Source organism: Myodes glareolus, chromosome 6 (genome assembly GCF_982192425.1).
Source record: "Myodes glareolus chromosome 6, mMyoGla1.1, whole genome shotgun sequence".
Lineage (NCBI taxonomy): Eukaryota > Metazoa > Chordata > Mammalia > Rodentia > Cricetidae > Myodes > Myodes glareolus.
Window position 1 is genome coordinate 66,267,949 of NC_142031.1, and position 72,089 is coordinate 66,340,037.

The 72,089-nt window shown below is 43.6% G+C and overlaps 1 protein-coding gene and 1 long non-coding RNA gene across 2 annotated transcripts; one reads left to right on the top strand and one right to left on the bottom strand.

Annotated features, from left to right (window-relative positions):
- Positions 1-7,727: 7,727 nt before the first annotated feature.
- Apob (apolipoprotein B) lies at positions 7,728-45,618 on the bottom strand. Its single transcript, XM_048439666.3, has 29 exons — positions 45,420-45,618; positions 45,037-45,075; positions 43,876-43,991; positions 42,594-42,739; positions 40,384-40,537; positions 39,595-39,750; positions 38,088-38,212; positions 37,345-37,430; positions 35,833-36,052; positions 34,843-35,070; positions 34,486-34,603; positions 34,231-34,377; positions 33,310-33,521; positions 32,824-33,061; positions 32,175-32,351; positions 30,651-30,842; positions 28,719-28,886; positions 28,030-28,241; positions 25,516-25,698; positions 24,794-24,915; positions 23,193-23,403; positions 22,501-22,676; positions 22,189-22,376; positions 21,099-21,244; positions 19,328-19,701; positions 11,399-18,832; positions 10,752-10,866; positions 10,459-10,642; positions 7,728-9,575 (listed from the first exon to the last, which is right to left on the bottom strand). Exons 1-29 carry the CDS (start codon positions 45,499-45,501, stop codon positions 7,989-7,991), a joined length of 13,536 nt encoding a protein of 4,511 aa, XP_048295623.3. The 5' UTR covers positions 45,502-45,618; the 3' UTR covers positions 7,728-7,988.
- Positions 45,619-45,747: 129 nt separating this feature from the next.
- On the top strand, positions 45,748-53,581 carry LOC125404016 (uncharacterized). The gene is made up of 3 exons (XR_007233151.3): positions 45,748-46,295; positions 47,714-47,868; positions 48,001-53,581. It is a non-coding gene; the product is annotated as an uncharacterized LOC125404016 (long non-coding RNA).
- The last annotated feature ends 18,508 nt before the right edge of the window (positions 53,582-72,089 follow it).

Sequence of the window (72,089 nt, forward strand, 5' to 3'; positions counted from 1 at the left end):
ATGAAGTAGTAATGAAATAATATTATGGTTGGGTGTCGGCACATGAGGAACTGTATTAAAGGGCTGAAGCATTAGGAAGGTTGAGAATCACTGGTCTAAGACTTCAGAGAAAGGGGAAATAGCGAGAAAAGCTCTGAAAGAAGGACCCAGTGGACTCAATCCTAATTCTACAAAACCCTATTCCCTACCTAGGTGTCGCTTGAGGACAAAGAAAGTAAAGGTGGCTAAGGCTGGGATCTGGGAAGATGGCTGACAGAAGGGTGGGGCTAGAGGTTGTCAGGAGAGAGGCGGGAAGGGCTGGTAGGGGTAGGGGTAGCTCTATGGCTTGCAGTTGGTATAGAGGAAGAATCAGAGGTGCTTTTCTGTGCAACCACTGTCAGCTCAGCTTCTTCACAGGACAGGGACAATAACTCGCCCTAGGACTAAGTCGGCCTCATAAAACTCCCCTTTCCCAACCCCCATGAGAGGAAATGCAAGCTGTAGCAGAGTCATAGAACAGCTAACCTTTCAGTGACCAGACAGCACATACTGGAGCTGAGTGAAGGATCCTGGAGGAAACTGTAGATGGAATGACTGTTTCAGTAACCAATCTGGAAGCAACTACAAGACCTTTCATTGTCCAGTCGGATAAAACACAGGAGACATCCAACAATGTCCTAGAGGGAATCCTGGTAGAGACCCAGTTTGGTCTGGGCAGCAGCATGGGTCAGGGTGACAGATTAATGCAGTACACAGCCAGGTGAGCTTGAGGAACTGTCAGAGGTGAGATGCAAGGACCAAAAGATGCTCTCTTTGGGAATTGTAGGGTTTCCCTAGAGCAGCGATTCTCAACTTTCCTGATGCTGCAACCCTTTAATACTGCTCCTCATGCTGTGGTGACCCCCCCAACCATAGACTTATTTTTGTTGCTACTTCATAACTGGAATTTTGCTACCATTATGAATTGTAATGTAAATAACTGTGTTTTCCAACAGTCTTAGGCAACCGCTGTCTTGTGAGCCCCAAAAGGGTCATGACCCACAGGTTGAGAACCACTATCCTAGCGGCATAGAGAGGAATCAGTTTTGAAAGTCTTAGACTTTAGATAGCCCAGGAGAACTCAGATCCAGCAAGCTCATCTAGAACACATTATTATTTTTTCAGCTAGCATTTTGCAAATGAAGTTCCTGAGGAGCAAGTGTGACATACATCTCCCAGGGTGCTCAGCTATTTAGACAGCAAACTCAGAACTCACAGCCAGCTCAGCCACCTAGGGGTGATACGCTTCTTCTTGCTCCCTTCGTCTCCATGATCCCAGGACTGTTGTGAGCCCTTATCTGTCTCATCTGGACCTCTCCCGAGGTTGAAGGTCACCTCCAGTCTCCTCTGGAAGGACTTGCATGGTTTTTTTTTTGTGGGGGGGGATGTTTGTTTGTTTTGTTTTGGTACCTGGAAATTTAGGATAATGCCTGTTCCAGAGAAGAGGCTTGCTAAATGCAAACAAAGGCATGAAATAATTTCCCCTTGAAATGGAGTTTGTCCATCTAAAAAACCCTGGAGTCATGAAGAGGAAAAGGCAACATTAGATAGTTTAGTGCTTAGTGTATGCTAGGCACTTAAATATTTTTATTCCTTCTATTTTATTAGTCAGTTCATTAGTATAATTTATCTAGTGGCCTAATAGACAGTCCAGGGACCTCCTCAGTAGCAGAATATGGCCACAACAGTAAGGGTCCCTCCTACCCAATGTGAGCTGTCATTGTCCTTTCTTCTGTAACCCTTCCTGGATCGTCAGTTTATTGATCTCCTGTTTAAAACTGTACTTAAAAAAAAACAAACAAAAGTCATTGGTTTTCATTGAGTTTTAACTTTATTCCATCTTCTGAGCTCGCCATTTCATCCTATATCACATTGGTACAACTCATCTGCGTCATCCTAATTGGACGTACACATCACTAATTTTGACTGTCGCACTGGGACATGGTGGATTTATCTCTGTTCTATGTACCAGAGCTGACATTTGTTATCTCATACACTCTTCCCGACTACTCTAACAAAAGGGATCTGCCTTCATTTCCCAGCAAACCTATTCTGCCATGTTCTGATGGTTAGAAAGGCAAATTATGTAATTCATGAATCAGTTGAAATTTGAATTCAGCACTGGATCTTTTTTTTTTTTTCCCTGAGTGAGAGGGGTAGTCTGGCTTTTTGGTCTTTTTTTTTCTTGTTTAATATATGCTCAGCAGAGCTATGGGACAGTGCTCTGCTCCCCCTCTGCCCGCCTGATCCTCCCGTAAGGTCCAATGCATCACATCAATGTCCTAGTGATGCCGTTCTGCTCAAGCCAGTACAGTTCTAATTCAAGGGTGTTGGGTGTCCTGAAGTCATCTTGGTATCTATTACTCTGTGAGGACCGTGGTACCCTTCTCAATGGGCCCACCTTGCTGGAGAAGAAGGACATGAATCCAAGAGAACCTTTGGTATGCTGGAGAATATTTGTGGACCTGGATTCTTCATAGAGCTGCCCCCCTTCAGGACAGTGTCTGGTTTCAGGGCCATGTCTCTAGCAGGCCCTATACAGTGAGGCTTGGTGTTCCTGTTACACAACTAATAGCTCGAGTCAAAGTTAACAGACGAAGGTGGGACCACAGGCCTGCAGCTCAGATACCAGGTCATCCCCGAGGCTTGAATGATTCCTCTACTCTAAGACTGGATTAGATAGTGTCAGTCCAGGGCGTAAAAGGACACAGGATCAGAGCTTAAGTGTCCATTGATTTGAGTAGCGCTCAAGTTCCTCTCAGATCCAAGAGACAGGAACCATTTTGGAGGATAAGAGGAATAGGACTCTCAGCTCACGGAGACACATGTACCTGCTCCACCAGCGTTTTATGAGGCTCTGGAATGTTGTTTGTTGGTGACCACCCAGCCATCCCACCAACAAATGGAGCACCCCAAAGGGAGTTGCAGTGACCTCTTAATGTGAAACAGCATGCACAGAGATGAGCTAAGAGGAAGGGTCTGTTTCTGCACATTTATCTCGGGTTATTAGACACTTTTAGAGAGAACATCTGTTTGTCCACTCTGGCTCCCATATTGTGGGCCCCTCTTGAAGGCTGTTTTGGCCCTTTCCCTGACTGAATGGGGACTAAGTCATAAATTAGAACCAGAAGGGGGCCCTAGAACGGGATTGTCAGAGGGGGATATTTACTCATCTCACCAAGAAAGGAAGACTTGGTATCTTCAACTGTTCAGTCTTCAAATGGTAAGTCAAAGAAAGTGGAGACCAAACCAAAGGCATGCTGTGAGCTCAGTTCATATTAATCTGTTCAATACAGAGTTTCTGCTGGGGACAGTGCTATGAGCTGGGCCTGAACCTGGGAGTCAAGTCACAGCATGATTTGATCATGCTTACAGAGTTCCAGGGACCTGGGCAGGGCGCCATTCTTTGATTACTCCTTTGATTGGAACCATGGATGTTCATTTTATAAGAGGAAAATTTGTGATCATAGGACTTCCCACATCACCTGACAGTATGTTCTTAGGAGATGTACAAGGTGATACACTTGCTGGACAATAGGCCCACTCATTTTACAAGAGAAAACAATGTGTTTGCTTATTAATTTTCTAAGCATATGTCTAATCTGTGTTATGTTGTCCCCATTTTGCTGGCTGTTGTTCTCTGGAACACATCATGATCTCAGCCAAGTAGGAATTTTCCACTTGAGCACAACAGTGTAACTGGGACTCTCCCGTGTGGTCCCACGACTGCATTGTGACTGTGACAATCTCGGAGTCCATCACCCGCACCTGTAGTCTCCTGCTGATCACGTTATTTCTAGTTCTATTTGTGTAGGTTACACAGGTTCAAAATATAAATTATAACTCTGAGGTCTACCTTGCTCATTGCTATGGCTTGAGAGTACCCCTAAAGTCTTGTCCTAGATCTCCAAAGCAGCAGTATTATGATAAGGACACAAACCTTATGAATGAATAAAGTCTTTTGAACAAGGGACTGGCTAGTTATAAACCAGGAATTCAATGTCCGTCCTTCCTTTCTGTTTTCTTTCCTTCCTCCTCCCACCTGTATTGATCTTTTCTTGAGTTTTGTAGTAGGGAGGGGAAGCTGTCCATGTCCCGCCACCTGTCTAGCTTAACCCTCAAAATAACCACGCAGAAATTTTATTAATTAAATTACTGCCTGGCCCATTAACTCTAGCCTCTTATTGGCTAACTCTCACATCTTGATTAACCCATTTCTATTAAATCTGTGTATCACCACGTGACTGTGGCTTACCGGCAAGATTCTAACCTATATCTGTCTCAGGCAGGAGATTCATGGTGTTTGCCACTCTGCCTTCTTCCCAGAATTTTGTTCTGTCTTCCCCACCTACCTGAGATCTGCCCTATTAACTAGGCCAAGGCAGATTCTTTAATAACCAATGAAAGCAACACAAATACAGAAGGGCCTCCTACACCAGAGTTTGATTTTCATTCTACCATTTCATGACTGTACTGGCTAGTTTTAATGTCAATTTGACACAAGCTAAAATCAGCTGAGAGGAGGGAACCTTAGTTGTGTAAATACTTCCATAAGAACTAACTGAAGACAAGAATGTAGTGCATTTTCTTATCCAGTGATTGATATTGGAGGGTCCAGCCCATTGTGGGTGATACCATCTCTGGGCTGGTGGTTCTGGGTTCTATAAGAAATCAGGCTGAGCAAGCCATGGGGAGCCAGCCAGTAAGTTGCACTCCTCCATGGTCTCTGCATCAACTCCCGCCTCTGGGTTCCAGCCCTAGTTGAATTCTTGCCCTAGCTGCCTAGTGATGGACAGTGGTATGGAGGTTGTACGTGAAATAAACTCCTTTCTCCCCAAATTGATTTTGGCTATGGTGTTTCATCACAACACTAGAAACCATGACTAAGACAATGACCTAACAGGAAAGCCCTCGCCAGACACTAGTGCTGCACTTGTGTTTCCTGTTTTTTAAAACTATGAAAACAGTTTTTCCCTTGTGACCTACTCAGTCCTTCCCATGCTCTTCTCTCTCTTTCACCAGTTCCTCCAGTTTCTGACCCTGAACTCACTAATTCATCTTGGTTTCTTACAGCCTTTGCTTTGAACAATGAGTCACTTGATCCTCTCAACTCTGCCTTTATGTCGGCTTTTATTTGGACCCTGCTCACCATCCCCAATATTCATGACTTCTCAAGTCCATTTTTTTTTCTTCAAAAAAATATGGACCTAGGCACAGCCTTGTCTTCCAGATGAAGTCATGCATATGTTACCACATTGATTTCTATAACCACTGCTCAAAATGTTCTACTGGATGCCCTTCTCCAACAGTGAAAGTATAGCCTTTTTCCCCAATGCTCACATCCTCTGAGTCCTGCTGGGCTGGCCCATCCATGTGGTCTTCCTTTACTCTTCTTGTGCTCAAGCTGAAACAGGGAATCCAGTGTTCACGCAACACGCTTGCTTTTCTTTTCCTACCCATGTTTCTCCTCTTCTTGAATTGTCCCTTGTCTTTTATTGTTCACATATCACCGTGGTGCCTTCCAGCCCTCCCACAACAGCTTTCTGCTCTTTAACCTCTTCTATCTATAATATAATCATCATTGTCATTTGTCAATAGCCATCTCTTCAGTTAGACAGAAGGACAGATTATCTACTAATCTGCCTCACCATTGTAAGTGATGATTACTGGACGATCACTGAGGAGGATCAATTGCTCCACCTCTTTTCTTTCTCTAACCTAAGTTTACCTTAAGCAATCACCTTATTTCATAATAATAGTCTGTTGCTTGTAGGCAATGTTAAAAGTGGCAAAATATAAGGTTTATTATTAACCTGTTTTATAGGTAATAGAATTGAGGATTCAGGGGTTGAGGAGGATAAACTCTGTAAGGTTCAAGAGAAAGGATTCCAGCTATTATTTGAACCCTGAAATACATGAGCAATGCATAGAATAGCAGAGTCCAGACCTTCCTGGGGACTCATCTTCCTTCCAACTCTATTCAACATGATGCAGGCATTCGAAACTGATCATTGCACATCATATGAAGGATAGCAGTCCGGGAGCTGAGCTGGGATAGTGTGTAATTGTACAATCATAGAATTCATAGTCCTCTTCCCCTCCAGATGTTCAGGTCCAGATGTTGATATCATCTCCTGAGTACCCAGGATTTCCTTAGACTCCTCATTTCCCTTTGAATGAAGCCATAATTACAGGCATCATCGCAGTTTGAAGATTCCCTAGGTTGTGGCATTGCTCCTCTTAGCTCATTATGGAAATTCTGACAGAACTAACTTTAGAGCAAGTTGCGTATCACTCTGGGATTTGAGCCTAATTTTCTACCTTTTTTCATACCCAGAATTGTCTTTTTGGCTCATAAGTTCTGCACAGAAGAATTATTCTAAGATATGGATTGTTGAGCCAAAATTATCTCAGGACCTGTACCTTGAGCCCTATAAGACAGAGAAAAGCCTGGCTAGAGTTCAGAGCCTATACTTCGAGGCCTGTAGGAAAGAAAAAAGCCTGACTCGAGTTTGAGCGAGGATGAGACAGCATAAACTACGTAGATGCCCCTTCAGCCAGAGGGAGGGTTTGGCTGCCTCTTATTGGCTGGAGGTACCTCCACATCACAGGAGGTCACTAAACATATATAAGCTGATGCTCACAGTAATAAACTGAGTCCCTGCTTTGACTTGACTCCCTATCGTGACGGATTGTCCTGCGTTGTTGGGTTGCAGAAAGGGAGAGTAACACACTCACCTTTCCCTGGGGAATGAAGAGACTCAGGAAACCTAGCAAGTGATAAACTGTGTTTCCATTTTAGAAGAATGCTTGTGAATTTTTAACAGTATGCTTCATCACATGACACAAACAGGAAAGTGGTGGCGATCGGAAATGACACTTTTCTAAAGAGCCCTCATTGAGGACTCAGAAGTCACCAACTACTGATTTCTAATTTCTCAAGGGTCACGCTCTCACTGTTTTCCCACACCATTGATGTGATGTGCCATTCGATCACTCTCCTCCCCACTTGTCTCAGGGGAGTTTTTGTCGCCCAGGTCATTTTTGGCTTCCCAAGAGCTAGAACTCAGAGGCAGATAAATGTAGTTCACCTTCAAAGTCAGCCTTGGAAATGGGTGCTCCTGGCAGAGCAACCCTCAGACTTTGCTCATACTTGGTATCATCAGATACTGTATTTAAAACAAGGGGATATGAGAATTGAAATGCATGTTTGCTTGTAAAAGCACTTAGTGAGTCCATGTCCATTTCTCCCTCATACCTTTCTTTTTTTCTGTTTGAATAAGTCCTGGCTGAGCTATAGGGAGATATCACAGGTGTCTCTAACCCCGAATGAAGCCCTTGAGTCTAGTACCCCCAAGTTATTCCCTCTCCCCTACTAGGAGAGCAAGTCAGATAAAAATCTAGTTGGTTGATCCCAGATTGGAACAGAGAAGTTGTCAAGGAAGATTGTGTGGCGCTTAGTGACATATGAGATACATGTGATGTTGTTCGGGTTAAATTTATACAAAACCCCTTCCTGCTCACTTAGTTAATGCAGTTAGCAAGATCAATTAAGTAGAAAAGATATTTTCCCCCATAACTTCTCTCTTTCTTCTTTATTTTTATCATTTAAATGTGAGTGTGTGTCCTTGTGGAGGTTAGGAAAGCCAGAACCTTTGAACTAATACATTCAATCTAATGTTTCAATACAAATGAGCCAAGTTGAAGGGTCTGATACACAACATAGAAGTCATTTATTTGCTCACCCCTCCCACACTTAACAAAATAACTCAGATCTTGATTTTTATCTAACTTGTAAAAGTATGTCTTCCTGAACTCTTGGTTCTCTTGCCAGCTTGGTTGCATGCCTTGGTCACACGCGCGTCTTGCACTTACTGGCAGCTGCAGGACTGGCTCAGTTGGATGGTTTTTATAGTAGTATCACATCTCCTACTATGTGAAGGTTTAATTATAATAGATGAATAAACGAATCAGAAGGTGATAATCAGTTCTCCTGGGGCAAGTTTTACATAGGAACTCACATTATTGGCTGTGGCCACCTGAAGCTCTTTCAGTAGCTCGGTGATGTATTTTAGAAACATGTGGCAGCTCTGGACAGACAGGTCAATCAACCTTGTGAACTCAGCATTGAATTTTTCATAGTAATCAGAGAGTTTGTTTGAAAAATCTTGCAGTTTGGAACTGAACTGCTGGTGGCAATCAGAAATGATTTCTTTCATTGCAGGGGCCCAGCTTTTAATTGCTTCCTTTGCCGTAATGAAAAGCTCCGCAATCTTCTCCTTCCCTTTTCCATCTATATCAGCAAGGATGCTAAGATATTCTTCAATATTGCTGGACACAAACTGCTCAACTTGAGTTGTGATATTGGAAGCAAAATAGGTAGCCCTGGCACTGTATTCAAAGTGGAAATCTTTAAGGATAACTAAGAGGGACTTAATCAGGTCAACCATCTTTTCTTCTACTTCATAGTACTTTACTGTCCAGCCAACCATGCTTGGATCAAAATATTCTTCACGAAGAGCCTTGATGTAATGATGGATCTGCTGTAGCTTGTAGGATCCATCCAGAAGCATACTTTGAACAGAGTCATTGAAATCACTGAAGATAGAAAATAGCTCTTCTTTTAGGAATTTAAAAGCACTTGGGATGTGTATTTTGAAGACTGTATTGATATAATTAGTGAAACAAACAGATTCTTTGTCCCGTAGGCATTGAATTTGTTTTACTATGTTGTCTAAAATGCCCTCCAGAACAACCTGAAGATCACTGAGTATCGTTGTAAAGTTGACATGCTGGAAGTCTTCAGAGTATCCTTGGATTAAGTCTGATGAAATGTTTAAGAGCAACCTGTATTCCTGAATCACATCTTTTAGTTTACTGGGTACTGGAACTAAAGGAAATCTAAATTTTATGTCGTTGAACAAACCTGATTTCTCTACTAGGTCTTGGACATAGGAAAGCAGTTTTTCTAAACTGTTATGGACACTTGAATATAGCCGAGACAGTGACTTTGCCATCTCCCCCATGACCATCGTGCAGAGTTCATCGGCAGTGTATGCTCCAGCGTTACCTGGGAGCTGAAATGTATTGTACTTCAGGAAATGAATGAATGAGTCAGTGAGAAACGTGACTGCCACGTGGTACTTCTGAGTAACATCCACTATGCTGTCTACCACTTTCTCCTGAAGTCTTTCAGAGATGCTCTGGCCCTCCTGAGCCAACATTGCCTCATACAGATTCTGGGTCTTGTCTTTCCACTCCTGGTAAGCATCATGGGCTGCCCTCTGGAAATCCATGTTCATTTCATTAACTGTTCTTATAGCTCTCGCAGCATTGTTCTGCAGACTTCTTTTTAGCTTTGAAGAAGCATTTCCTGGGTAGTACTTATTGACATAATCATAAATAGCCTCTGTAGCCTTGGGCACATTGCTTTTTAGGGAGCCAAGCAATCTGGAAGCTGCCTCTTCCTCCCAATTAATTTTGATGTACCTTCCATCATCAGACTTCTTGTACCTCCACTCAGTTGTGAATATGCTGAGTTTTCTATCTAGAGGGGACTAAAACCAGAAGAATAAAACAGATGAAAAGAATATACTCTCAATGACTCTGATTATATAATATACCACACTGAAACTTCAATTCCACATCAAAGAAAAGACCAGAAGAGGACCTTTCATATTTTGAAGGGGGGATTTAACCTTCCTTTTTTAGCTTCTGTGTTTGTTTTAAGAAACAGGCCTACTGCTGTTAATTTCTCTTTATCACATGCTTCAGGGAGGATAAAAAGATAAGTATGTTAGCTTCTTAGTGACATTTAACATTAAGGACTTCTTGGAATGGAAAATTGGGAAAAGGAGGAAGAAGTATTGGAGGAAAAATGAGGAAAAAGGTACGAAAAACACATTCTGGATTCAAGACGAGGAGTACAGCTCAAGAGCTTCAACTTCAGCCTTTACTCTCCAAGCTAATGACTGGCTTCAGTTTATGACTCTCCTTCCAGCATTATGTCATCTTTGATTTGGTCCCAGCAGAGCTTATAAATGGCATGATATGAACTTGATGTGCCTCAATCAAACAGTTTCAGTGTGGGGAAGAATTATGAAACCTTGAAAAGAAAGATTCCAGAAAGTATGATTCTAAAAAAAAATGTGGCAGAGTTTTTGCATGTCTCAGGAGATGAGGTGTGACTCTTGTCTTTACCCAGAAAGCCATAAATCAACAGTGCTACTTGGGTACCATGGTGCGTCTAATAATCAAGCTCAGCAAAAATTTATTGTAATGTTTTCAGGACAGTAGTACCTCAATGTAGACGTTTGGCTGGCTCACCACCTGTCTTCGTCTGCTTTGAGAATGCTCTCAGAGAACTGTCTAGGATGAAAGGAATCATCTCTTGTTCTCTTCTTACTTTTGGGCATGGGATGCTCATCGGCTGGGACTCACCTGAGGCTGGAAGTAGACATTCAGCTTCAGCCTCTGATCATCTGTGTTTGACTCCAGACCCACAGTGCCTATGGCTGGGGAGGCCGCCCAGGCCGACAGACTGGTCTCATCTTCTTTGTAGTACAGACGGAGCTCAGTCAATGCTGGGCTGGTGATGTCGAGGTGAGCTTCTCCCAGCCAGATCCTGAAATCGGAAAAGGAAAGGCAGCTGAATCAGAACAAGACGGGTACAGAGATGGCAAGCATCACAGCGAGTTTTGAAAATATATCAAGTGGCAGTAAAACTTCCATACCAAAGTTCTTTAAATACACCATCTTCATTGTACTCCACATTGAGGTCACGGTGTTGAAGTGTTCCTTTGTTCTTATAGATTAACATGCGATCTTCCATTTTGTGTGTTCCCACAACTGTATAGAAGAGATTTTATATGTCATTGGTACATCAGTGTGTGTGTGTGTGTGTGTGTGTGTGTGTGTGTGTAGTGAGAACTTGGACAGATACCTTAACCAAATACCTAACTTAAAAATTTTAAACATACTATATGCAGTTCATAGATTTTTTTTTAAAAAAATGTTATTATTTTTTGTGGTAGTACTGGAGTTTGAGCCCAAGGCCTCATACATGATAAGCCTGTTCTCTACCACAGAACTATACTCCAAATCCCTATAATTTATTTCTATTTTAAATAAACAGAAACTATTATTAGTCTTTAAATTATTATAGAAAAGATTATTTTCTTTAAATTTATCCATCAATATCAGTAGATTTTCTAGTTTCATTTTTAAGATATATGGTGAAACATGCATATTCTCCTTTCATTCTATATTTTACTACACAGAACGATGATACTGTTGATGTTAATCAAATAATTAATTATGTACTCAAGAACTCAATTGAAAGCACATAGTATCCAGGAGAGGTGGAAGAACATTTCCTTACCTTTTAGGTCATACTCCAGGAACTGCCAGATTGAACTGCATGTGGAATCCAGGAAAGTTTCAACATGGTCTGGTTTGTTTTTCAAACCAGCACTCCACGTGACATTATACACAGGGGAGGCCACCCCAACATGTGCAGTCAGTGCTCCAAAGAGAGGAATAAAAACTCCGGCAGGCACAGAGAACTTAAAGGGTGGGATCTCAACGGTCTGCTTGGGTAGGGTGATGCTAGGCAGATCAACACCTGCAATCAGGTGGGCTAGCTCCTTCAGGTCAAAGCCAGCGCTGCCAACTGCAAAGTTCTTTGGAAGTGTGAACTGGGACACAGTTAACTGAACTTCAGGTACAGTTACCTCAAAAACAGGAATAGAGGAGTCCTCTGGTTTGGAGTATTGTGTTAACACATCAACCCTAGGGAAATTTACCTTGGGGAGCATTGTTAGGTTGAGGGCAAAGGGTGAAGTACTTAATTTCTTATAGATTTTTATCCCAGTGAAGCCACCTAGGTTCAGCCCTGGTATAATGAATCGATCAGCCAGTTCTTCCACAGGGAGTGAGAGGAGATAACCATTGGGGTTTTTGGTATATACAAGGGAAGTTGAAACCTGAAGATACTGTCTCTTTCCATCCATCTGTAGGAGTTCCTGCAAGCTTTTGCCATATACTGGTAGAACGATAGATTCAAGATCCCACAGTTGTCCTTCTGTGGATCCTGCAACATCAAGGCGTACCTCCTCTTTGTCATTGGAGAGCTTCACATTGTGCTGAAGGACCCGTGAGTGAATCTGAACTTCACTCTTCCAGTCGATCTTCTGGTTCTTAGTATTGGCTTTCAGGGTCACTTCCTGGTCAAAGTGATGGAGATCAAGGAGGGAATTGGGTTGACTCACATGAACCTGTAGAAGAGTTAACATTGTCGACGGGGAGAGCTCCAGGGTGGCTTTGCACGTTTGCTTTCCTTTCGTGACAAAGAAGCTGTCTACGTGCAAATGGTTTTTAATATTGTGTTCCCACGTGGCGTAGATGTGTGGGAGAGTGGCTTCTCCAGCGAAATTTTCTTCTACTTCAATGTTCCAGATCCCATCAACGTTGGAAGCTCCTTGTAGCCTTACTGAAGACCGAGTGCCCTTGGAATCCAGGTATGTGTTGGCCTCGCTGGCAACACTTCCTGAATATTCCTGTGAAAGGAGGGACCCCTTGATATTTCCTTTGGTGGACGACTCAATGGACAAATAGGAAGCGAGACTTTCTAAGCTGAACTTGTGGTCCACACCTCCTTTAGCAGTAGAGTGCAGCTTTGAAGAATTGAAGTCATAGTTCAGTTCCATGAATGACGAGACAGTGGGTTTCGACTTGGCATTTCCGTTAAGTTCTTGCTTGAAGTTCATTGTTAAAATGGGAACGTGGAGGTTGGCAGTTGTTTTCGCTGACGCTTCCACGTTTTTCTTGTGTAAGCTAATGGTGCTGTCGTGACTGCCCTTCAAAAATTTGTTAGTGAGAGAGACGGCTGTGGCTAGCTTCGGTCCCCTTTTCCGCGTCAGACGTGACGTACCCTCTAATTTGTACTGCAGGGCATCCGTGACATATGAAGAGGAAGAAAGGAAATGAGCCACGATGTCTGACTGGTTATAAAGTCCAGCATTGGTATTCAGCGTGATGACACTTGATTTAAAAGAAAAGTCATAGGTAAAATTGCCCAGAGCTGGAATGTAAATATTGTCAATAGTGCTCAATTCCTTGAGATCTGGGAGGGAAAACCCGAGGAGATTCCTAGGGGCACGAAGAACTGGCAGCTCTAACCTGTATGAAGGTATGATAACCCTAGGACCCGGAATGGTGATGCTTGGGGTATGTATTGCTTTGGGGATCACATATCTGGAGGCCAGTGTCTCTACAGTGAATGGAGACACATCAATGTTGGCAAATGGGATAGTGAAACCATGACTTTGGAAGGTCCTGGGGGGCCGAGTGAGGGAATTTTCAGTTTTGTACTTATCAAACTTAACTTTTGTTTCATTATAGGATGTGGTAAGAAAATCCAATGCGCTGTCTCTGACTTTCTCCAATTTTCTGTCCCAGGAATTGACATTGTTGAGAATAAACTCATAAAACATACTCAGGGGAATCACAATGGAATGCTTGTCTCTGTTCTTTTTATATTGAGCCTTTACACTTAAATCAAATGATTGCCTTGTTGTCTTTAAGAAATCTTTCAAGCCCGCTTCTTCCCAGATGGAGAAATCCTTCAGCAAGGGAGTTGTGAGCCCGATGTAAGGGAGGGTAATTTCAGGAACTGTTAAAGGTATATTTAAGAAGTCCAGGTTGGCATCTCCATTCATTCCTACACGGGCTTCCATGTTGTGTTCATTGTTTACAGCAGAGAAATTTTGGTTGTATTTGTACTGGTTGAATCTAGCACTTGCCTGCCAGCTTGTCTGTTGGGCGTGAGGACTCAGAAAGAGTGCATAGTTATTCAGGAAGTCTATCTTCCCAGTCAACTTTAGGGGAAAGCTAACTTTCAAATTCCCCTCATTATTTGTGGATGCAGTAATCATAAACGGCTGTGCTGAAAAGAAAAGCAAATTTTTCAAAGTCCCAATAACTTTTCCATTTAAGTCAGCATTGTGCTCCCCAGTCATTTCTGCCTTCACATCTCTGAACAGTACCGTCCCCTTGCCTGTCAGAACGCTGGAGCCCACGTGCTGAGATTCAACTTTTGATTCAACTTCAAACTTGGAATAGTTGAGGAAGCCAGATTCATAAGCCAGTTTTTGGATGACCCTTAAGTGTTTGCCATTTATGTTATTAGACAATCCAAAAGAGGCAATGGGTCCTTTCACAGTGAAGCTAACTTTGGATGAATGTATGCCTTCATCTGAGAAGTTGGGACAGGCCCAGTTCCATGACCCGGTCCCTGAAGAAGTCCATACCACATGTCCAGCTTCTAGAAGTGACTTGATTTCATTGTTAAAAGAAGCCTTACTGGAGAAGTCCAGGCTGGGGACACTCAACTTGTGAAAGTACTTTGTGTGGCTGTCAAGGGTAAGCTGATTGTTTATCCTGACAGTCACACCATTATTAAACTCCACTGTGTTTTTCTCTATGTGTAAACTTGCGACCGTGTCTGATTTTCCCTCAATGGCCTTTCCAGAAAATAGCATCTCCCCCTCATGCTCCATTCTCACGTGCTTACTGGAGAAGTTCATGGATTCCTTCAGGACCAGAGGATTAGCCTTTAGCTCCAAGAATTGAGCTTGTGCTTGAAAATCAAAATTGAGAGCTTCGAATTTGGACTCTCCTGCCGCGGTAACAGAAGCCACAATCTCTGCTTTGTTCTCTGAAGAAGTTACATTCTGTATGTTGGCGTTCGCATCTAATATAAAGAGGGGAGACTGGATCTTCAGGACGCCATGAAGTTTGCCGAAAGCAGGGATTTCAATTGTGTGTGAGAGGCGAGGAAGCTGGAATTCTGGTAGGTGAAGATCAGGAACCTGAAAATCTTTGAAATTGACATTTGGGATTGCGAATTCTGGAATTGTGATTTCTGGTACCTGGAAGTCTGGCAGAGTGAGTCTCGCAAGAGGGATGTTCACCATCCCCAGATCTTTCAGGTACACTTCCGGAAGAGGCCACTGCAGCTCACTGCTCAGCATTTGGTCAATAGTTCTGATAATCTTTGCTTTTATTTCCAGCAAATCTATTGTAAAGGAGCGGACAAGGTAGGTGTTGAGGACAGTGAATTCTGGTGTAGAAAATCTTGATGGTATTTTTACATTCTTTAACGTTTTGAAGTTTATCTGAATTGATGGGATCCTCAGATCTGTCAGGGGGACTATGAAGTCAGGGGTCTGGAAGGTACCTTCTTGGAGAGCACGGAGACTGATCTCAAAGGCAGGCATGGTCCCCAGAAATGTTTGGATTTCAGGAACAGTGAATCCTTGCTCCACCAGCACTTTCACACGCTCAGCCCAGTTTTGGATAGAATATTGTTCTGCAAAGGCTGTAATGTTCTTAACAGTTAGAATCCACCTGTCAGAAATGTAAGCGACCAGTGTATTGTAAGCTTGGCTCACCAGAGACAAGAAGCGCTCAAGCTCCCATTGAATGTCTATTTGATAAATTATGTCTCGCACATCGTCTAGGGTATGGTCTTTTATGTGAGCCAAAGCATTCTGCAGCCAATCAAAGAACACCGTTACTGTGGTGCCCTCGAGTCTTTCCAGACAGCTGGAGACTGTGGCTTTGAAGTCTTCTACCAGCAGTTTTAATGCTTCTGTTTTCTGTGGAAGTTCAAGGGCTTGGATTTCAGCATTGATTCTCTGAGTCATCTCACGTAGTTTGCTGTTGGTTTCGTCTATGAACTGGTGATAATCAAATGCTTTTAACTTCTTCACCAACATGTCAAGAAATCTATTTAGTTCTTCAACAAAATTTTTGAAAGACAATGTTTTAAGCCACTCAACAGTTTCATCAATAAACCCAACAAATTTATCATAGTAATCTTTTATCTCAATTTGTTTTAGCACATTACTTAGTTTCTGAAGAGTCTCACCTAGTCTGTAACTGTGAGCCAACTCTACTAATTTATCCATTAAAACCTGGATTTGTTGGTTTATTTCATATTTCTCAATTAACTCACGGACTATAGTATTGATTTTCTCAGTTACTTTAAAATCCTCAATAAGAGTCATAACAAAGTATTCAACACGCTCAATAATGTTATTTACTTTTTGTAATAGAATTGCAGTTCTCAATTGATCTAAATACATCGTGACATCAATAGCTTCAATCTGTTGTTTTAGCTTTGCAGCCAGCTGTTGAATGTCTACAGTCTGAATTTGTGTCCTGAGCTGCTGTAGTTTTTCTTGTATCTGGATTCTGATTTGATATTTAGTATCCACATTCTGGATCCAAGAGGCTGTACTACTACCAAGTTTGTTAAAATCAACATTTTCAACAAATACATATAGATTATGGATTGATTTTTCAAGATTTACACGGATATGATACTGTTCATCAAGAATTTTTAGCTTTTCAATGATTCGATCAATAATCTGAGCAATAGTTTTTTTTAAATCCTGTGGATCATAATTGTCTTTAATATACTGATCAAATTGTATCACATATGTCTCAAGTTGAGAAAGTTTTTCATTGAAGTTGATTTTGGCACTATCTAAAGCATTAAGTACATCATTGTCTGTAATTTTATAAGTTTCCATGAGAGCAGTTAGTTTTTCCTTGGCGTTGATTACTTGTCCCTCCCAGTCAGATGCATTCAGATAGTCATGAACTTGCTGTGGAAGTCTGCTCAGGGTTGCTTTGTATGTCTTCAAATACTGATCAACATTGATGCTTTTCAATTCTCCCTGCACGGCTTCCAGCAGAGTTATAATTCTTCTTCGATTTCTCTCCAAATACTCTGGTAGGCTTTTAAAGAATGGGAGGCTGATGGTGTGAACATCCTGGTTCTTATCATACTTCACAAAGGCAACAATTGCGAATTCTTGGGGCTTGTCCACACCATCATTGATCTCTAAGTCGTCAAGGACACTGACAGGCTCACTGTGGAAAAATGGTACTTTAAATGGCAGGTAGGACCCAGAGAGGTCAGCCCGTCCGCTAAGCTCGACGCCAATTTTGTCTTTTGTGTTGTAGGCTTCAAAGTCCTGTCTGTATACCTTGTCATTCAGTCTGGTTTCTAATTTCCAGGTGCTTGTCTGCTCCACTGGGGTGAGCAGGGTGGTGGCTTCATGGTTCAGAGCTGTGCTGATGCTGCTCTTGTACACTAAATCGTGGTTTGTGGATCCCTTGAAGTCATGAGAGAAGCTGAGTGCCAGAGGTTCCGCTTTGAGCAGAAACTTACTATACAGCTTCCCAGCGTGTTGTCCCCAGAGAGCCAGCTTCCCGTCGCCGCTCGTGTGTGTGTCGATGCCCAAGGTAAATGGCTTCAAAACAAAGTGGAAAACATTGTTAAAGTTCAGTGGTTCTGAATTATAGTTGGTAATGACATCCACAGAGGAAACCAGCCCTCTAATGTCTGCATTAAGCCGATGACTGAATTCCGTGCCCTGAAGCTTAGCTATAGTGTCTGCTCTGTAACTTCCTACTACTAGGTTGGTGTAAGAGATGGCATAGATGTGCTTTAGCTCATTGTTTTGATAGGTTCCTTTAAAGTTACCACCCACGTTCAGCTTCAGCGGTTCTAGTCGTAGCTGCCCACTGTTGGCCAAATCTAGAGCATCGTATCTCAAGTCGTGGCTTACAGTAGTTAGAAAAGAGTAGGGCTGTAGGTGTAAGTTAAAATTCTGCTTGTAGAACTTGTTAGCGCTGTAAATGTTGTCCATTTTTGAGGAGAAGTCCAGGGAGAGGCCTGCAATGCTTAGACTGTGCGTGTGGTCGAGTTTCATTTCGGCGTAGGAGCCCATCATGTCATTCGACAGCCTCAGCCCTTCTCGGCTGAGTTTGAAGTTGAAGACGTTCTTGCTGTCTGCACCCAGAATCATGGCCTGGTACATGCTTCCTAACGAGACCTCCGTGAGGGCAGCTTTTCCATCCAGATTGAATTTTGCATGGTGTTCCTTGAAGCGGCCACTTGTTGACAATTTCATGGATGCCCCAGAGAGGCCAAGATCGGCATTCAACTCATTTTCCAGCACCAGGGGGCTGTACTTCAAGTTGGTGGTCGCACTGGTAGATAGTCCATCTCGTGCGATCTTTAGTGTTGCCTTGTGAGCGCCAGTGTTAATTTTGTCAGTGCCCAAGATGTCAGCATTTAGTTCCACACCCTGGGAAGTGAGTGATCCAGAAAGAAGAGTGATGAGACTCAGGGACTTGTAGTTGGCCTGATGCTCAGAACGCAGAGAGGCGCTTTGCTTGGAGAATGCCATGTCCAGCTTGTTAGAAGCAGCGAAGTTCTCATACTGCCCACTGCTGTCAGATTTCAGAGTCAGCTCGTAGTTTTCGTATTTCAGGGAAGCTGTGTTCTTGAATATGCCATCTTGCAGATCGGACGTAGAAGTGATGGAGAGGGTCCCATCCTGGTACGTTGCCACTATCTGGTTGGTGCCTTGGAAGTAGGTGGAGTTAAACCTCATGTTGGATTCCCCACTCAGCTGGCCGGTGGTCGGGTCTCTCTCACAAGACAGGCCATATTTGCCCTGAGCATAAAACGAGGATGCTCTGAACTGTCCATCAACCTTGAGGTCTTTGACGTACAGGTGCTGCTTCTTTTTAGAGTCCAGGTGAACAGTAGCAGACACCTGTGATCCCAAGGCACTAGATGCTTCAAAGGTTAGTAAACCTTTTGAGCCTGGGGTGTTTCCAAATTTTTCTACGTGGCTGACTTTGAACTTTGAATCTAGGAGTTTGTGGTGCAGAGACCCATCATAGGACAATGTGAATGTGTTCCTGCTGTCAAACGTTGTTTCTCCGGATCCTAGCAGAAAAATCCGAGATATGGTTAAATTAAGCAACAAAGTTCCAGAATAACCTTTATATTGAAAGTCAACAGGAGCCTTATATAGCTAGACCAGGTGTAATAGTGGCATTTCTAATGTATACAAGAAATTTGAAGTCAAAAGGCTAAAAGGATCCCTTTAGAAAGCTTTCTTGGTTAGGTGCAACTCTTGCTGGGTTCCCTTATCAAACACTTCCATGGCACCTCATACTATACAGTATATACTGTACTATAGCACTTCTTACACTGAATTATAATTTTTCAGAGAAATGACTGCTCTATTGTTACTACCTAACATATTACTGAATACTTACCATATGCTTAATAAATATTTCCATTAGTGAATGAATGAAAAGACATCCACGTAGCAAGAAAACTATTTGTAGAAAAGCCTAAATTCTTCCCTCCTAGAGCTGTCCCATCAGAATGTGGGATCTATTAGCCCTTTGGACCCTTTACCTGAGCAGGCCTCACCTTGCACGCTGTAGGAAAACAGGTCAACTGCAGAGTCAGCCTTCATGCGGTACTGAGCCCGAAGGCTGAAGTGGTCTCTGCTGGTGTTGCCACCAGTGTACGATGCTGACCAGTTGTACAAGTTGCTGTAGACATTTGTGGAAAGGTCTAGAACACCCAAGAGAGGCACTTGCAGTTGATATGTCTTGGGGATTGTAAAAGTGGGGAGCTGGAACACTTGAGATGGCAGCTGGACTCCCACAGACTTGAAGTTCAGGGCTGGAGTCCTCACAGTCTCTGGTATCTTTAGATCCTTTGAAGACTTGCCACTCAGAGGCAATGGAATGTCAAGTTTTATACTGTTCTTGTTCAATGTATATTTGACCCGGCCATCGCTGAAGTGAACAGAGACAGTGTCCCCACAGTCAGACATTAAGAACTTAAAACTCTCTGTCTTGACTTCCCCCTTCCCCCAGCCTACTATGTTCTTTTCTCCATGATATTTCTTATGCCTGGGTCCCTTTTCACACTGCCCACCAAATACTTCCCAAACCCTCCCAAGAGCCACCTGTGTATCATTATGATCCCTTATATCAGTCCCAAAGAGCCCGTCCTAACTCTGCTTATGTCATGTATTGGTTCATTTATTGGTTTATTTGGCAGAAAGGATAAAACCTTACCCAGATTCTGTCTTCTCATTGTTTCTGCTCTAGTATTTTGCATTTAGTAGATACTTGATAAGTACTTGCTAAACCTAATAGAAGCAACTTGATATGATATGTAAAAGAACACGGATGTAAGAGTCAGGGAAGGTGGATGGTAGTTTTAGCTTCTGACAACTAGGAATGTTATCTTAGAATTAGCCTCTCTGAGTCTCAGTGATGTTATCTGCATAGTGCCCTTTCTGCTGAACCCCAGAAATGCCCTTGGGTATCAAATGGGGTTTGTAATCTTTTCAGTAAATACCTACAGCAGACTATGATGATGATCTATAAAAATCAGGCAGGTGGTATTTTTTATGTTTGAATAACCACCCATTGTATACTGTAAAATGGGCAGGATGCTACCTGCTCTGCCCCCCCGCATTCCTGTTCTATCCCCATGTATTGAAATTTCAGTAGCAAGGAAAATGTCTCATCTTCAGCAATGTTGGTTTGTTTGGGGAATGGGAGGACTTAGCCTTGTGATAGTAACCAGTCACCAGGCATGGTAATTTCGTACTCAGCCACAGCCTACCAAGGGGCCCATATAACAGAGGGCATTTAGATTCTGAACTGTGAGAATTATATGAATCATCAATTTAGGAACAAAAATTGTCTTTTTAGCTCATGCTCCGCCACTTTTTTTCATAAAATAAATAAAGTGTCACACACATGTTTGTTATCACAGATAGGGAGTGAGCAGTGTGGTTCTGAATTTCCTGCTAGGATTAAGGTATGTTGCTTACTCTCTCTCTCTTTCATTTCATGCTTAGTGACTGTTTGCCCTCCATAGCTGAATTTGAATGCCTTGCAAACTCAGGCTGTGAAGGATGTAACATTAAAGAGCAGGATTTTCAGAATCTTTTTAATTTTTTTCTTAAGTTCTCCAGACTATTTTGCTGTTCACATGGGGAACCTCATTTTTAATGATACAAAACCACTGGCATTTATCTTATAGCTGTTCATTGTCACCAAGTGCTTAAATAACTTCTCTGAATTTTTTTTAACAGAAAAGTGTAAATCAGGCTAGGTGAAATATTCCCTTTTCTTTGCAGAGTACAAAGATAATGCTCTCTGTTTTCTGCTCTTACCTCTTTAGGAAGAGGTTGTCTGGGATGTGGAAGTCAGGCAATCCCATTTTCTGGAGGTTCAACTCCGAGAGACCGTTGAGGTGATCCTGTAGCATCTGGGAGTAAGGAAGACCCCTGGATGCCATCTGAAGCCATGTGTTTGTTGCCTACAAGGTGACAGGAGAGTTTAAGAGCAAGAAAAGGGTCTCAGTGGACCTCCAAGTACAATTAACACGAACCAACAGCTCAGGTCTGCAGGTCAGTTATCAAGCAGGGTGATGCAGTGAAACTTAAGGATAAGTTACTGGAAAGTGTGGGTCTCCAGTGCCTGATTTCTCTGCTTTTTATTTTTACTCATTTATTTGTGTGTGTGTGTGTGTGTGTGTGTGTGTGTGTGTGTGTGTGTGTGTGTGCATGTATTTGAAGTGTGCATGCAGGCCAAAGACCAACCTTGGAAGTCCTTCCTTCTCTAACCCTGTTTGCCTAGCTTGTTTTTAAGCCAAGTTCTCTCACTGGGACCTGGGGCTCATCAATTTGTCTGGCCACTGACCCCCAGGGATTCTTCTGTCTCTCACTATCTTGCGGTAGGATTGCAAGCACATACCATCTTGCCTGTTTTTGAAATGTGGGTGATGGGGATCAAACTCAGATCTCCATTCTTTGACAGCAAACACTTTACTGGCCAAGCTATCCTCATCCTTTTTTATACATTTCCTATAAATATATATGTAACTATATATAATTATAACGAACTACATATATATACATATACACACACATACACATATATACATATACACACATATACGTATATACATATATGTACATATATACACGTGTGTATGTGTATATATGCATGTGTATAATTATAGGTATGTGTGTATATATTTGTTGGATCCCCTAGCCAGTGTCCTGAAGCTTCTCTTAACACAGAAAACTCTTCAGCTTAGTGGCATCCATTAGCTATTTGTTCTATGCAGCTTTGTGTGCTTGGAAAACTAGCCACTCGTGCTTTGCCTACGTCTCTCTGGATATTTCTGCACCTTGCTCAGTTGCTGAGGCAGTTAGCATCTACAGCCATTCATTTATTCTGCCACAAGGTCATACTTACAGTAATTAATTTGGAACCCATGTGCCGGAAAGTCATGTCCGTTTGAGGGACTCTGTGCTCCAGGAGACTGTTGGCGTACTCATGCAAAGTTCTAGGGTAGCTGGAAAGATCCACAGGGAAATTGGAGGCTACTTTTTTGGTATCCACGTTGGTTCCTGTGTTCCAGTCAAATTCGATTTTCTCATTGTCTGAAAATGCACATGTAACATGGCCGTCAGTGATGCTAGCTCATCCCATAGCTTTTACTCTACGCAGCCACCCTTAAGCACACAGTGCCCTGGAAAGGGCTCACGGGACGGAAGGGACACATACCATAACGCCATGCCACTCTCTTGGAAATTGTTGAGCCGTAAGCTGTAGCAGATGAGTCCATCAGGAATAACAGTTTGGTGGGGGACCAGTGGGTGTGGACCTCACTCCTGGCTTCTGCTAGGAAGCGTGGTATGGAAACAACCCCTTTGATCTTGCCATCTCCCTTTCTGTCATAGCTATTGAAAGAGAAATCAATTGGCATCAATGACTTTTAAGGTATCCAGGATTCAATAATTAGAAGTTTCATTTATTTTGGTGATAAAGGCCAGACATGAGTAAATCGGAGATCTGACCATATATAGACCAAACTCATTAACTTATAAAGCCAATATTCAGCATGGAGTATAGAGTTTGCAGGGAGGTAGATAAGCTTTATAAAAAAAAAAGTACTTGCATTTTTCTCTCTAACCTTAGCTAAGCAGTTAAACCACTCCGATCTATCATGTCCTTGTCAGTAAATAGGGACAAGGGGCTGAGACAACTTTTAATGCATAAATAGATAATAAGTACTTGTTGAGTAATGGAAATGTCCAGCTGAATATGTGTAAGGGGAAAACATGTAGGGAGCTGTATTTGCAGGTAGATTGTAGGGCAGAGGTGGCCCTGGCTTGGCCAGATATGAAGCTTGGAGAAGAAAGCAAAGAGACACCAAGGCCCGCAGTTCAGCTCGGGTCACCTAAACCTTTCCTTACCTCACATGACCCACAAGAGAGATCTCAGTGATCTTTTTGTTCTGGATGTCCAGGATGAGTTTGTAAGCATTTTTGTCCCTCACAGATTCATCATTAACTCTGAGGATTGTCCCAAAGTCAACATCAAACCCTGGAATTAGGACTTCACTGGAGAGAGTCCTGCTTTGACGATTGTATTTGAACACCGCGGTGGCTTCAGTCTGCTGTACTCCTGAAAGGGTTCATGGGAGAGTCAACAGTGTGCCGTGAGGCAATGCAAAGGAAAAATGAGGCAGAGAAGAAAGCTGCAAAGACATGACTACCATGGGTCTGAATGAGGATGCTGGTTAAGATTTTCCCATGGACCAAGTTTGCTGTTCATTCACTCACTTCCAAGCATTTACTGATGGCTTATAGTGAGCTGGCAATGTTCTTGCCACTGGGGTACCCAGCCCTTGTATGATTCATCTTTTTGTGGTCAAGCAAAATACTGTAAGCAAATCAGTTACCTGTGTCAGAGGGCAATAAATACTATAAAGACATGGGAAACAAGCTATGAGGAAAAGAAACAGAGAGGGATGAAAGGGGGGCTATTTCTTACACATTGGTCACAAAAATATTTCCCTGTTAAAAGGATATGTGGGCAAGATTACAGTTTAGAGAGGACTGAACCATGCTGAATTCTGGATGCGGGGCATGTAGGCAAAGACTTGAGGTGGGGAATGCTTAGATGATCAAGGAATGCAGGCTCTAATTCTTCAAAATTTAACAAGAATATGATTTCTCACCTCACCCCGCCCCTTATCATTCTTTCTTGCCTTACTTCCTTCCCAACCCTTTCTTTCCACAGCCACATGCCATATCCTGAACCCAACTCTGCTGTTTTCTCTCCCCACTACTGGCATAGTAGCCTGAAAATTTCCTCTAATGCAAACACCTCCGTCTCTTGATTGGATTACTGACATCGCTTGCACACTAGATTCTCAGTTCTGTCTTCTTCCCATCTTTTCTCGACATGTTCCAACCTTAGAGTATTTGCACTTGTTAGTCCCCTAGCCTGCAGCTCTTTCCCCCGGGGCTTGTCACCTCTCTATCCTGTCATCTTTTCCTCTTTCTCTTTTTAAAAAGATTTCCAGGCAGGAGTGACACACGTCTTTAATCCCAGCACTCAGGAGGTAGAGGCAGGTGGAGCTCTGAGTTTGAGGCCAGCCTGGTCTACAGAGTGAGTTCTAGGACAGCCAGAGCTACATGAGGGGCGTGGGAACCCTGTCTCAAAAAACATAATGGAAACAAAAGACAAACACAATTTCCCTTATCTTCCTCACTTTACTATCTCTCCCATCCTCCTTTCTCCCTACCGTGTACACCATTCCCTAGAGCCTTCTATACACTATACCCCACCCCAACCCTGGTCTAACATCCTGAAGACATGTTTGGTTGATTACTTTAACTTCCTATGAAAGCAAAGCCTTCATTTCTAGCCTCAGCTTTAAGAAAATGCCTGACAGCTACTGGGAACCCAGGAAATACTTGTGAAATGCATCACCATAAAGATGTCCTCCTTGTGTGTCCTGAACCCAAGACAGAGGCAGTGGTGGAGCAGCCTCATTTTGGATACTCACCTTCAGCTTTTACTAGGAACTTCAGTGTGTCCACCAAAGTCTGGTCCTTTCTTTGGAGTTCGTAAGTTGCACTGGCAGAATATTGCTCCACCTCCCCCGTGGGCTTCAGCTGTAGCTCATACCTAACGATGTCACGGCATGTCCAGTACATACTGTTAGCTCCTTTCAAAGATGATAATAATGCCCCCCAACAATCCAGCCTCACACACCACAAAAATGCATGTATGGTTTTAATATCATCTCTTTCTCTTAGCTAGTGATAGTCCTTATGATTCTACTTAATCTCCCCAAGAGCTCTAGGCAAGGGAAGCTCCCAGGATGTCCAGGGCTTTTGGAGGAGTTAAAAAGTTGACTCGTACTTTTCATGCTGGGAACAAGCAGTGGGAACAGGGGCTGAGAAGGGATGATGAGCCCCAAAGCATGGTGAGGGCTTTGAGTACACACACTGGTCAGCTTCACAAAGATTATAGTGCTAGGTATGAAGACTCAGAAAAGGAATTGATAGACTTGAACACACTGTGATCTCCTCACCCAGTGCATGAAGCACCTCAAGGGGGGACCCACAGTGTTCACCAGAGGGCCACCATTTTAAGTTTCCAGACAATGATGTGTGTTCTTAAGGTTAGAAACATGGTCCTGCAATCCTTGGCATTTTGCTTTTTGTCCCCCCCGCCCCAGGTAGAGGGGAAGCAGATGCTAGACCAGCATCGAGTATCTCTCACCTGGTGTCTCCTGTCAGTGGGTAGTAGGAAGCGGACTCTGTGGAGCTGGCATTGGAATAAGCCCCTGTGGTGCAGTAGTTCATGCCAGTGAAGAAAGGTTTGCAAGTTGACCAGGACTGCCTGTTCTCAATCAGAGGAGGGATCTCTTCCGTTTTGGTGGTAGACACCAAATGCAGTGTGTTGCTTGCGGAGAATGAAAAGGGGGCGTTACCTTTGTATTATGACCTGAAATGCCTATGGTTGACTCTCGCCCCGGACATGCCTCCCCTGCCCCCATCCTCTATCCCGCTCTTTTGTTCACACCCACCTCACATTATTTGGTTTATGGGGAAACAAATATGAGTATAAAGAGCATCAGTATAGCATATATATAACATGATCATAAGGACCCTTGTGTTTCAGATGTTACACTGGGCTCTCTGCATTGCCCTCGATCCCTCTGCTGCAGGCCTAGGATGCTCATTTTACAGCACAGAGAGAAGCTTGGAGAGAAGCTTATCACTGAGGTTGGGTGCAGGTTGGATGTAGGGACTCTGCCCTTTTCCCATGCATTGTTTCTTACACTCCGAGTTCTTTCTACTAGCACTAAAATGCTCAAGTTTTGGCACCTGCCCACCCTGTACCCTGACCCCCATCTGCAAATCCCTTTATTTCCTTCTTAGCCCAATTTGTCTCCTTTGTATCCAAGAGGGTTTTCTCTCCTTGAAGTGTTCTTTCTAAACCCTTTACACTGCCTCTTCCTCCGTATGCTCCTGAAAATGCTTTCTTTGGTATTACCAGACTCTGCCTTGCTCCTTAATTCGATGGTGTGTGTGTGTATATGTGTGTGTGTGTGTGTGTCTGTCTGTCTGTCTGTCTGTCTGTCTGTGTCTTATTTTTCTTCTTTGTCCCCTCAGAAGTGTTTTGTAGAGATGCTCATACATATCCACATTAAGGTATCAGAGTCTAACCTCTGAGAACTTTGCAACACTTTAGAGATGTACTTCAAAAATGAGAAAATAGAACCAATTCTACCCATGCTCTGGTTCCTTCTTTGGAATATGTGTTTTTAAATTTGGGATCCCCACCCCTAGCTTTTGCTGATGTGTTGGTAGCTCTGATGCCAGCCGAGGGAATGTCTCCTTTGCTTCCCCTTTACCACTGTTCCTTGCTTATTCCTCCCCGCTCCATCCAAACGCTTCTCCTGGCTTGCCCTCCCCAGACTGTTAGGTCATGCCTCTACACGCTGATCTCTTTACTGGACTCGGAGTCCAGGTCCATTTGATGTCTAGGCAGTTTAGATTAGCCATTTCACAGGACACCAAAAGCAGCAATTCAACACCTCACTCCAAGCTGAGCTTTCTCTCTGCTTCCTGTCTCAACAAAGGCCACGCCACTTTCCCTTCTTCCTTCTTTTTCCTCTCTCACAAGTCAATCTTGAAACACTAATTTTTCGGCTTCCTTACAACCTCTGAAGCTTCCTCACTCCCTTTTCCCCCTAAATGTTCCCCCAGGGCAAGCCCCTGTCTCCTCTCACTCCTAGCTGAGCTCCACTCACATTTCCCTTCTCCCATTTTTGCTCCCCAGAGTTGGAGTACTCCCTCTAAAAACACCAGCTCATCTTATTTATACTCTCTTTCTCAATTCCTTTGGCTTCAGAAGGGTCTACACACTTTCCAGGGCCTTGAGAGGCTAGCCATGGTCTGAGATGGCCTCCTCTTTTCTGCCCCAGCGCCCTTATACCTCCTTCACACTTTACTAATTGAGCTCACCTTAGCATATCCAGTCCTTTATCCTTCAAGCCATTGCACACATTCTACCCACTGCATGGACACACACTCCTTTCTCCTCTGCTTGCTTAACCCTGACACAGGCCTTCTAGCAGATCAGGAGTGGCTCCTTTCGAAAGCATCCTGGCTCCCAAAGTCTTTATGACCTACGATTTTACAGTCTCCCACTTCTCTGACCTAGCCCTTGCTTTATTACGGCTGTTTCCTTAATCACATGCCTTCCCTGTACAGTTAAAAATCTAGAAGACCAGGGTCCTCGTGTATCTCCTTCAGCAAGTTTGATACAAACTGGGTGATTAAACACTGTTTCTGAGCAAGTAAACAAATGTGTTGAGGATGCCATTGAAACAGGAACTCTTAATATGAACCTGAGCGTGATGGATGTTTTGTTCAGAGTTGGCCACCACAAACTAGTGTGACCTTTGGTGCTTTTCCTGGGCAGGAATGCATATTTCCCAAGCAGGACTTTTCTGGCACTGCCATTTCTCTGTTCTCAAAGTAAATGAGAAATTAAACAGCGCCTCAGAGTCAAGTAACTCCTGACAAAGCAGCAGATGTGAAGTGTTGACATTGAGAGGCACAGGAAACTTTAAGAAAATATACCAAGTAGAAGCAAAGGCAACCCTGTCCCATTTCATTGGACTTTAAATTATCCCGTTTAGTTAGCTAGTCTGGCTAAATCCTGTAGAGATATACTCAATTCTCTTTTCCAAACAGGCCAGGTAGACCTTGATGGTAGAGTTACCTGCCACTGAACAGCTTGACCGGCCTCTTTGGAGCAGGGATGGTGACCTTCAGCTCTCCAGCCTTCAGGGCCACTCGAGCCTCTAGGCCTGACTCATGGAAGAAGTTGGTGTTCATCTGGACACCGCTCTTCGCAAAGTCTGGGATGATGATGCCCATATTCGTCACAAACTCCACGGACACAGAGGGCTTTGCCACTAGTTCTGCCTGAATCTGGAAGTCAGAAGGTGACCTATTCAGTTTCACTTCAGACCTCAGAACCCTGACAGACAACTCGACTGCTCTTTCCGAACTCTGACAAATGCCTTTACTAATCCTCACTACAGGGACCATAACTGTGATTTGAGGGAGAAAAGCTGAAGCATCCAGTTTCCCCAGAGCCAGTGTGCATTTCCCAGGACTAGCAAAAGTCTGGACTAACTTAAGTACTACTGGATACAAAGATAATCAGGGTCTTCATTCATGGAGAACATCTGGACTCCCCTTTCATTACTGCGTCTTAAGTGGAGATGGTGAGAGATAATACATGCTTGCAAAATCCCCAAATTCCTCATAAAAATTAGCAAGAAGATTGCAATCATGATTCATGTTGCCTTGAGTTGGAGCATGTCTTAAACATGTGTGCAAAAATCCCACCCAGAAGAAAAAGAAACAGTCATTGATTTGATGGTGATCCATGCAGAGTCTTACATTGGCTAATTCCATTCTCACTCCAGCCTTGGTCCCGGGGGTGACGACTCCAGAGAAGGACACTTGCAGCTGTACCCCTGCTCCAGTAGGGAGCTCAAAGGCATTGTCCATGAAGATGTAGTGAAGGTACAAGTCATTCTTTGACCCATCTCTGATGGCCTGTGCAATCTGCGAATGCAACGAGAGTCAACAAGGCAAAGTAAGCCAGATGTGGGTGGGCTGTGTTAAAGGTGATCTCCTAAACACCACACAAGATGCCTCATCACTCACAGAGGGGAGCTAGGAATTCTAATTGGCTCTTTGGTCTAAGCTTATGGTTACTGGCGTCAACGCACTAGGGTAGAAGCAGTTTCTCTGGCTTACATGTCACGTCATTTTAAACCGCTGATTTAGAGGTCCCTAGCGGAACCTCCCAGCTTCATGAACTTTTAAGTATGAGGTATGACATTATTCTGCTCTTGTGAAAATCCGAATGCAAAGGAGACTTGACCAGAAGTGTACTATATTACGGTAAAGGCAACTTTCCGAAAGTGAGTGCCTACTGAGGCAATGCCCGTGTTAATATAGATTGATTGCTATCTTATATAACATTTTCATAAAAGAACTCAAGACTTTTGTCCTTTTTGCTTTCTTCCTTTCACAGTGCAAGGGATGGAACCTGGGCTTTGCAATGCTGGGTGACCTCTGTGCCACTGAGTTACACCCCCAGCTTTTGAGACTTCTCCTCTTAAAGCCCACATGATTATTTATCTTATTCTAGGGAACATATTTGTTTATTTTCTCCCTTTATGATATACTGATATCTATATAACTCAAATGTGGATAATGGGTTACAGTTTGCTAATAACTTTTATAATTGCATCATTTCAGTGCTTGAAAGCACCGCTGGCATAGGTTGAGGAGGGTATACTTAGAACTGTTTTCTAGAAGATCAAACTAATATTCTTGAAAGATACAGCTATTATGAATGGCTTTATTTCCAAATGCTATCAATTTATTTAGCTACCAAAAAATATTTTTTAAATAGTTTGTGTGCATGTGGTGTGTGCGTGCGTGTATGTGTGTGTGTGTGTGTACATGTATACTTATGTATGTGGATGCGCTTAACTGTGCATGCATGTGGACAGGCCAGAAATTAATTTCTAGGTCTTTCCCTTCATCATTCCCTGTTTTTTGACAGGGTCTCTCATGGATGTATTCCCTTGTTGTCCAGATTAGCTGGCCAATGAGTTCCCAGGATCTGCTTGTCTTTGACCTCAGCACTCAGGTTGTTATGGGCATGGCTGGCCTGGTTTTACATGAATGTCAGAGATTCAGTCTCAGGTCCTCATACTTTCACAGCAACCTCTCTACACACGGAGCTGCCTCCCCAGACTCAAGACTGTGTGTGTACAGGTATATGCATGCTTACATGTGTGCACTTGCTTGTGGGTGTCCATGTACATGCACACATGTATGTGTGTGCATATATGTATGTATGCATGTCTCTCTGTGTGTGTGTGTGTGTGTGTGTGTATGTGTGTGTACCACATCAACCTGAGATGTCATTCCTCAGAATCCTGTTCACCTTGTATTGTGAGATGGTCTCTTGGTTGTACCCAGAGCTCGCCATTTTGGCAAGGCTAAGTCTGCCAGCAAATCCCAGGAATCTGCTTATTTCTGCCTCCCCAGTGCTGGGATTATTGGGGTGCCACAGCACCCTGCTTTCTCACGTGGTTTCTGGGGGTCTAAATCTAGATCAGTCTTCAGGACAGGTCAGACTTTACTGATTGAGCCCCCTTCCTTAGCCCTTGAGAGTCCTCTGTACTCAAATTCAAGGAAAACTTGTATTTCAAAGGATGCACAAAACCCTTTCTCATATTTGTGAGACTGGCGGATCTAAGAAGGATCTGGCTCGTCAATTAGTGCTCATACTGGGCCTGGGTCACTCACCATCTGGGGAATTCCCCGCAAAGTTTGCGCACTGTTCAGCAACAGCCTTCCCAGGACTTGGAGGTCTTGGAGCTTGACAAAGCCAAGTTCTTCCCCTAAGATGCGGAGGTAGGCTCGGGCTTCAGGGATTTCCTTAGACTTCAGTTCTTTGATCAGCTTGTCCACCATGGGCATGATTCCGTTCACCATGTCCTAGGTAGGATTTTAGTAGCAAAATGTCTAGTGAGATGGCAGGCCTGCTTAACACCTACAGACCTCTCCAGCCAACCTGTCTGTGCAGCTGTGAGGCACTCACACTCAAGCCCCGCCCCCGCCCCCCCCCCCCCCCCCCCCGCAAGTGTGATAATGACACAAGGCAGGCACTGGAATTGGGTCCCGCCTTTTACTGAAGGAGAATTCTTCTAAACAGGGACAAAAACCGAGACGCTTTTGTCAGGGTTAGGAGTGTTCTCAAAGCAGTGCCTAACTTGAAGAAAAATTAGGGGAGCTCCTACTCTCCAGGATCCCCAGGGCCCCTCAAGAATAGGATGCCCTCTTTTTTTCCTCCCTTACTTACCCCTCTCACCTTTTACTAGGAATGAGTGCCAGGGATTTCTTGAGAAAAAATGGCCATGAGTATATAAATCAGACGGGAGTTTGAAAAACACAGGACTACAGATTCACTATTAGGGAAAGAGCTCCAGAGACTCACATAATGCATTGTGAAGAAAAGACCCAGAATCGGTCAGCTTCTGGTGGAGGTCAGACATCAGAAGTTGGCCATGAGACCAATTAATTAATATCTAGAAGCAAGCTATGGCCCTACTGCTAAGCCTTGAACATGTATCCATGTCCCCTGGAGTCTAGTTAAAATGGGGTCTGATTCAGTAAGTCTTGGGTGAGTTCTTTTATGGTGCCAATCACAAGACTACACCATAAAAGGGAAAATAAGTAGAGGAACAAGAAGCTTCAGTGTTCATAACCTAGTTTCTGCTCCTTAAAGTAGGGACTCATTGCCAGCTTTGGTGTGTAATTTGTTCTCACTAGCCAGCGCACTGATGTGAGTGACAGACAAGGAAAAGTTGCTGATAATGACAAAAACATTAACTTAAAATTTATGATCATGTCTGCTTATTGAAAAATCAGTAGTAATGTCAGGAACAGTGCACCTTATTTCATTTAGCCGTTAAGTGATGGTGTGAGATATGGATTATTATTAGTACCCGGTTTACCTAGGAATAGGTCAGTCATATGTAATATCAAGCAGTTTTCCCAAGGGTTCACGACTTGGAGACAGCGAGGTGTGAATCCAAACTCATGTCTTGAGGTTGCACACTCTTAAACATTTCACTGAAGTATTTCTAGTCAATCTTGTTCCCACTAAATTTTCAAGAGGCCCTTACCCACAGAGGATACTGGTTCTTAGTCCCACAAAGGCATCTAATAGATAACCATATTTCAAGTAGGTAGAACTTTCATGTCTTCTAGGCTTCAAGATGAATGATAGACTTCCCTTAAAGAAAAAGGACATCTCAAAACACATACCTGTTCATGCTTGTCATCTTTGGTATAGCCAAAGTGGTCCACCAAGACCTTGGAGACACGATCAGGAACTTGTCCATCGACCCAGTACAAAGCCTTGTTGACACTGTCTGGGAAGAATCCTTGCGTACCGAAAAGAGCTTCCAGTGTTGGCTCGAAGCCCTTTCCTTCTAATCCAATCTGAGAAAGAAAACCAGGCAAAGCATGTCATTAGGCTTTTGCTTGTACAGCAGACAGCATCCCCCCCACACACTTATGTTCTTATAATTAAACAAGCAGCAAGTGAACATGACAGAAATCTTTCAAGGAAGTTGTTTGTTTAAATCTCATCAGACTCCTGAACGGTATCACTCCCCTGACTTTCCCCAGAAGACACAGTTAAGGATGAGAGAGAGAGAGAGAGAGAGAGAGAGAGGATAAATCATTACACTAAGGATTCAGAGCAGAAAAGAGATTCAGGGTTTGATGGGAGAGAACTATGTATTTAACTCAATGGAGAGTTCATGCATTTTCTAAGGTTTGGGGTTCAGGGGCTTCTCTGAGAATCTTTGATTCTGTTTAATCTAAGGAGTCATGCTTCGGATGACCCCTAGTGGAGGCCGATGGTGTTGTACCAGATGGGTTAACTACACTGAGATCCTCTCAAACATACCTCAAAGAGATCAGTTGAAGCGAGTCCAAAGACCGTGAGAGTTGTTTTCAGCATGCTTTCTTTGGGAAGGTAACTGCTTGGATCAAATATGAGATTCCCTTCCACTTTGGCAGAGACTGGGTCAAACGACGGGAGAGAAACAGATTTGGAGATTTGATAGTTCTGGGAAAATCTCCTGAAGTCCATGATTGTTGGAAGTTGAGAGCCCTCCAGAACACTTTTGATCAAACTCTTCAGACTAAATGAAAAGAAAGATAAACTTTGAGTAAAAATCCTGTGTTACTTGTTGGTTGTCTCTTCATATCCTACTCAGTTATGAATTTCTAATTACTAAGATATGTAGATTTAGATGTCCCAAGACTTTGGCTTAGGGTCCACGCACATTCACTTTTAAGAATCCCTGAAGATGGGCAGTGCCACAATCAGGGATTGGTGTCCAAGCCCAGAGTTCTCAGTGGCTGATGGGGGAAAATGACTCTTACTTACTCTTGGACATACAGCTCTTCTGAGTTCAAGATGTTGGCGATGTGAGATGCCACGAAGTTCTTCACCTGTTCACTCTGCTCCAATTGGAGAAGCTGGATAATTTTGCGAATTTCTGATGACGAAGGGCCCCTCATCAGCAAGAGATAGGCAGCCAGTCTCTTCTCTACAGGAGCGGCACCATTCGCAAATGTATCAAAAAGGATCTCTTGGACCTGCAGTCAAAAGAGGAGACTGAGATCGCTGTCTTTTGGTCAAGACACAGAGCATGCCTGGCTGATGCTGGTGTGTGTGGTGTTTTACAAGAAACTCTAATTTCTATCTAAAACAACCACAAATGCTAATACCTAGTCTTCTTTTCAGCATCCTCACTTGCAGGGCAACCGGTTCAAGGAATGGCACCCGGAAGACTTATATAGACTAGGAGCTGAACTCAGTTTCATTAACGCATTCAAGTCTTGACCAGCTCACAACCTGTCTGTAGACCTGCCACACAGTGAAGATACAATTATCTTATTGTAGGTTATTTTGATGTCAAGACAAAGATGGAAAATGATAGTGAGTTTGGAGAAGGTATTTCTAATGCTCTGGAGTAATTTTTTTGTCACCTCGGGTAGAACCTAATTCACTATCTGGTGTGATGAGATTGTGTAGTACCAAGGCTTTCGCAAGATGAGATGATAGTCAACTTGGTAGCAGGATAGCATGTAGAAAAAAGGTCTGTGTTCTGCATGTGGATTTGCTACAAAGTGGTGTGTCTTTCATGTGCACATAGTAGTATGTCAATGGCCTTACTGAAACTGACACCTAGATGGTAGTACAGGGAGGCCCAGGTGGTGAAACAGGTAAGTGATGCCTTCATACAATCTGAACCTCGTTGGTCAGCATCAGCTCTCACTTTCAGAACCCCACAACATGCTTTACCTCATCTCCCAGTTCCATCTTCCTCAGGGCCTGGATAGCAGCTTTCTGAATCAACAGCGATGGCTTTGCACTTCTCACGCAATTCAGGACTGAGGACTTGAGTGTTGGCATTACCTGTTCCATGGTTCTGCCCATATTTCCGATGACCTTCATTGGAGGAAATAAAACCAGAACTCATCACAATGCAGATGTAAGGGATGTCCAGAATGAGCATTTTTGTAATGATGTATATGATGCAAAAGACTGAAAGAATACCCTCAGGATCAGGTAGGTGTGGTCTTCATCCCCTGTGCACTCATTGTCAAGCTGTTTCAACAGGTATTCAGCAACATCTTGCAGATCGGGGCTTCTTGAATGGTCTGCATCATAATAGCTACCAAGGGAAGAAACAGAGATTGCAATTTAGCAAGCCTAGTTAAACTTCTCTTAAAATTCAAACTTGTGTTTGCTGGTCCTTATTTCAAGCTTTCACTCAATATGAGCAATGGGAAACCAGAAGAAAAAGCATTGGGATTCGAAGGTGGGGAAAGCACCATTGAAGCAAAGATCTAGTGCTTTCTTTGCTACCAGGAGGAGTGATGTAGGATGGAGCAAGACGAGGTAAAGACTCACTTGTTAACCACGTGGCTCAGGGCATACAAGGTGGCTCGGCTCTGCTGCTCTTTGGCGGTGTTAAAGATCTCCCGCAGCCTCTGGGTTGAAGGATTTGGGATCAGGGCCACCAGGTAGGTAACAATGTCAACCAGGAGGGGGTGAGCCTTCTCAGTTTTCAGCCACTGAAGGATGTGAGTGTAGCACTGGGGTTGTCCACACTGGACCAAGGCTTGTAGAGTGATGGGGCTAAGGAGAGATGGGCAGGACGGAGTTACACGGAGGACCATCACGTCGAACGCAGTATCCTCAGCATCTGGCTTGTCTCCTGCCAAGAGAGTCTTTGCATCCTTTATGCACTACCCAGAGCTAACCTTCTTTCTCACTACAGCTCAGAGCCCAGGACCATGATGATTTCCACCATGGTGTCCACCCTAGGGATATTGCCACTGCAGAGACATTGAGGGAAGGAAGCTAAAGAACCCCCAGACTGAAGCCAATGAGAATGGTTATCTCTGTCCTTTGTTGGGACATAAACTGTGCCTAGCCAGCACATGCATGGGCCATTCCTGGCCTCAGTCCCTCCTGTGACCTTCTCAGCACATAGAGCAAGTACTGTTTGGGTAGTAAGTAGAAAAACTGTACTTTTTTGTTCCCCTGAGTTCTCTTTCTAGTAGCCTGAAAGCTTCAAGAGAGGTTTAGAATTTTTCTTTTTAGCTTTTCACAGTGCTCACCATAGAATAGGGAATTAGAAGATACCCATATAATCTGGGAACCACTCAGTACCCTTCTATGTGATCACACAGATGCATATATGCTTCAATGATGTGTGTGTGTCTTGCCTATAGAACTCTAAGCTCCTAGGATGATGGTTTCTCCCTGTAGTAGATATTAGGTGATCAACTGGTTAAGTGAGTTGACAATTATATAGTTTCAAAGATTCTTGGGCTAAAGGTTCTACATCTTCTGTGGGTCATCTGAGACTCTGATTCGCAACCATTAAAGACCTACCTGGACACTCCAATCAGCTGTGGCAGGAGAGACGCGACCGCCTCATCGCTGAGACCTCTCAGCTCAGTAACCAGTTTATTGAAGAGATTTGCTCTCTGAGCATTCTGTTCTGAGACAGACAGTCCTTTCAGTTCTTGAAGAGTATTCAAAACAGCATCTGCTTGCTTTGTGGGTGATGTGGACTTGGTGCTCTCAAAGGCCAGACCCACCTTCTTGGTACCTGGAAGAGGAGAAGTGTCAGTGGAGTTTTGCTTCTGTATGTAGCTCAACGTCTTTGTTGAGTCTAAACTGGAAATGGCATAGGAATCAATCAACAGAGGGGGAAAAGACAATGAACTCTGTTTCCACTTGCTAATCACAGCCTTCCTGGGGGTGGGTGGAAGAATATTCTACAACTTAAAGAGAGAAGAAGGGAAATAATACGAGCAACTTAATTTGGTAATTCTTTAACAGTTTGTCTGTTTGTGTGTATCTCTGTGTGGATTTGTGTACACAAGTGCAGGTACCCACAAGGGGCAAAGGAAGGAGTCAGATCCCTTGGAGTTGGAGTCTCAGGAAGTTGTGAGTCACCCAGTGGGGATGGGGATGCTAGGAACTGGACTCAGGTTCTCTGGAAGAGTTCCATGTGCTCTTAACTGCCAAACCACCTCTCCAGTCCATTGCTTTGAGAATTCCTACCCAAGAACTTTCTAGATCAGCGAGAGTCAACCTGGAGCTGAAGTCAGGCTTTTGTGAATCTGGTATCAGATCATCCTGTGCTTCACAGAATGGCAAGGAGGTACTTCTGCTGCCATGGCAACACTGAGGCTCAATGGTCCTCACCCATCAGGTCTTCCACTGGGACCTGGAGCCCTTAGCAGCATGTGGAGAGGGAGACTCTCCTTCAGTCCCACCAGCTCATAGAAATGAACTACAGTGTTGACTTCGATTGGAATTAGGTCTCATCCTACGACTGAAACTACTTCATAAAGCTCCACTGTGTGTCATTTCCCTCTACGGAATGGATGTATAAGCACATGCCTCTACCCACTGAACTCACAGGCTCTACTACCAAGACAACAATAAAAATAATGCACAAATCTAAGTGTTGCCTGACTGACATACAAAAGCATCATTGGCCTGGAGTTAGACCAGAATTCTCTAAAGTTCTTTTTAGCTCTAAAGATCAATTCCTTAGATTACTACCTGGCCTGACTCTGAAGTTCCTTTCCTATTTCACATCATCTGACATCATGGCTCTGAGTCTTATGGATGCATCACATTGTCAACACTACCAGAGTTTCACATTTAGCTTAGACTTCCCATTTCTTATCCATAAAATATCAGACGTTTGTGGATACTGTCTCCCTTCACTTTGTTCTACAACCGCTTAGCACCCTGAAATGCTTTCTTGATAGCTACAGTCTAGTGACCAGAACACCAGAGTCCACATTGGTCCATAGACACTGAACAGGGAGCTGAGCCATGAATGGCACCCGGTGGGCAGATTTCCTGTTAGACATAAAGTCTTACCTTCATTGAAGAAGCGACTGTTGATCTTCGGTGTGTCTTCAAGTCTCAGTGTCTGTGTGACTTGAGTCATGATCCCATACTTGTTCCTGGCAACACAGGAAGTACATTGAATCATGGATTACCAGTTATTGAAGGAAATGCTTTCCTTTTCAAGGTAAAAGGTCTTCATCTATTTTTTTTCTGCCCCAATTCTTTCACCTTTCAAAGGATGGTAAAATCCATCCACCTTGATCCTCCAGTGGGTAGTGCCCACCTCTTCCTTCTCAGGTGAATTATCCTGTATTATACTCTACACCAGTCTAGAATTCCCAGAGGGTTAAGATTACAGATGAGCATTGAAAAGTGTTTATAGATCTCCCAGCACAACCTCAAGGACATAACAATTATCTAATGAATGTTACTTGAATGTCACTGTTTAACATGAACTTGAATATATAAGTCTAAATCCTTCATGAAAACCTTTCTAAGTAGGACACCACACAGTGCACAATTCACAACTTTTCTGGATCTACAAACCCTTCAGATCTGAGTCCAAGATACCTATTATTGTTCTCAAATTCTTCCAATGTTCAACACCTTTCTGGAAAACTCCATGTTAACTTAAAAGCAGGGCAGAGATGGACTCTGCCTTGTACCTTCCATAGCTTCCTCTAAGACCAGCCTTGCCTGAACTGGGCACCCAAGAGGTGCTCAGCTACCCCAGCCCATTAAATAATGAACTCTGGAAGCAGCAGGAGACCTACTTGTAAGAGAAAGGCAGGAAGAGGTGCTGCTCACTGCAGACGGCTCCAGACACGTGCTTCCTCTTGGGGTCCAGGGTGTACTGGCAAGATTGGCTGCTGCTGACCAGAGTTGACAAAGGGCGGACCTGGGAACAGGAGCAGAGGAGAGCATTTTGGTCAGTCCCTGGGATGTCAACCTGAGGCTTCTGCCTCAGGGGGTTGTCTTTAAGGTAGTAGAGGGTGGATGTCTGCAGCATGAGGGAACTCAGCAAGAAAGAGAACTCAACACTTGACATTAGCTAAGGGGACACGAGATGGCACACTCAAGGATAGAGACTCTTCCTGTCCCACACCCGTGAAGTTCCATTAAGTACAACATGGGCACCTTGCATCCTAGGAAACCCACACAGATGCACATCTCACAGCTTTCATTTATACAAGCTTGGGGATTTGCAGGTTTGTCCCACATCTTCCTTGTGGAATTTGCCCAGTGTAATATGTGAATGTCAAATGCTCGATCTTTTCTGGTCAGACCTAGGGATGCCTCTCTGCAAAATTAAGTTTATTATTTTATCAACTGTAGTATGCAGTGTCCTTTACTAGTAGGCATGTAAACTCTGTTGCCACATCCCTTGAAGGGATGCTGTCCATTGTCCATGGTTCGGTTGCCTGCCTTTCTTCCTTCCTTCCTTCCTTCCTTCCTTCCTTCCTTCCTTCCTTCCTTCCTTCCTTCCTTCCTTCCCTCCTTCCTGTTTTCCTCTTTCCTTCAGTGCTACCCAGGGCAAGGATGAGAACAGAACAGATTCTCAGATACCAAACCAGTGCATTGACCTTGTATAAGTCTGGTCCTCATGGTTATCAGACCATCTCTTTCCTGCTTCAAGGACAATGTCTAGGAAGATTGGCAGAGATGGTAGGAATTGTTCAACAGTTCATGTTGACCAAGATAACCTGTGATATATTCTAGAACATGTTACAGGGACTGGGCTAGCTTAGATAGATAGCATGTACTATAGGACCCTGTGTGGCTACAAAGGAGCTTACTACTGAGAGGGTGGATTAGGCAGGACCTGGAGGACTTAGAACTAGTTGAGTTCTACTGGGGATAGAAGAACAGGAAGCTAAGACACAATCATGTCACTTCCTGGACTGAGGGAGATGAGAGAGCATGAGCCTTGGGAGTTCTGTAGAGGCCCTTCATGTAGGACAACCAGATCTTGAATGGGAAAGAGAAGTGACAAGTAAGTTATCTCAGAGATACACAGGTAGATGGCTTGGTGCCGTGTCAGAGGGATATCAGGAAGGACCAAGCTCTGGGGTGGGAGTCCAGAACCCAAATCCAGTCCAGCATAATTAGTAAGAGCCCTTCAGCCTTGGTAGTCTTTCTCCCATTTCTGGTCCTGGGGTCCCACTGGAGTCTACATATTGGACAAGCTAGACAGGCTCTTCCCTGAGATCTCTACTAGCTAGACCATTCCAGAATTTTCACAGTGGGCTGTTGTGTATGATGAGGTGGTATGAGACTCACCAAGCCTTTGATGAGGGCCAGAGGGCTGACACCCGTGCTGGTGGGCTGGAACCCGTCACACTGCTGCAGGTTTCTCTCTGTGGACATCTCTGTTGCCACGGTGCCCTTTCTTGAATTCACAGTGATCTGAGTTGAGCAGTTTCCGTACACAGTATCCTGTGGGAGACCAAGGTAAGATCAGTTCCACTCAGTATGGGAAAACAACTTCGGGAGCTGGAAAGGGGCTGGGAAAGACACATTGGGACAGAGGCAGGAGGGATATGGACTGTTACAAGGGAGAGGGCAGCATCCCTGTGAAAGGCCAGCTGGTATTGGTCAGACCCAGGAGAGGTGGTTCCCAGGGCAGGGCCAGGCAGGTTGGATCTCTATCGTTCAAGCATAGTGGAGCTGAGAGCTTAAAACACAGGATGGGCTCAAATTGTTCTTGTGTCAGAAGTACATTGATTTCTTTCTGAGGTTGATTTGAAATACAATGTATTCCAATCTTTTTGGTGTCTAAAAGACACAAGACTTTTCTGTGCTATACTATGAGCACAGGAAAAAAAAAAACATTAATCAGAGTATGTGGATTGGTTACGAGACTCTGGGAAAAGCTTTAACATTAGACTCCGCACCATGAACCTGCTCAAGACCATCAATTGGTAAGAACTGGGGACTCTGATCCCTGGTATTCATATCAATCCAGGGTTCCCCATGGAACCACTCTACTGCCCGTCAAGGGACAACATGGCCTCTGACATGTGAAGTGGACTTTGCAAGGCCACTGTCACCACCATTTAAACTTCTCACCAGGAGCAACACTTGCTTGTCCTCTTCTGTCTCTGGAGGAACCAGCAGGGCAGAAATGATGCCCCTCTTGATGTTCAGGATGTGTTTAGGCTCGTCCTTGTCGGGGTAAAGGACCACTTGTTTCCCTTCAGGCATGGCCAGCTTGAGCTCGAACCTGTCCCGGGAGAAAGGAGGTGCATGCTCACGGTAAAGACCTTCTTCCACTGTAAGCCCACAGAGGGAGCCAGAAGTGTGGGCAACTCTGCACTTCGTCTTTGGACACATTTTCTTTACACACACACACACACATACACACACACACACACACACACTCACACACACATCCATCTTCCACATGCATTTCCCCAAAATCTATAAATATGTGTCAGTTTTCTCTTTCCATTTCCCCTTGCTCTTCTCTTTTTGCTTGGCTCAACCCTCCCTTTTCTGTTCCCCTTGTCTTCTTTCATCCTTACCCTTCCTATGGACATCTTCCTGCATCCTTCCATGTCACCACCTCGCTAATATAATTCTATACAAACTTGCAAGGAGGCAAACACAGAGATTTTTTTTCATGTTTTACACAAGGAACATTGCATTATGCGTACCTGTCTTCATCTTAATTTTCTCATTTAATCATATCCTGGGAAGACCTGAATCATTTGGTGTAGTTCCACTTGTGTCTCTACTAAGGCTACACAGCTTTTCATTCTTTGGTTATTTGTGGTTCCTTAAATATTGCCTCATTTAAGGGAATTAACTGTCTCTCATCCTGGATTTCTTTTTTGGTCCCACAAATGACATAGAAATACACAGCCTTCTGCATCTATTTTCACACATGGCTGTTTTATTTAAATGAGCCAGAGTCCCAGAGATGAGCACTGCTCTAAGGACAAATACTGTCAATGAGACTGGGTATGGCCTAGTGACTCTTATTTCTACCACTAGTGTATGAGAATGCATTTCCTTCCCTGTAGCCATGGGTACCGTCTCAAGTTTTGTAACTCACTGGGTGTGGCTGAGACATTCTTTTGTAACACATCATTTACATGTCTTGACTTCCAGTGACTCTGAGCCTTCTTCTCCTATGGTTGTTGGACATCACTTTATTATTCATTCACTCTGAGGCCAAGATGGACGTCCAGGTCAACTTTGATCTTAGCAACTGACTTCCTGTTGGGGACTGCTTGAGCTGCCAAGGGCCTGCCTGTACTTGCTCTTAGTTAAGCCCCCGGGAGAAGAACACCAGGTCCGTCTCCCACAGTTCTGGACCTCTCAGAGTATTCTAGACACAGCTGTGCCTGCCTGGCAAGTCCTCGTGGTCCAAAGGAGAAGCCTCTTGTGTTTGGAGATGAGCAAGGACCACGGAATAACTGCTACTTCCTCCGCCACCACAGCTCCCCTCACATCTACATCTCTAATAAAGTAAGGCAGCTGGATGGAGGCAGAACCATTTTTGCCTGTCTTTCAGAGAAAGGACAAGGTTCTAACATTTAGAAAACCTAAGGAAAAAAATAGGCAAGGGAAGAGAGTTTCCCCTGCTACCAAGTTAACATCCTGGCAACCACCTGTGTTCCATACACTTAAGGCGTCCTAAACTAAGTGGGTGCAAGTCAACAGTGTTGTTGAAAATACTTGAAGACTGGAACAACACTGTCACTGTTGTGTTGGGAGAGATGCCAGCTATAAATGGCAGCCCTGGTCTCCAGTGCACAGTGGCTGCCTCCCAGTCACAGGCAGGAGACTGCTAAGATCTGCCTTCCCTTTGTCCTGTGCTGAACCGATGCCACACCCTCATAAGTACACGGGGGTCCATGCTGTGTTTATGATCTCAGAGCCACGAGTGTTGCCTGATCTACCCTGAAGACCCGCAGGCATCATCCTTGTTCAGTTTAAACAGGATCTCACTTGTTTAAACAAACCATCTCAGCTTTAGAGTCGGAAAAGTGCTTCAACCGTGAGCTCTGTCGGCAGAACAATTTAAATGATAATCAAGGAAACTTAACTAAGGAGGGTCAACAATACTTTCCTCTTTTTGATAAACCTGAGAACTCCAGAGAGTAACCTGATCTGTGATAAGCACCGACTACAAATGCTAGCACTCAGAGGCACGCCTGTCATGGTTCACACACTCAGATTTCCACAGACGCCGGCATACATGCATGTACCATGCTCGCCTCCAGTAGCTCTTGGAAAGTTTAGGTACTTGGAGACATAAGCCCATGCCTTACCTGGACATGGCAGCTGCAAACTCATCAGAGTTCTTGGTTTTCTTCATCAAGGCCTTGCCCTCAGGGTTGAAGCCATACACCTCCTTAAGGGTACACTGACTGGTCCTCATGATGAAACTGCAGAGTTGGGGGACCTCCAACTCTACCTGAGAATGGAAAGTAGTGACACACTGAGTTTCTCCATCCAGAATGGGGGGACATCCATGCAGCCCAGTCTCCAATCGGGAAACTGGGGGAAAGCTGTTGAGAACATGGCCACGGAGTCCCCAGTACCACATGTTCGAAACACATCCCATGAGTCCCTAGGCTTACCTGCTCATCTTCCTGAGTTAAGTTTATGTTTGCCCCTAGGCATGGGAAGGAGGGAGTCCTTGTATTGGTTTTAAATGTACTCATTTTACTTACAAAGAATCTGGGGTGATTGCTTAGGAGAAATACACAGTGGAGTTAAGAAAACAAAAGGAAACAAAGCAACACAAAGTAGCAAGCAGGAAAGGCAAATGTTTTCCCACGGACATTTCCTCAAACTCTACCTACAGGAGTCTGCCGAGAGCGTCAAACCTGGGCAACTCAAAACTGATTCGTGGTTGTTTTCTGGAGCTATTCACAGAGCACTCCAGCAATACGGAGAAACTCTATGTGTGCCATCTAAAGCGGCAGCAAGCGAGCCACAGGTGGACGTTGGCTACATTGAAATATAGCCAGTGAGAATAAGAACTGAATTTTAAATTTTATTCAACTTAAAAGGCCACCTGTGGCTAATGCCCATCTCTGTAGATCAGCACTGTGGCCCAAGGGGGAAAAGACAACTCAGCAAAATGGCTCCTCCTCCCGGCACAGGCCTCAGTAGCAGCTCTTGGATCGACTTTATCTGCACAGCCAGGGATAGAGTACTGTCTCTCAATAAGTAACACTGCATTTTTACCAAATCAAGTGCTTTCAAATTCTCCATATTGTGTTTGACATTTAAAAAAGCCGAATGTTCTGCGCTCTTGTGCAGTAACTACCTTCTTTGAAGTCCTCACTGGCCTCTCTCATGGTCAGATCTACAGGCCAATCCTGCCGGCCTCCTAGACCGTGACCAGCTATTACACTTTGGAAGCTAACGGGAAAATAATCTGTCTGGAAATTTTTTTTCTGTGGCAACTTTCTCATTCAGGTGACTTATTGTAGTTTGAAGTTCCAGCATTTGCTGGGAACTGCTGGACGGTTCTATGAGGGAAACACGGTGGGACAAGGCTCGGCTCTGGCTGCAGGTCCCTCTAGCCCTTGTCCTGCGTACCTTGCAGTTGATCTTGGTGGCGCTTCTGGAATCAGCAGTGCCCCGGACGCCGCTGGAACTCTCTGCCTCATAGTTGTACACGTACTTCCGGAGGTGCTTGAATCGGGTTGCATCTTCTGAAGTGAGGAGAAAATATGTCAGCCCCGAAGCTGAAGCAACTTTCTTAAGGCAGCTACTGCTAGACAGAGAGGGGCAGCGGCAGAGGGAATGAAAGTGGTGGCCGGACTCAAGTCACTTGTGGTTGACTTTGCATTATGCTTAATTTGTCTTTATAGATGTAACATCAGCACCTTTTTTTTTCCCTGAGTCTGATGTTTAAATTATTTGGGATTCTTTAGATCATCTAAAGTACACGGAAGGGAGGGCACTAAGCATCAATTAATGGAGGTACAAAAATCTGTAGGAAGATACTTTGAAAAATTATCAAAGTTATCAAAGGGATAAGGCTAAACATTTTCTCCGTGTGAAGATGATGTGACTTTGAAATGCCTGAGACAAAGTTAGTTGTTAGGGCTGTCTAGTTGACTTTTGGACACCCCCCCTCCCCCAAAGAAGAAGCTTCTGGAAGTTTCTTTCCACTATGCTTGACGGGAATTTTCTTATTGACTTGAGAAAAATAACTGGCTACGAATCCAGATGTAGTACTGCCAAATGACCACAAGATGGCGGTGCTGCCCCATGAGAGGAGAGGTCAACCCTGGCGCGCTCCCGAGAACACTGGTTTTGCTGCAAGGACTGATCCTGTGACCCCGAGGGTCAGGTAAATAGGAAGGGGAGGAGGGGTCTGGAGTGCTGCACAAAGGTTAAAGTCGGCATTTCCTCATCCTCACATACTCGGAATCAATGATTAGTCCGTGATAAACAGCACAGTAATGTCTCCTCACAGTGCCCAAGGTCTCTCTCTTCTCTACCCCACCTCTGGACCAAGCGCAGAAACGGGACAGAAAGGACATATAGAAAGTCTCCATCCCTTTGCAAAAGGAGATTGGGTGCGCAGAGACGCAAAACCTTGGCTTCCAGGGGTCAGAGCAGTGCTCCCTAATCTTGGGATGTGGATACTGTGTGGAAGGAAGGCCCTTAGGAACAGGGGCAGAGGAGGACGGATGGAGAAGAGAAAGGGCGTTGGAGGAGCCCCGCGTGCGCGGTGAAGAAATGCCTTACTTGGACAGTTTGAGCTGGAGCTTTCCAGGACTTCATCTTCTGTAAGAGAAAAATGAAACCTTGGCTTTCCCATGTTTTCCGTGGGTCCCAGGAGCTGACAGGACGGACCCCTCAGAGGCCTTAATTATTTTAGGGCTGTCCAGAGTTTTTCTAGCTCTCCCATCCCCGGCTCTCACCTGGGGTCCGGAGTAGCCACTTGCTAGCTCTAGTTCTCGCCACCCCTTCCCTAGGACCCCTGCAGCTGCCCTCCCCACAATCTGGCCCCAGCTACCTAGAGGTCACCCTGCCACCAGTTTCCTTTCCCTGATGTAACGGGTTTGAAGCCACAACCGAGGACTCTGGTCCCCACCCTGGCTTTCTCCCAGCCTTCTCCCCTCACTCACGAGCCCAGACGCTGGTGTCTAAGAACAGAAGCAGGAACAGCAGCAGCAGCGGCGGCCGCACCGCAGGCCTCCGTGGGCTCATGGCCGGTGGATGGGTGGGGTGGTACCCTGGCTTTGGCCTGGCCACGGCCTAGCCCCGCTGCTGTTTTCGCAGGTTCTTTCGAAGTGGCACCCAGATAGGTACTCGATTCACCACAGGCACTGATGGGACTGCCAGGCCACCTGAAAAGCACTCCCTTTATAGGAGGCCCCGGCTTAGGTGGAATTGCCAAAGGTCCAAAGGGCATGGCCCGGGCCTGTTTGCTTTTCCACACAAGCTTATATCTGGGTGGCTAAGACCGAGTCTGATGAGGGTCTCACGGCTGGTTCAGCCACCACCACCTGAGGCTTTTCTCAGGGGGACTCAGCAGTGGATGGTGGTCCTCTAAGCCTGCCCTGACTGTCATCAGCAAACAACCAGCCATAGGGACAGTGCACCCTGCTCCTTCTCTGACTATGGAGCCATTTAAAAAACTGTTCTTAATGTCTTGGTGGAGACTCCTTCCTAAGTTCTCTCCCATTTTGGTGGACTGTTGGGCTTGAATAGACAACCCAGTCCTGACTAATTTAACCAGTACAGGTGGCTGTGGGGAGGGAAGAGAAAGTGGGGGCCACCTGGGAAGTCTGGTGAGTCCAAGTCTCCCGTAAATCTTAGTGAAGAGGGGCTCCTAAAAGAGACCAGCCCCAGGGTCCACTGTGGGTAGTGTCAGTCATGAAAGGGGGACTGTGACAGCCTGGAAAGCTGAATGTCTGAGCTGGGCTGCGTCCTCACAGCACCCCCAATCTAGCTGGGGGTACTATACCTCATAAAGAAGAAGCTGCAGGTAAAAAATTAAGGTAGGCTGAAGAGAGTGTTAATCCCGGTGGGTGTTTGGAGACGGAGGGGCATTTGGGAAGCAGTGGTTGTTAAGTGTTGGCCTGAGGACAATGAGAGTGGAACTGAAGAGACTGGAGTCCTGGAAATACAGTATGTCGTGTGTGTGTGTGTGTGTGTGTGTGTGTGTGTGTGTGTAGACTCAAAGACTCGCATGTAGATGTGTCTGCACCCGTGTGTACATGCATACAGAGACCATGGGTCAACCTATAGTTTTTTTTCGAAACCAATCTTTGCCCTAACTTTTGAGGCAGGGTCTCTCAGCGAACTGGGAACTCGCTGACTTGGTTGACCAGCTGGCCAACAAGTGTCAAGGACTCCACCTTTGGCTTCTCAGCTCTGGGGTTTTAGGCATCTGCTGTCACCTCGAACCTTCTTCGTGGGTGCTGAACTCAGGTCCTCCCGCTTGCAGGGCAAGCCCTTTATGTCCAGAACCCACAGAGTATCAGCTGTGCTTGATTTATGATATAACCAGAGTGACATCTGTCTTATGATATTATTCAGGTGTTCTGATGAGTCCGGCAAATGGGTCTAGACTCTAGAATCCAGGGCATTCGTTAGGGACCCATAACCAAGTGTACACAGCCTCTGGTTTCCTCAAAAGAGGCTCCATAGAATCTCCTCATTCTCTGCATTTGACCCTTCAAACCTGTCTCCATTTAGATGTTGTCTGTAACCACAAACTCCCCATGGGTGGCTAAACTCCCTTTAGTGATTTGTTACTTTGGGCTGTGCTCGTCCATGTGGTTAAAGGTGGCTACTTCAGAAGTCTCACCCCAGGGCTAGCCAAGACCAACAGCACAACAGAACTGGGAAAGTTCCTATTGCTCTGAAACCCCATTTCTCTGAGCATGGGACTAGCACTGTTAGCGTTCAAGGAGTGGGCTCTGCTTCTCCCACACATGCTTGCTCCAAAGAGAACGGGCAAGAATACTTCTAAGCTGAGGAATAAGCAGACGGATGCAGATGAAGCTGTGTGCTATTACCAACATCAATGGAGGATGTAATTTCTGTGAACTGGGGGTCAGGGATGGATCGGATAACCTGTGCACAGAGCAGATGCTGAGAAATTTGGATGTCCAGAATCATCTCTGCAGGAGGAAGTCTGAGTCTCTGAAATACTGAATTCAGCTTTTCTTCTTTTTTCTTGACGGCCTTTGGAAAGTGTCCCCTGGGCTGGGGCTTAGCCTGTGCTCTTATCTGTGGACAGGGTCCAGCACACAGGCCCCACACAGCAAATGCCACAGTGCTGAGCTGACAGAGGGACAATTCAGAAATGCTGAAAGGGTCACAAGTTAAATTTCCTTAGATTACAAAATCTGCCTAGATGGTTAACTGTTTGTGACCAGCCCTGTGACCTTCATCCATCTTCCTTAAGCAGATATCTTCTCAGCTTGTTGCAAAGAACAACCTAGAAGTTTCAAAGACCATTTGTAGAGAGACTTCAACTAGAATAAAGAGTCGGGGATCCTGGAGCATAAGCAACTCAATGAGCAGAGACCATCCTGGTCCCTGGAGAGGCCAGTGGCTCTAAAGGTAACTCCTGGGGGTGTTTGGCTCAGGAGGAGGTGGGGTTGGAGTCTAGTTGGTTTCTCCAGAGGGTGTGTAAGTGACACCAGCCTCCTAGATCTCTGTGAGGTCACTGGATTAATAATATTTACTTCCTAGGAATTTTGCTGGAAATCCAGGAAAATGATGGGAAACAGAAGCCATCTAGCAAGATGTTTGGTAAAGAAAAGGTCTCGATAATGGATGATGGCAACCACTCCTTGTGTGCACGTTACAGTTGACGTGTGTTTGCTGGGTACCTGTCTGAGTACAGCAGCCACACGCAGGAAGAGGAGCTAACAGAACATAGGCGGCAAATCAAGGCCAAGGGAAAGGAGCGTGTGGGGAGGGCATCTGTGAGGAATGGTGACCACGACTAATCCTCCGTTTGGCATTTCACATTTCTGCATGCTTAAAACTGCTGCCCGGTCTAAAGAAAATGGAGGCCCTTCTCGAGCAAGCTGGCTAAGGAACTGCCATTGGTATGACACACAGACTGTGATTTATCAGCTCCTGGATGCTAGTCACTGTGATTTATCAGCTCCTGGATGCAAAGTCCTGTGGGTTGGACAATCAATCGAGCTATCATAGGGCGCTGGGGTTTCTATTAGAAAGTCATGTGACCAATGGAATTTTAAGGAACCAGACTAAGTTAAATAGCCTCATTTTAATCCTTGGGAGCAGACTCCACATTCATTTTGTGGGTGGCCAGAGGATTCTGACCAAGCTTAGGGAACCATGGAAGCTTTTAAGGTTCCCGTCAGCCTACTATGCTGAGCTCAGTGGGGTCGGAGTGCGGGAGTAGCGGCTCAGACATAATTTGCTGAATATAATAAATGAATTCATGCCATTTAGTTATGCCCCATTGCTTCCAAGGAATTTATGTACGGTGACCATGATGCTAAGGAAATGTTTTCAGTGATATAAAATGAAGAAATACATTTTTATATAAATTATTCCCAGTCAGCCTGTTACAAGAGCAACCGCAAAACTCCTGTCTTAAATAGGGACCGGTATTGACAGTGATTAATTAGGCTATCTCTTTTCTGCCCGTGACAGCATTATAATTGCAAATGATGCCTAGCAGCTAGGAAGTAAATTTCAAGAATTATAGAGATTGTAGATGGAACCATGCCCAGCAACTCAAAACATGCGCATAACAAAGCACGCATAACACACAATTCGCACAAAACACAGACAAAAGCGTGCATACATAGATACATAGACACACACACACACACACACACAGATATAGCTGGTGAATGTCTCCCGTGGAAGGCTCTAAGGTGGGTCAGTGTCTCTGAATGGAGTCACCACAGGTGAATGATTCTTAAGCTCCCACAAGGAAGCAAAAACAAACATTTTTTATTCTGTCTTTCTGCTACCCAAGAGATAAGGTCAGAATGCTGAGTGGCAGGTTTTACTGGGGAGAAGGGTCAGAGGACAGAGGCATTCAGTATGGAGAGAGCTCCCTGGGGAGGGGTTATCTCTCTCCTTTACCTCAGGTCATTCCCTCTTCCCTGGAGACCATCCCAGGTGGATCTCCTGGCTTCTAGTCCTAATTTCCTGTCAGTTAACCTCAGTACGGAACAGGAATTACAAAGGATCTTCACACACATGTGATAAGTAGGGACAAAAAATTAATTGTATTTTAGCTCGTAACATTCTTTACCTTTTCACTTGTTCACATATTATCTTGCTATTCAGAGCCTGCTTGGCAGGCAGGGGCCACAGTGCGCACATTCCATGTCATTTTCTTCGCCTCCTAAGCACAAGTGCTTCACGCCAGGTGAGGCAGAGCATGGTGGTTGCTTGTCCCACAGCCCTTGGGAGAGGGGTCTTTTTTCTGTACGCCTTAGGGATTACTCTTCAGAATGGCTAAGTGTGGCTTATATTTGGATTTTGGGTGTGCGCTGAAAGTGAAGCTAGGAGAGAAGAAGGAGCTACGAGCATGGATCCCGTGACAGCCTTTGAGACTGCTGTCAGTCTCTTCCCGCGATGGGAGGACAAATTCAGATGATCTCCCAGGCTTATTCTAGCTCTGACTGTTGCGACTCTGTGGAAACTTTGGAATTAAGAAATAAACACATGGAACGCCTTGTTTTCAAGCATTATGGTGGTTCAAAGCTCAGGCTGGTGATTCAGGATTCCTGCTTGGGCTGGGTTTCTGAGAGGCTCTCTAATTCCTCCAAGATTGTGCTTCTGCTGCCTACAATGTAGAGGGGAGCAGATTCCTGAGTGCGGAGAAGTCAGGCTCCCCCAGGACATCAATCGTAACCTCTGCAATTTCTTATTCAAGCTTGGATGTAGGTTTCACCTTTGCCTTGACCTCATTCATCTTGGTGTTGTCAACTGATTTTTATTAATCTTTTAAAAATATTTGTATGTGTGTATGTGTGTGTGTGCACATGTGCGTGTGCATGGGTGTTTGCCAATGACTGTGTGGAGGACAGAGAACAATCTTGAGAGATGGTCCTTGTCTCCTTTCTGGTTTGAGGCAGGGCTCTTATTGTTGGATGCTGTGTCATGTACTCCGGGCTCGCTGGCCAATGAGCTTCTGAGGGATTCTTCGGTCTCTATCTCCCACACTGCTGTAAGAGTGCTTGGGATTACACACGTGTACCACCGTGTCCAGCTGATTCCACAGATTCTGGAAATCTGTGCAGCAAGTGTTTACCTTCTGATCACGTATCTGGCTCAACCTTCATTTTAATTCTTTAAAGAACACATGACTTTATATCCTCATAAGACTAGGGCCAGAAAGGACCTGCACTCAGAAGAGTGAGACCTGTGTTGGAGACACAAGGAAGCCTGATCCATATGACCTCCGAGTCTCGGTCAGGATTCAGGGATCCTCCTCCACACTGACCTCAGAGAGCTTACAGGTGAGGAGAAGGTCAAGATCCTGAGTGTAGGATGGATGTGTGCTGTGGCATCAATACAGTCGGACTGCAGAGGCCCAGTGTGGTCCACAGGTCTAGAAGGGATGAGACTGAGCAGAGTCTTGGATGCAGAGCAGGGTTTGGGTCCTTGGGTGAACGGTGCTACTGAAGACAGCAGCAAGTTAGGATTATGTTTGAAGGGTCTGACGATCTGGGAGGCAGCCCCCCAACTGGAGCCCTTGGAGAAGTTGGGGCAAGTGTGACCTGGGATCTGTGGGGAGCACCACAAGCCAGGCTTGGGTCAGGGCCAGGGCTGCCAGGCTAATTGAAGTCATCACGTGAATTGCTACTACAACTGCACATAACACACTGAACACTAAGTGTGGCAGGGCATGTCTGGGATTAAAAGTCGATTGCACAAAAAGCCACGAGCTCTGGGCTGGAGGCTCCTTGTCAAGAGCTGCGGAAGGAGACGGCGATGGAGGAGCAGGATTCAGAGTCCCAGAGGCGGAGATGATTTTAGACATCCCCCTGAGACTCACTGTATTATTTTAGAATAGAGAAGCTGCGATCTGGACATTTTGTTGTTGTAATGCTATACGTGGTATTTCAAAGATGTTTCACAACAGCAACAGGACTGGATTTACTTCGTTACAATGTAGAATATTCATTCTGGGGTAATTGCTCTATATTGACTTCATAAAACTGCTTAGAGATTGCTATAAAAAGATGACTCTTTAATTAGGATTGGTATAGTTACTTATAATTTATTGCTTAATGAAAGTGAAAAAAATGTAATTTACTTTCTGTGGGTTTGAATTTAGAACGAATATTACTCTGTGGTTCATCACATAGAAACATAAAGGCTAGGGGTCTTAAAGGACTGGAGGTTCTTGAGTATCTCTTTAAAATATGCATGCTCATCCATCTGTAAATACAGCATTAGTAGGCTGCCTAACTGATGGGATTTGAGGAGATAAAGTAACTCTCTAGTCAGCTGGCATTCAAGAGTCTGTTAAAGGGGAAGCACCACAGCGTTTTCATGGACGACTTGGTGGATCCCCTCTATCCTTCCCCCTCCATATACATAAGCATGTGTGTGTGTATGTGTCTGTATGAGTGTGTTGTGCATGTGCGCATGCATGTGTGTGTGGGGGGGGCTTGTATACATCCATTCATGTGTATATGTGTGTGTGCCTGAAGAGGCCAGAAGAGGGTATTGGATCTCCTGGAGATGAGATTTGACAGGCAGTTGTGAGATGTCAGATGTGGATAGAAGGAACTGAACTAGGGACTTCCAGAAAACCAGCAAGCACTCTTAATTGAGGAGTCATTTCTGCAGCCACAAGATAAATGTTTTCAAGCATTAAAAGAATAAACATCTTTTAACATGATTATTGGCAATTTTATATCTCCTCTGGAGAAATATTTATTCAAATCCTTATTATTGCTATTAATATTCTCATATTATTAGCATTATATATTATATAATTACATAATTATATAACTAATAATATTATATAACAATATTATTATTTTGGTCTCGCTTTGATTCCCCAACTTGAAATTCTCCTGCCTCAGCCTCTTGGGTTTTGACATATTTGATCGGTTGCTTGAACATCTTACTGTTAAGTTCTAAGACCTTTTTTTCCTCTCCAAGTCCATTGGCAGATTCAGGGTTTGTGAATATTTTCTCTCAGTCTGAGCTGTCTTCTTACTCGTTTTGCAGTCCACCATTTTAAATTTTAAGGACGTCCACTTTATTCTTCTCACCTGCTGCTTGTCCTTTTGGCTTCTTCTCTGAGGAGCCATTGTCTAAAACTGGGCCAAGGAAATATGGCTCTCTCCTCTGTCCTGGTCAGCTTACAGTTTTAGGCTCAACACAAGGGTCTGTAGTACATTTTGAATCAATTTCATATAGAGGTTTCCTTCTCAGCCTGGCTGTTAGAAATTTCTTGGTTCTGTGAGCTGGCAAGAGGCTTTGAGTTGCTTCTTTTGCCTTCGTGCTCATAGGGCGTGATCCAGTGCCTAAGAGGATGACGTCAGCCCTGCTGCTAAGTGAGCAGGACACCTGATTCTCAGGCTGTACCCTGCCCTGGTGAGTCCCACAGTAGTGGGAGCTGGCTGACTCTGCCGCTTAGCCCTGCCGAGACAGACCTGAGATCCAGTGTTTTCAGAAGGAACCAAGACGTCTTCTAGGTGCCTGAAACTGAAACCACAAGCTCCCCTGGAGTTCACAAAGCCCTGAGAACAACTTTTTCTTTCTTTTTCTTAGAAATTATGTGTGGTTAGAGAAATAAGGCACACAAAACCGATCTACACCTTTTATGGGAAGTGTTAGTAGCAAATAAATAAGAAAAAGTGACATCCAGCACCTTGAGATGGTTACCTTTCGGCAAAAGGGACGAATCAGTCTTGGAGTGGGGATTGGAAGTGAGGGTAGGAGACAAGTAAACCAGGAAAAGGAGGTAGTCCATCACAGAGGGATTATGGTACTCAAGCAGTGGGCAACTTATTTCTCCACCCCTGGGCCCCAGTACAAAATACTCCAGCATTATAAACACATTAAAAGCCCTATCTTTGATTTGTTAGCACCCCAAATATGTGATGGTTTCTTTTCATAAGCAATCTCATTTACTTATATTTTTACTAAATTCTAGTTACTTCAAAACAGTGGGTTTTCTTATGCAATATCTACCACCCCCACCGTTTCCCTCGGTCTCTCCTCTTATTGCTCCCCTCCCCCAATGATCCTCCCGACGTTCTTATGTATATTGTGTATTAAAATCTAGATTGTGTGTATGAGAGAAAATACCCAATATTTTGTGTTTCCTTGCCCTCATTTCCTTCTCTTGTTTTCCCTTCCCCTTCCCTCCCCCTCCCCCCATCTTACCCCGTAGTTCCCTCTTCTGCTTCCTGTGTAGACATCTAAGTAAATATGCATTTAAGTCTAGATTCTTCATGTGAGAGAAAAGTGTGGCTTTTTTCCCCAAGTCTGGCTTATTTCATTCAACACACTAACGAACCCTGGTTCCATTCATTTTCCTGGAAATGACATTTTTTTAATTACTTCTTTAATCATTTCACTTTTATTTATGGATGAACAAAATTCCATTGTGTGAAGATACCATACTTTCTCGTTCTGTTTATTTGTTGATGGACATAAATGATCTCATTTAATAATCCAATGGAAAAAATCGTAAGGTAGATATTGTTAACCATTATTCTTAAAAGTGAGAAAGCCAAGGCAAAACACCCTATATGAAATCAAACTCCACTGTGTTCATTTACAAGCATAGGCACCTAGAAAAGCTAATAATAAATATATATGCATATGAACAACAGTAGTGTCTCATTGCCATGGCTGCCCTGATGAATCAGGAAATGAGCTCTTGCCTTATCATGGTACTGTCTGTACAAATTTCACAATACTTGTTTGCTTTGGTGCCCATTGATCTCTTTAATCCTAATAACTGTGGACTTATGCTACATACTGTAGGGGAGGTATCTGGAGCTTCCTGCTTCTAAAAGATGCTTCAGGACCACCTGACATGTAAATAGATCCGCTCGAACTCAGACTCAGGGCTTCTGACTTTATGGCATGAAGTTGAAATTGGCCATCTTGCATCTTAGGAAGAGAGTGAGGAGAGCCAAGATTCTTTATGGTATTTGTTGGGAAAACAATATGGAGGTTCTGAGTCTTAACTGATTCCCAGGAAGGGCACTCAGGGAGAGAATGTAAAAATGCTGTGACAAACTACAGCTGACAAAGGCTAGAGGACTTAAAGGTAGTTCGTAGGTTATGCATTTGCTAATACCCAACTTTCAGAGGAAATTATTCAGGGGAGACGCATGAACAAGGGGAAACAGCTGTGTTTGCCTTAATGCATTCATAACATAAATGCAGTTTATCATGATGCTTCTTTTCTGAATGCCTTCCTGGGTTTCTTTTCCCAAGCAGGTAAACAGAAAAGCCAACGTGGAAGCCCAACAGCCTTACAACAACTAAGCGGCACAGTGACATTATTCACGAAGTGGGAATGAGTCTCTGGATTTCAGTGTCCAAGCAGCAAGGGGACAGCATCCAAAAGAACACAGGGATTTAAATCAGTCACTCCTCTACTGTTTCATGCCATCAGACTTGTTCAGATTAAGTGACAGAGTTGGACTTAGGTTTTGCCTAAAGGGCTAGCAAGTGACAAAGCACTGCCAGCCACTCCCCTTGGACTCCAGTTTAGAGGCCTATCCTGGTTGAGATAAGAAGACACGTATCACATTTTATCCTGACTCAGTCTTGAGGTTTTTTTCTGGGTGTGATGCAGCGTCTCACACCCAGGCTCACCTCACTGATGACCTGTCTCCATCGTTTGTACAGACCATAGCTGCTACTCTCTGGGACCTGATGGTCTCTCCTGATATCCCTCCCCCAGACCCCTGCCCTGTCACCCTCATCCTCCTCTCTTATGTCTATCTTTTCCTCAGGGCAGTTACTCTCCTGCCCCCCCGCCCCCGCCGGATGCCAAAGCTCATCTCCCAAACCTACTACACTCTTTATGAAAGTGATCTGCCCTGTTCTCCCCCCACCGGCTCAGTGTGTTTCTCATCTCTAGCACTCAGTGCCCCAAGGTCTCTGACTGATGTATTTTGAGTTGTTTTATGGGTTGTGAGGCTAGCGCATGCAGAATGCCCCTAGATGACTCTTCACACAGCCTGGGCTCTAGTCAGCTTGAGCTGTTGTACGAATGGCCTACAGACTGGGAGGTTCAGAGAACGGAATATTTGTGTTCCCCTCGGCTCTGGGTTCTGGATGAGATGATAGTGCTGGCGTGTTTGATTTCTTCTGTGTCTTTTCACCCTGACTTGAAGATGGCATCTTCTTCCTAGATTGTGCATGCCTGTGCCCTGATTGCCTCCTTATAGGAATGTTAGTCCTGTTGGGCTAGGGCCCATCCCAGTGACCTCTTAGAACTTTCTTAGTGCTGCTGGGCATTAGGGCTTGCACACCTGCTTTTGTTCACTTGGGGTTTGGCTTAAACAATTCGTTTTCTAAATTCTGGAGATTGACATCATGAGAGCAGGATGCAAGTTCTCTTCCATGCTTGTAGATGCCACCTTCTCCGTGTCTTTTTACAAAGCAGGAGACTAAGGGGGAGAGACCTCTCTGATACCTTGTCATAAAAGGGCATTTACTCCATTATAAGGGTCCTGTACTTAGACCGTAACTTAGACGTAATTGCTTCCCAAAGGCACACCTCTATATCACTCTGTCAGGGAGACTTTGTTGTACACAGAGGGCACAGCCGGATCCACGATAACCTAGACACAGATTTTACAGCTCCTTAGAGTGGGCAATGGCATTGCCCGACACCTACTGTGTCTCCCAAGAATGTCTTTGGAAGACCTCTCAAGGACTTGCCAGTCTCCTAGGTGACCACGGACTATGTTCTGAATGATGTTGTGATTGCTTCCCAAGTGTGACCTCCCCCATGTCCAAGTGTTTCCAGAGATGAGCTTTCAGCTGTGGGGAATGTCATATGGAGGGACACTGTTGGAGAACACCGCTGTGGCATCTTGCTGGTCAGCATGACTCCTCCACCCTGGGTCATATTCCTTCTGCAGGGAGGACAAGCCCAAGAAAACAACCGCTCAGAACAAAGACAGCTTGTTCCCAGCTGAAAACAAGCCAGGGAGAAACCCGATAACGCTTGTTGACTTTGCCCCTTAGAAGGATCAAACAGAAACTTCCTAGAGAGCTGTGGGCTCTCCCGCGTCTTCAAATTAGCAGTCAATTTAGCCCAAGAGGCAGCACAAGCCCAACAGTGCACATCTGAAGATGCCATAACGAGGTGGATTATTTTGTAGGTTGACTAAAAAAAAACTAATAAAAAGGACAGCACAGCCTCCAACTTTGCTCTAATCAGGGAGGGAGGATGAACGGGTCAGGGCTGTGAACAGTTTGGCTGGCAAATAAGAGACATGAAAGTATCACTTTGCGGTAAAAGAACAGACCCACACTGTGAAATTAGAAAAGGTTCATTTACATGCAATGGCAGGCTTCTTCAAAGAGGTGGTAGAGGAAACATTTTTGGCTCTTTCTATGTGATATCTTTAAAGAGACTCTGAGGACCTCAGCCAGCCTATGAACAAAAGGCATGTTAATAGAATATGATATCAAACAAAATGAAAATGTTATATTACTTCTCTGAGCATAACAATAGTTTGATTCTATTATGGTTAGAGCTTTTACTCTGTATGAGTCCAATTCTTTTAAGTTTGTTGAGATTTGTTTATAGCCTAGACTATGGTTTCTATTGGTGGATGTTCCGCGGGTAACTGAAAAAAAAAATGTGTGTTATGCTTAGAATTCTTTTTCGATTCCTACAAATACAGGCTTAATACTACTTGTTGGTACTGTCGCTTTCATTTATGTCCTTGCTGGCTTTGTCTTTGAACCTGTATCTCAGAAACAAAAACAGTAGTGCTTCCTCGACCAGCACTAAAGTCTTGATCAATGACCTTCAGTAACCCTCACCCTTTACTGGGTGCTGAGAGAGAGGAGATAAGAGTGTGGTAAAGAAAACTGGGTGCTTCCATCATATATGAAAAGATGTGCTTATGTCCGTGCTGACAGACGCAGGTATTTGTAACTTTCCTTTACTTTGGTTTTCGTTTGTGTTTAGTTGATTTGCCTTATTAGCTGCTCTTGGTTCTAGGTGGCACCATGAAGCAGCTAGAAGGAAAGTGTGACTTCTAAGTACTGGAAGGCCCAGGGAATGACTCCTTCTTAAAGACCAAGAAAATACTCACCGTTTTCCAGAGGATTTCCTCAGGATTCTGCTGCCTTTAGATCTCATTAAAATGCCCCTTAGAAGGTCCAGATTCAATCTGTGTGTGCATTCTCAAGATGTATTGGAAAGCTAACAAGCCGTGCACTTGCAGTTTCTGATTGGCATACGTGTGAAACCAAGAGACTACTTCTGAGATCTACGGTATTGATGGTCCTGAAGGGCTATTCTGCACCTAACAGAGACATGGGCGACACACACAGACAGACAGTTCACAACAAAGGACATGAAAAGCTGTGAAATCTTTCTTTTCAAGAAGGAATACCACCATAGATACTGTGAGTGTGCACATGACGACCTCCTAGGTGCTGGGGATGATACCCCTGGAGGAGGCCCAGCGGGGAAGGGAGGAGCACATCTCTTTTCTCATATCTCTGCTCTTGTTTACCCAGCCACAGTTTCTAGTTTGAAGGCAGCGCGTCTTTGAGAGGCCCCTTGCAAAACGCAAGGTCATCTTGAGTTTATGCGCTTTATATTTGTTTCTTATAACTGTCGTTCATCTTGTCAGCACTTCTGTCGTGAGCCCTACCCACACTCTGCATGTGCTATCCACACGGGACAGACATATACGACACCATTGTCACTCTCGTAAAAAACAGAAGGCAGCAGAAAGTGAAGTACAAATGTGTAGAGCAAGCAGAAGAATATGCTGAGCTCCTGATTTTTTCCCCCACTAATTCAGAATTTGTTTTATTCCCCACCATTTGGGCAAGCCTCCAACCAGTTGGGTCTGACAGTCCACAGGAATACGGGGAGGGGTGGTGGCAGGGTGGGGATGTTGCTTTGCTATGACTCTCTGGGTTTCTGCAGAATAAAGGCACAATGGGATGCCCCCTACTAAAAGTAGCTGCACTGGATACATCAGGCCTACTACCAGCATCTCCTGTATGGTGGGAGGGATGCTGGGGAAAATGTTTCACTAGTGTTCTGAGATCCTGCAGGGGGTCTCTGCAAAAGGAGACAGGAAGTCATTCTGTTGGGATGGGGAACTCTAGTGAGCGTCAAGTGCTGATCTCATATGCACACACACACACACACACACACACAGACACACAGAGACGCACACACACAGAGACACACACACAGACACACACACAGACGCACAAACACAGACACACATACAAACTCACAGACACGCACAGATGCACACACACACTGATACCCACACAGACACACACAGAGACACACACACAGACACAAACAGACACATACAGACACACACCCAGTCATGTACACACAGACATACACACAGATATGCACACACAGACACACAAAGACGCACACACACACAGACACACACACACAGACACACACAGACACACAGACGCACACACAGACACCCACACAGACACACACAGACACACACAAACACACACACAAACACACACACAGACACATACAGACACACACCCAGTCATGCACACACAGACACACAAACACACACAGACACACACAAACACACACATACAAACACACACACAGACACATACAGACACACACCCAGTCATGTGCACACAGACACACACAGACACATTAGACACACACCCAGTCATGTACACACAGACACACATAAACAGACATACACACAAACACAAATGCACAGACACACAGACTTATTCAGATATTCACAGACACACACAGACCTACACAGACACTCCTATACAGAGACACGCAGACACACACACACACACACACACACACACGTAATCTTGTGATGGTCATGTGGTTTCTTTCCATTAGCCTTCCCACCATCTTCTGATCTCTGAACTTCCCCAACTAGGCTTACATGCTTTTCCCTGTCTGATTTTGCTAATGGTTTGCTTAAGAAGGTGTCACAGTGATCTCTAAGGTTGTTTTTTCCCCGAATCCCATGCTTTTTACATTCCCAAGCCCATTGGCATGTTTCAGACATGCTCAGTCTATGTTCTGACCCTCTGCTGTTTTCAGTTTCCCGTTCCGCCTGTCATGCTGTCTCGTCTAGCTCAGGATGGCTCCCTCAGGAACATGGTTGCTCCAAGCCTTGGAATTAGGTTTGGAAGTTCAGCCTGCTTCAGGATTCACGGGCCTTAGAGTAGGAAAGTTGGTTAATCTCTTAGAGCCAGCTTTTCCACCTTCAAAAGTTCAACAAGAGAGATCTTGGTACTGCCTGACTTTGAAGCTAGACTGTGCACTGTGTCCTAGCTTTACAGTCTCTAGAAATAGTTTACTTCTTTGTTCCTTCTTTTTACCCCCCCAAATGGGTATGATAATATTATCCTGAAGGACACATGAAGTACTAAATGTCAATTAGAACATTGCCTAAAACATAGCAGATACTTAATAAAATTTTAAGTCCTGTCTTTCAGAGTGATTCCGAAGTCAACTGGGAAAACATGTACAGAAAGCACAGAAATAGCACGTATGTAATGAGTCATGCTGTTCACATGTACAATATCTCCAGTTTATCTGCCATCTTATAAAGTAATTTGGACCCTGGTTCCTACCCACCACTCCCTGTTTGCCTTGATTTCTGTGTAAATGTCTTCAGAGTGTACTTCACACACATCCTTTCCCTCTCCCCGTTCCTATTTATTTCTCAGTTCAGAGCCGTCTGATACAGCCCTCCTCTCTGTTCAAAGTCACGGCACTGCCTTGTTAACATTGCTGAAGCTTATTGCGTGGATCCAGGGGCAGCATCTCAATTATTTCTCTGCTTAACTCAACTCCTCGCTGTTCTTGTTTAATTGAAAGATGCCTAATATAAAAAAAAAAGTTCAACATAACCAGTCGCTAGGGAAATGAAAGTCAAAATCACAATGAAGACTTGACAGATGGCTCCGTGGGTAAAGGCGTTGCTACAGAAGCCTGACAATCCGAGCCATGGGTGCGGAGATGCATATCTGTAATCTTAGTGTTCCCATGGTCAGATGGGAGGGTACAGTGCACCGCAGTGGAAACAGAAGAGACCCTGCTTCACAAGGTGGAAGGAGATACCAGATCCTGAAAGTTATCTTCTGGCTTCCAGAGATGCACTATAGCAAGCATCCCTGCTCACAACAACGCACACACACACACACAAGTGCACAGCACATGCATACACACACACACACACACACACACACACACACACACCACAATGAGGAAATAGGGAGGAGATAGAGACAGAAGAACTTTTATACACTGGGGACAGGGACGTAGGTTAGTGCAGCTACTAAAGGAAACAAGCAAACACTGAGGCGCTTGGCACTGTGTGCACTGTTCACATTCCAAAGCCCGGTGTTTCTGCTGGCTCTCGTGTCATCGTGTCCCCCGCTCCTCTAGCTGGCGCTTAGGGTGTGTGCTGATTGCGTCATACCCACTGGCGCATCTCTTCGTTCCACGTCACTTTTCTCTTGGGCTTTGTCTTGAGTTCTCTTGCAACTCTTTAATTCATATCTTTGTACTGATGGCTCCACATTTCTATTTTTAGCTTAGTTCCCACCCCCATTTCTTGCTTCCTTATCTATTGAATATAATGACCAACCACATATGTCTTGAAGACATATCAAACAGGCATTCAAAAATAGAATATATCACTTTAGACATCATTGATGCCAAATAAATCTCTTCACCATGTACCTTTCCTACTTTCCCAAGTGGTACTTGCTTTCCTAAGCCAGAAACCCAGTAGCTGCTATGGTCCTTTCTCTCACTTTCTACTCCCCCCATCAATCTTGGCTTTCTGAGTATGTCCTTCACACGTTCCCCTGACGCCTCTCCATTGCTACCCACCTAAACAAGTCCCTTGTACCATTGCAACAAATCCTCTGCTCTCTGGTTGCAATAGACACAAAATCAGTCTTTGGTTTCCTTGATAGTTCACACTGCCTCATAACTCTGAGTCGTTAGAGATGTCTGTCTCTCTGCCTGGAATGCTCCCTTTCCATTCATTTGACAAACAACCTTAAATTCTCTCTGTAGTCTCAAAGGGAAAAAAAACAGCAAATTTAACTGTTCCTTCCAATGCTATGCATAGCTTTGTATATATTTTCTCTGTAGAAATAGCTGTTTTTACTTGAATTGTTCACGTTACTGTAATTGTTTAGCTGATCGTCCCTCTGTTTCTATGAACATTTGGAGCGTTGGCTATGCACGTCCATTTTTGTCATCCGCCTGCCAGGCACAGCAGAAGGTTTGTGACTGGCACAGTGTCCTGCGGATATTTCAAATGTGACACGCTGGACGTGTGAACAAATTAATTAGTTGACAAAACCTTCTCTCTCTTTTCTCTTGTGAATGTGAGAAGAAAACGCGTTCACCATCTTTGGTGACACATATTTGATGCTTCATCATATCTTGATAATCAGTTTGTTCCTGTCATTTATTGCAGCCCCTCCCAGCCCTTAGTTGTCTGTTTAAATGACAAGCACACTCTTTCTCCCCCTCTGAGGCCGTTTCTATTGTTCCATAAAAAGCTGTCATTCGATTAAGTCAGCGCATTGATGGGAATGATTCCTGGATGCACCGTGTGATTTCTTAGAATATAGTTTCCTTTTATAGGACATGTATTTTAAAAGATTGACAAAGGTAAAAATTGTATCTCCCAATTCACCTTTTAGAGACTTGCTTCTCTCTCATCCCTTCTCCATGGCCGTACTATGCACAAATAGCGAAGGCATATATGTTCGTGTGCACATGAAAAAAGAGACAGTGTGACTGTTTGTGAGCAATAGAATTCTGTTGGGCAGTTAAAAGAGGGACATTTTCACTATGCATCAGTGTGGACAAATCTTAAGGACGTGAATGAAATACACAAGTCACAAAAGATAGTCCTTCATTTCTTTTAGAATGAGTTATTTAAACTAATAAAATCTAGAGGAAGAATGGACGGTGGTTGCCAAGGCTCAAGCAAATAGGGAATTATTAACCAACAGGCTAAAGTTTCATTCAAGTATAATGAGTTGAGTGTGAGAAACTTGCTGTTTGTACAGTTTACAACAATGTGTGACACACTTAGAAATTCAGTGTGTCGGAAGATCTCATGTGTTATTACTATAACCCACTCCAATTCAGTGCACTTCAATGTTTAGTGACGATTGACGGGAATCTCTTCACACACCTTAGTACAATATATAGTGACCTTTTTCAGTTTCTGCTGCTTGGTCCACACAGCAGAATGCTTTTCCTTTTGGGTTTAGCTCCGCTCTTTGAAAAACACCACAAGCAAAGGCACGCAGTAAACTTTATCATTTGTTGTATGATTCAGTAATAAGCTACACGCTTTATTTAATGAAACTCTTGGAGATTTTAATAAAGGAAATAGTTTAGGCTGGGAAGAACAAACTTGTTACAGGGACAACCAGTTTGGTGTCCTTAGCAAAAGGTGCATCCATTAATAACGACAAAACAGTTTTTGGAATCATCTTTTCCGTTATCATTTGAAAGATACCACCACACACTAAATGAATGTTTTTAAGTTGTCTCTTTATAGTCTCACTCGTCACAAGGCTGACATTATCCTTTATCTGAGCAGTCAGTCAGAACTTTTTTTGTGTGCAAGTCTTACACAACTGTCCCAAATCAACATTACATAATTGAAGACACGTGATATGGCTAACCATTAACTCTACCCTTTATTACTCTGTGAGTGATGACCTAGTTCTGATAAAGATATTTATTAACAAAATAATTGAGACTAAATCAAGGACATACTACATTTTATAAAATCTAACTTCTCACCTGTCTTATTACAGCATCTAGTGAATACATTAGTTTTGTTCATATAAGTTATCCGTACGGTGTTTCCCACCATAAAGAGGACTAGAATAAACCCAATTAATCATTTGCCATTTCTTCTCAGGCAAAGTAACACCATAAAAGGAAAAGTGTAAAATTTTGCTTCAGATGTACATTTTACATTTCTTGGAAAGCTATTATCTGTGGAATTAGTCTGCAGTTCATCTTTTGACAAAACAGCTAGATTTCAGTTAGATTTTCTAAACAATTTAGGGTTGCAATTCCCACATGTAAACGCTTCCTTTTTCTCCCAGTTCCTCAGCAGTAGGGACATTCTTAAATTAGCAAAGGACTTATCTTCACCACCACAAAAGAATAAGAATCAAGTTTAAAGTTACCTGGATACAGATTTTTTAAATTCGGGTTCTATATATACACATGATCACATAAACAATTAGTGAGGGCAGGTCTTCAGATTGCAGTAAGCCAACTCAAACAGTAACAGTATGGTGGAACTGGGGATGAGGTCCACATGGTCTTACTTCCTGCATTTTTAATAGCAGCAACAGAATCTGCCTTGGGGTCTTTGTTACATTTCTCCCATGACAGGTCTACGTGCTTTGCACCATAAATTGCACTGTTCTATTTTCTTGGTTTTGATCATGTTGTCATGGTGGGGCTGGAACTGGAGATGCTGTGTGGATGTTGGAAGAAGAAGTGGTATGCCACACAGAACTCGGAAAATCAGGGCTGCCCCTTAATTTTGCACAAAGAAGTCTAGTTGATGTTTCTTCATAGTACATATCCCATCAATGCAGAGATAATTGGACTGCTAGAAGCTGCTATCTGAATTCTTGTTGAAAATGTTAGATGTTGGGATGGATGACACATGGGTGACAGTTTCTGCTGGTAAAGGCTTTTTCCTTTGTCTTCATCTAAGGTATAAGGCCACTTTTCTTACCATGGAAATATACAAAAATTACAGTTGAGTGAGGAAACCAATCTTATTTTTTCCTTTCCTTACATATTCCTTTGATTATATGATACGAACTAGCGCTTTCTTATTTAAAAAGTCAACAAATGCTCAGAAATTTTGTATAGAACTTCAAGAAATTGTGAAATTCATGAACTCCACCTGTGGACCCTTCCAGCTCCTTAGCTGAGTTGTTTGCTGAGATGACTCATCTTCCATCTTCCTACTCAGTGACTAGACAATAGTCGGTTTATAGTTACTTTCAGAAGGACTGATTATAGGAGTCTGGATTGTTCTCATCCACACAGATCTCCATGGCACAAGTGGAAAACCTTCTGGACCTTCACTGCTCTAGAACCTTCCATCTGTGGAGTTTCGATGCTCTCCAGCAATGGCGTATTGCCTGTGTTCAATATAGGAGGCATCTAGGGTGGCTGAGAAGGCTGGTCTAGGCCCTCTATCTCATCCCATTTGAGAAACAACTCCAATTTACCCACCATGAAAAAGTCCTATATAGATGTAGGACTTCTGTATTTGTGTTGCTTTCATTGGTTATTAAAGAAACTGCCTTGGCCTAGTTGATAGGGTGGAACTCAGGTGGGTGGGGAAGACAAAACAGAATTCTGGGAGGAAGAAAGCAGAGACAGGCAGACGCCATGAATCTCCGGCCTGAGATGGACGTAGGTTAGAATCTTGCCAGTAAGCCACAGTCATGTGGGTGATACACAGATTTAATAGAAATGGGTTAAATCAAGATGTGAGAGTTAGCCAATCCACGGCTAAAGATGATGGGCTAGGCAGTGTTTAAATTAATACAATTTCTGTGTGATTATTTCGGGTGTAAGCTAGCCGGGTGGGACTGAACAAGGGGCCCCGCTCCCTACTACACTCAATGAGGTCACTGCTCTGAGGATGAACCTGCTTTGACCGCCCCTGTCCATGGGAGTGGAGTGGTAGACGTCAAATCATGACTTCCTAGGAGCTGGCAGTGAGTCTCTGGAATGAGATCAAGAAGTCTGCGTGCTGAGTCACAGGTTCCAGTGATTGGTCTTGATAAGGAATGAATGGAGGGAATAGCTTCAAAGTTGTTTGTGGTCCAGCCTAAGAGCCTTCAGAGAGAGGAAGAGATGTTTGTGAGTCTGTGTGTGCATGTATGTCTGTGTGTGTCTTGTATATCTGTGTGTCTTGTGTGTTTGTGTGTCTGTGTATGTTTGTATGTATGTGTCTGTGTGTCTCTGTGTGTGTCTGTATATGTGTATGAGTGTGTGTGTGTGTGTGTGCCTGTATGTGTGTCTATGTATGTATGTGTGTGTCTGTGTTTCTGTGTGTGTGTGTCTATGTGTATGTGTGTGTGTTAGGCTACAATTTGAAGAGAAGGAGCTCCCAAAGCTGTGGGGTTTTTCACGTTCAGAGAGATGTCTTCAAGTACACTTTCCTGATTTGTGACTTTTGCCCTAGGTTCAAACCCTCAGCAGCATCTCAGAGGCTGACTTTAAAAGTGCATTCACAGGGCAACCACACCAAGTCACGCAGGTAGGATGTGTCACTGATAGCTCATCAGAGCAGATAACAGCACTCTCTGAGAATGACCTGTGGGCAAAGGTTTCCTTCAAGTACAGTACATCAAGACACCAATACGGAAAATCAGGATACAGGCTTTTACATTGTGCTGTTTCCTGCCTCTTCCCTTCCCCCAGTAGGAAGGAAGTAGAGTAGCCAGTCAGAGTCAAGACTGAGAGAAGAGAATGAAGGGAAGAAAAGAACCAGATTCTATGTGGGTGCTCCGAATTGGGATGAACCCGGCAAGCAAAACTTCATAGGATGCAGGGAGTTGGCAAGAGACTATCCAACCTGTATACTGTTTCTTTCCAAGCTTATGCCCATCAACCCTGTCTTGTTTCAGGGAGACTACACAGACATACCATGCTTTTTTTTACCCCCATTGGCTCAGGTTCTGTCATCCATTCTAGGTCCTCCCATTTTCTTTCTCTATGAATCTCTTCTCACTTTCCCTCAGAAGTTGCACTAACTGAAAATCTTGGAAATTTGATCTAATCTCCCAACTCTACATGTTGTTCATGACATTCTGTTACTGAAGAGTGGCCTGGTGTGGCAGATAAATCTCAATATTGTCTAGTTCTTTCTTGTCATTTGTCTGCCCTTGAGCACAAGATGTCTGCATGATGCAAATATTGAAATTAAGAAATGCTGGTCTAAGTTGATAATCCAACTATATAGTCATAAAAAGGAAGTGAGACTGAATCCAAATAATTTTATTACTCACCTCAGTAGTTTAAAAAACATTTGAAATTAACTAATTAAAAAATAGTTTCTTTAAAAAATTGTTTTCTCATCAAAATACAGTATATGCATACAAAAACATAAAATAAAGATGAAATTACCTGAAGCAAAACTTATCCTTACTATGCACAGTATATTATATTTTAGTATTTTTGAAGTATAAATTTTATATATACACATACATGTATATATACCATTTATATTGATAGCAATTGTATATATAGTTATATATAAAATTGGAATGCACTCATTGTACATGATACTGGGTTATATAAGAACATTTTAATGAAAGTATATAATGTACCTTGAGCATATTTTTGCAATTATATTTTTCTTTCTTTTTCAACCCCTACTCTTGTTAGTCCTCTTTCTCCATAGACATTTTTTGCTTCTAGTTTCATGTCATATATGCATATGTGGTTTTCTGCATACATAGGAAATCTAGGAACCACATCTAAGGGGAGAAATGTGATAATTGTTTTTCTGAGACTGACAACTTGTTTAGAATGATGACCCCCAGGTGCATGCATTTTTCTACATTGTCCATTGTTCTTTATGCCTGAGAAAACTTCCACTGAATCTAGGTAGCACAGTTTGTTGATTTGTTTCTCTTTTGATGCAAACCTGGGTTAGAATTAATCACTTAATGGATTTCTCTGATGGCTAGTGAGGTTGAGGACATTTGGATATCTTCTTTTACCAACTGTACTTTATCTTCTGAGAAATTTCTGTCCATTTCATTTGCCCATTTAAGAATACTGAGTTGATTGTTTTCTTGAAATTCAGTCTATTTTTGAGCTATTGTAAATCCTAGATATTAGTCTTCTGTAAGATGTATTGCTTACAAAGATTGGCTGTCTTTTCATTTTGTTGTATTTTTCCTTGGCCATGCACAAGTTTTTTGAGTTTATAAATTCTTACCTGTGAATTGTTGCAATTGTTCCTAAGCAACTGGAGGTGTACTCAAGAAGCACATGCCTAGATCTTGAAGTATTTCCCTTACATTTCTGTCATGGCCTCAGATCCTCAAGCCTTATGTTGTGGTCTTTGATTCATTTGAATTTTGAACAGAGTATGAGGCAAGGATGTAGTTTTTTTATATGCAGATATCCAATTTTTCCAAACATCTTTCTCTGAAGAGGCTACCTTTTCTCCAATGTGTCTTTTTTATATCTTTGTCAAAAATGAGACGGCTGCATCTGTGTGTGTTTGTATCTGGATCCTTTATTCAACTCTGTTGATTTGCATGAATATTTTGTGCTGGTACCAGGTTGTTTTGTTATCATAATTCTGTAGTATATTTGAAATCAAGTATGGCTATATTTCCAGTACCCTTCTTTCTGAGCAGCTTTGACTATTCAGAGGATTTTGCCTTTCCCATATGAGTTTTATTATTTTTTCTAATTATATGAAGAAAGACATTGGAATTTTGATGGGAATTTTATTGAATCTGTACATTTCTTTTGACTGTATAGCCATTTTTACACAGTATTGATTGTTTTATCCCATGAATATGGCAGATTCTTCAACCTTCCAGTGTCTTATTAACATCTTTCTTCAGTGATATGCTCTGTTTTCTGTCTCATTTCATTAAAACAATGCTCATCATTGTCTATTAGATTTATTTCTTCACATATTAAATAGATAGCTACTTGTTTGGTAAATGCTGTCTGACTCCGGTGTGATTGTATTATACTTTATGAGGAATCTTATTCTATTTGCATTCTTTTCTAAAACCCCCAAGACATCTCCCTACTTATTAATTTACATACTGTTTAAAGTGAATCTTTACCACAGTTTCACACTGAGTTTTACTAGGTCTTAAGGCTAAAACGTGGTAACACAGCTATAATTAGTCTCTAGATTCCAACCCAAAGGCTATTTCCACTTCATGATGCTGCACCTAGCATCTAATGTGTACCTATGTAGCCTTTCAACCATGTGATAATAACAGAAAGGCCAAGAATTACCCACTGCCTCATTGCGTGTCTAGAAAGTAATCAACAGATAGGTAAGAAACAGAATGGAATAAAAATACCTCTGGTTCCAGACCATGTCCTAGTTTTGACATGGTGTTTGGGGAGAGCTTTCTGTTTCATCTCTGCATAATATGTTATAGTCCTGTCTTCTTCTCCTTCTAGGCTCTGTCAGTCAATAGATGAGCCAGTAGAAAAACTTTCCAAGTACTTAACTAATTCTTTAGTGAATATTGGAGTTACAGCTGGACATTATTTGGTCTCTAATCATTTCAGAAAGACCAATATAATCACTAATCAGGAAATTTCTGTTTCTCTACATCTTCTAAATATTTCATTTTCTTAAGACTTTGATTTGTAGACCAGGTTGCCACCATACTCTACCATCGATGGATCGATACAGAACAAGCATACACACAGTTTCAATTGCCTGGGATCTTTTTCTAAATAAGTCAGTCATGGAGAAACATCAAATTCCTATTGCCCTGAGTTATGCACATTGTGCATGAAGAAACATGCAGCCAAGCTGTGGCCCTGAAAAACCACAGAATCATCAACTTATGAACAGTTAAGGTATACGTGGATAGAAGTCAAAGCATGAACGGATTCTGTACATATCTAGGCAGTCAGCATTTAAAAGTCCTTGAAGTTAGAATATGAAGTAATGGGTTTTACTGTGAAGATTTCACACATGTATGCAATTTTATACTTTGTTCTCAAGACTTTTTAGGGCATTTTTGTGAGTCTGTTTCTCTAGAGGATCAAAGTAGAGATAGAGCGAAAAGATCCAGTCCTGTGGGCGATTGGGAAAGAAAAGACAGGCAGAAAGAGGAATTGTGGGAAGAAAGGAGAGGGTAAGCAGATCGTAAAAGCAATTATGGGAAATGTGTAACTGGAGCTGCAGGAAGAAGGTCAGCAGCTCTGTGGGGTGGTGGCGGTCTTTGTTAGCTCTAGACTCAGCTCTGTCTTAGCTGATGCACTGTAGACTTTGCTGAACTCAAAGGGCAGGTTCCGGCGATGGCAGTCCCTTGTTGACTTGTTCTTTCTGACCCAGCGTTCCAAGGCTTGTGTAACTATCTCAGCAGGTTTCTTGTGACTGAAACTTCTGAGCTGAGGTAAGGGCTAGGGTCCAGCAGTGCTGTGGATTTCTAAAGCCACTTGGTGGGGAAGACTGGAGAAATAGAGGAAGCCTTCCGAGATGCCGAGTCAAATGGAAAACTTGTGGGCAGGAGGGAAACAGGAGTGTTGCAATCATAGGATTTACCTTTCTCCCTCGGGCTTGATAAGGTTTTGGGAAAATAGCAACATTCTTTTCAACAGTGAGGTCAGCAGTCTCTCCGGACTTTGGTTTCTCAATCCCACTTTGCAAAGTCAAATAAACGGAAGCCCTTGGCTCAAGTGAAGTTATCAGCAAACAACTCTGCTCTCCTGAAGACTGTGTTCTGTACCAAAATCTTCGGAATTAGCATTTCCTGATTGAAAAACAGCTTACTCTTTCAGGGAAGCATGTAGAGATAGACTTGGAGCCTGGTATTTGGGGCCATCTACTCAAGTGCCTTGGACAGGCAGCAGAATCACGGACTTGGCTTCTTCAGCCATGCTTCGTGGAAATTCTACAGCTATACTTGGCGGATCTGAGTTGCCCCTGCCACCAGGCATGTAAGTCACACATCATTTTATGCTTATTATGTGGAAATAGAATAAAACAGCCTGATAGAAATAAGTAATTTAATCCAAATGAGTCCTCCAAACAGTATCTACACAGATAGTATCTACACAGGCATTGAGTGAAGCACTACATGCGATAACATTTTCTAGACACAAAGTTATTCTTGGTGGCTTTTTTCTTTGGTCTAACGATTAGTCAGCTTAGGACTCTTACAGTTCTTGATCTGAAAAGAACTTTGATGACACAAATGGGTAACTGAGACACGGACAATGAAGTTCCCCAGGGCTGAGAAGATATACAGTGGTAGATTCAAGGTGAAAAGCCAAGATTCCTGGGTCTAGATCTCTATCTCCACACTTCTCCCCTAAAGGATCACTGGGGTGGAGGGCAATGGGTATGGGAGATCACTAGGGAAGAGCGGCGCATTAGCAAGAAATATGAGGATGGATGTGCGTGGAAATGTCACCATGAGCCCTATTATTTTGTGTGCACTCTTAAAAGATAATAAAAATAAAGAAATCAAGCTCTCAAAGAGAAAGAATCCTGTATCTGTCTAGTGCTTTGACATTGTATGACCAGTTTATGATCCATCGTTGCGTCTGATAAACTGATTGCATCGTTGCGTGCTGCGAGAAAGAGATCCAACATGACTTCTTAATATGAAATTCTTAGAACAGTTTTAGCTTTACAGACAGTATTAGGACGGCAGCACAGAGTCCAGTGCTCTTCTGCACCTAGCTTCTCCCAGTTCTGTAAGATATTTGCTACGATGAATGGACACAGTATGTTAATTAAGGCCTATCTTTTATTGGATTTTCCAGATACTTGCACTTTTCTTTTCCAGGATCTTGTCTTTTCTTCCAGTCCCCTTGTGTCCTTAGGGTTCCTCTGGCTGTGACTGTTTTTTCTTTTTTGGTTTTGATGACCTTGACAGATTTGAGGACTAACGGTCGGAAATATTGAATCAACCTGTATCTCTCTGATGGGATTAACTGATATTTCTCTCATGATTCAATTATGACTATAGATCTGCAACTGAAGCTGTGCTTTTTTTCTAAAGGATGACCAGATGAGAAGTGACATTTTTATCACATCATACTATACAGTATACGCCATGACTATATGTTATCTGACTGTGACTACTGACCTTGGTCCCCTGGCTGAAGTCCTATTTCTGGGTTCCTCCACTGCAAAGTTATTCTTTGTTTCCCCACTTTCTGTTTGTACCTCCCAAAGTGTGCAGTGGGATGTGGTAGCAAGTCTCCTTGAGGGTGAAGTGTCTTCATAAACACTTGGGAATTTCTATATGGAATATTTGTCACTTCTCTCTTATTCATTTATTTACTTATTCAGCCTATCATTTATTTGTATCATTCTATTCATGGATGTTTGTCTTATTCTTTGTAGTTTAATCCTGTGGTAAGCTATTCTAGTTTTTAACTTGGCATTACCTAGACTCACCTTGGAAGAATGTCAAAGCGAGGAGTTATCTACATCAGGTTGCTTCTGTGGATGTCAATGGGGAACCGTCTAAGCTAACTGAGACTAGAAGACTCTGCTCACTGTGGGCAGTACCATTTCCTGTGAAGAGGGTCCTAATCTGTGTGTGTGTGTGTGTGTGTGTGTGTGTGTGTATGTGTGTGTATCACAATCAGGCAAATGTATTACTCTCCTCTTGACTGTGGGTATCATGTAAGTATCTGTCTCAAGTTCTTGCTGTGAATTCCTTGTAGTGATAGGCTGTAACCCGGAATTGTGAACTAACACATACCCTTGCTTCCATAAATGATTTTATTACGGTACTTTGTTACAACAATAGAAATGAAATTAAGCGAAATCTCATGCTACATTTCTTTCTCCATCAGTTCT

Excerpts from the sequence above, each read along its gene's own strand:
- Apob (XM_048439666.3), bottom strand. The coding sequence starts at position 45,501 with ATGAGCCCACGGAGGCCTGCGGTGCGGCCGCCGCTGCTGCTGCTGTTC. Across the intron at positions 34,378-34,485 it reads ACACCTACCTGATCCTGAGG|GTCATCGGAAATATGGGCAG; the intron begins GTATTCTTTCAG and ends CCTCCAATGAAG. Across the intron at positions 18,833-19,327 it reads GTTTTCCTACAGCGTGCAAG|GATCCGGAGAAACAACGTTT; the intron begins GTGAGGCCTGCT and ends TTTTTCTGCTAG.